Source organism: Diceros bicornis, chromosome 2 (assembly GCF_020826845.1).
Source record: "Diceros bicornis minor isolate mBicDic1 chromosome 2, mDicBic1.mat.cur, whole genome shotgun sequence".
Lineage (NCBI taxonomy): Eukaryota > Metazoa > Chordata > Mammalia > Perissodactyla > Rhinocerotidae > Diceros > Diceros bicornis.
The window spans coordinates 47,376,198-47,438,770 of NC_080741.1; the positions used below are offsets into that span (position 1 = coordinate 47,376,198).

At 47.5% G+C, this 62,573-nt stretch overlaps 1 protein-coding gene across 3 annotated transcripts; it reads right to left on the reverse strand.

The window, feature by feature from the left end:
- Positions 1-3,656: 3,656 nt before the first annotated feature.
- On the reverse strand, positions 3,657-40,758 carry SLC6A20 (solute carrier family 6 member 20). Of its 3 annotated transcripts, XM_058549527.1 has the most exons (11): positions 40,623-40,758; positions 25,526-25,666; positions 23,637-23,728; positions 20,770-20,997; positions 17,533-17,643; positions 16,277-16,518; positions 15,225-15,387; positions 10,696-10,900; positions 8,701-8,860; positions 5,689-5,854; positions 3,657-3,806 (listed from the first exon to the last, which is right to left on the reverse strand). In XM_058549527.1, exons 1-11 carry the CDS (start codon positions 40,741-40,743, stop codon positions 3,657-3,659), a joined length of 1,779 nt encoding a protein of 592 aa, XP_058405510.1. In that variant the 5' UTR covers positions 40,744-40,758. The 3 variants fall into 3 exon arrangements, with proteins under 3 accessions (XP_058405510.1, XP_058405530.1, XP_058405520.1); XM_058549547.1 differs by lacking the exon at positions 25,526-25,666 and having other exon boundaries at positions 40,623-40,743; XM_058549537.1 differs by lacking the exon at positions 17,533-17,643 and having other exon boundaries at positions 40,623-40,743.
- Between the last annotated feature and the right edge of the window lie 21,815 nt (positions 40,759-62,573).

Sequence of the window (62,573 nt, forward strand, 5' to 3'; positions counted from 1 at the left end):
ATCGTTGTCTCTCTTCCCTTCCAGAATGTAAGTGCCATGAAGGCTAGGGACCACGTGTGTTCTGTTCATCACTGTCCCCATTGCCTACCTAGGGACTGATATGTAAAATACCAGTTGGAGATCTCAATAAAGGCTGGGCTGGGCCAGCCCCATGGCTTAGCGGTTAAGTGCGCACGCTCTGCTACTGGCGGCCCGGGTTCGGATCCCGGGCGCGCACCAACGCACTGCTTCTCTGGCCATGCTGAGGCCGCGTCCCACATACAGCAACTAGAAGGATGTGCAACTGTGACATACAACTATCTACTGGGGCTTTGGGGAAAAAAAAAAGGAGGAGGATTGGCAATAGATGTTAGCTCAGAGCCGGTCTTCCTCAGCAAAAAGAGGAGGATTGGCATGGATGTTAGCTCAGGGCTGATCTTCCTCACACACAAAAATAAATAAATAAGTAAATAAAAGAAATGCCCCACCAAAAAAAAAAAAAAAAACACTGGGCTTATGCAGGTGGGCAATACCAGAGAGAGAAGTGATTCACATGTAAGAGACCAGTCAAGAAATTCTGGTTAAGAATTTCCCATTTGTAGGGGTCAGCCCGGTGGCACAGCAGTTAAGGTCACACGTTCCGGGGTTCGCCGGTTTGGATCCTGGGCACGGACCTACTCATGGCTCATCAAGCCACGCTGGGGCGGCGTCCCACATAGAAGAACTAGAGGGACCTACAACTAAGATATACAACTATGTACTGGGGGATTTGGGGAGAAAAAAAAGAAAAAAAAGTCAAAATATATAAAGAATTTTCTATTTGTAGATGTACTTTGTGCCTTGCACAGGGATGTTTAAATCTGCTTCTTTTCTTCCTGTGACTGATGTCAAGTAGAAAATGATGGGTGAGTTAGTTAATACAAAACGCTCATACAAAAGTCTAATACAATTGTTTACACACTCTTACCCCCTCAGGACAATTCTAAGGTCACACTGAAACCTGCTGTGGTTTCTCATGGCCTCAGCCAGAAAGAGGTCCTGAGATAGACAGAGCACCAGAACACCTCTCAAAAGGTTGGAAAGATTCTGCAGCCATCAAAAGAGCTCATATTCTGTTTTAAATCCAGAAAGTTAGAAAGTTTTTTCTAATTTTTCTTGTGGAATGTAACCCATCCTCTCATGTGATGGTCTTCATACACTGTACTGGTGTGGTTTCACGGTTACATGAGGAGGTGAACATGGAAAAGCTGACAGAATAAAAAAGACTGAATGGATTCTCCCCTGTTCTTTATTTTTCATTTTTTCAAAATTAGCTTGTGTGTTTACATAAGGAGGGGAAATCTTGTGTTAAGAGAGAGATCTTAAAACTGCAGCCAGTAAAAGACAAAAAAACCTATACATATACTGTTCAGGGCTTTTTTTCTGACGACAATTGCTAAAAAACCAAATATTTCTCTGCCTGGTGTCTTAGAGCTAGGTCAAAGGTTGTTATGTTTCCAGTATAAATAGAAAGCTTTCTGGAGTGGGTGATCTGGCCGTAATGTCATGGTTACTGTTAAGAGTGCAGGGACGGAACATCCGTTTTTCTCTCCAGCTTATTGGAGGAGGGGTGGACAAATGTCAAGATGACCACTTTTGTGCAGGACCTAGAAAATAGTCAACACTTACTACTTATTAGCACTTATTACTGATTCAAGAGGATTATTGAGATATGTTCTGCTCTTCATGAAGTTCACATAAACCAGAATAAAACTGAACCAAAACTTGAGACATTTTCATCTGGAACACATTTTTCTATAATAGTGGGACTTCATCTATCTGACTTTATTCTGTAGAAGTGACTTTTCCATATAACTGAAAATGCTCAAAAATGCTTTTGAAGGTCATTTTTGATGCAAATATTCCTACATGTATGACACATTTTCCTTCTTTCTGAAGTGGGGCACTGCTTCTCAGAGTTGGCTGGTTCCAGGGTGTGGCCTGGGCACCAGGAGTTTTAAATGCTCCCAGGTGGTTCGAGTGGTGGCGAGGTGGAGGACCACTGACACACAGTGACTGTGAATAGAGTCACGATCTAGAACAGGATTTGTCTATGCTCCTGAGGATACGTGGCGTTCGAGGCCAAAACAGCCTGATGATGACCGACCCCAGGAGGGGTGGCCCGTATTGTAAGACAGTGACCGTGACCATGACCCCGCTGGGGTGGGGACTGGTCTGTGAGGATTCAGGACCAGGCTCTGTGCTGTGTATTTGCCATTGAGTGTGCCTGCTCTTCAAGCCTTGCTATCTGAGGTTTTTCAACATTAAAGGACCCTCTGATGAGAAATCAGAGGACTGTTTGTGGTAAATAAATGCTGGTTCATGTATTTTAAAGGCAAGTCATCTTTTTATAACTGGCCATCGGGTGAAGCTGGAAGTATTGATAAGATGGCAGCTCAAGACAGTAGAAGACCATTCTGATGCCTATTTTTGTTATAGGGAAGTTTATAGCATGAGAAAGAAGTAAAAAAATAAATCGACATCTCCAGCTGATGTCCCAAGTGAGTATTAGTGTCTTCAAAGATGTTTGTGCAAATCTACCCAAAGAAACTCTCCTGAGTTCCATGACCTCAGTGAAGCACAGACTGTTAGAGCAGGAAGGACCTTCTCACTTTCAGGATACCTTTTACGTACTTATTGCAGTAAAAAAAGACACAAGACATTCACATGGTGGACTAATGCTGTATCATAAAAATGGTGTGTCTTCAGTTACAAGATGCTCTAAGTTATATATACATTTTAGAAAACTTATGTACAGGTAAATAATTTAAAAGTGATTGTAAGTAATGTTCGTGGTCTTTCCTATAAAGAGTTGGCCATTGTGTCCAAATATAACACAAATCTACGGGAAAGTTAGATGCATTTCATCATCATAGTGGCTCTGGCACATTTTCCAGGGCGCTAAGACACTGGGGGTGGGGGCTGGGTGCATCCACTCCTCACGTAACCACATGACCACACCGAAGGTGGTTTGGGGTTGCAAACTATAGTTGTGGCAATTTTTGTAGAGAGGACTGGTCCTGGACCCACTGTGAGAGACCTCAGATTAGAGAACAGTGACCTCCTTTGTAGGCCCCAGACAAAGGCCCTCTTTCTTTATGGCCAGTCAGTCCTCTTAATGAAGGAGAACACAGCAATTGCGTATTCACTATGACTCAAAAAAGAGAACTAATTTTGCACATTCAGATATGTCAGGCACTTAAAAAACTCCTTTTCAAACTGATCTAAATGATTGCCCTCTAATATTTTGGGATCTCTTCAGGAAAAAAAAAGCTTAAATTTTATTCCATAAAAATTATAGTCAAATTTCAGTGCACAGAGTGCCCTAATTCTGAGACTTGCCTAGAATCAAGAAAGCAAACGTCTTCAAGACTGGCCTTGAAAAGCCTGCCTGTTTGGTGACAAGCAGGCCGCATGATACGACCTCCGAAGGAGGCAGAGGGGAGAAGGGGCCGCTTCAGGGGTGGGGTGTGGGATCTCCGGAGGGTGTCTTCTTCCTCCACACCTTCCTGATTCTTCTTTATAGACTCAGGAGGAGGATGGGCCGAGTACTTCTGGATGAAATATTTTAAAAAGCAGCCGAGGAGGCTCTAGCTGTAAATCCGAGCTGTAGAACAGTGAGCTGCTGACAGCTGTTCTCAGGCCACGGGGGCTGTCTCTCCCCTCCTGAGGCAGCGCATGATGAAAGTCCCCAGGGCCATCAAGGGGATCCACATGATGGAGGAGGCCACGAGTAGCCCAATGACGGCCCGTGCATGCGTGGGGTAATTCTTGGACACAAGCTGGCCCTGAAAGGAGAAGCTGAGTGTCAGCAGAGAACCTCCCCAAGCAGAACCTTCTGAGAGCACAGCGCCCTCCAGGCCCCAGGCCCCTGGCTTGGCAGAGACGCTGTGTGCGGTGGGAAGACAGCATATGGGGCTGGGCATCCTTACACCGGGGGCCGCCTGGCTCTGCAGTTCACTGGTCTATGCTGGGTAGACTAATGCCCCCTTGTCTTCTTTCTCGTCCATAAACGTCAACCAGTGTGCGTAGAGCTACTATTCGGAGGTCCCCATAAAGAGTAACGACAAGAATAATCCAGAGCCTTATGTGTGAGGCACCATTCAGGGCACCTAAATGCAGGGGCTAACCTTAGCCCACACTATCCAACAGAACTCTTGGAGGATAGAAATGTGCCATGTTGGTGCTGTCCAATATGGCAGCCACCAGACACAGGTGGCTATTGAGCACTAGAAATGTGGCCATTGAGACTGAAGAACTGAATTTTAAATTTTATGTAACTTGAATGAATTTAAATTTAAATAGCCATCTGTGGCTGTTGGCTACCATATGGAACAGCACAGCTCTAGTCTCAGGAGAAGTCTTGATGGACCTCTGGACTTAGTTGGGAAAACGGATGTTTCCCTAAATGAAAATACATCAAAACTTATGAGAAATGAGGCCAAAACGCCAATAAATGCCACCTTTCCATAAGGGAACCAGGGGACAGCTATGTCCAGGGGAGTAGATGTTTGCTGTCAACCAAATGTGGTTTATAAATCAAAACGCCACTGAAAGTGTGGTGCGGGAACCAGCCCACAAACTTTTTTTTACATGTCTGTTACTCTTTTTGTTCTGTACTGACAAGTACAGAAACTGGGAGGAAGCATTTAAAAAACCGTTTTAGCAATTTGACAGCGTACTCTTGTGTCTGTTGAATGTAATAAATAATTGGTGCTTGTATTTTGTATATCTTTTTGCATTCAATTTTTCAAGTAACTCGTTGTTGCATTTTACTAAAGCATCAGTCTCTATGGATTAGAGAAAACACCCAGGTCCTCCACAGTTTGAGATGCCCCACTCGACACCACTGCTGGAACTGGATGGGGGGCGCCTCTTCTGCCTCCACAGGTCACGTGCTTGCGTGGAGTGGTGTGAGCTGGTGCTCTGGGTCCTTCACACCCCTCTCTCTCTACACACACACACACACCACACACTATATGCTAAAGGACAGTGTTTTCTACCCACAGGAAAAGAAGTCCAAATTGGCCAGTAATATTACTGTCCTCAAAAAGTAGATTTTCTCTACAACAGTGTGTCTGTGTCTGGACAGCCAGAGTTGACCCTCAGGCTGAATGCACCGATGCGGCTGTCCTGGTTGTTAACACACTGACACACTGCCCTTCTGGTTGGTGAACAGCCGCAGCCCAGCGCCGTGAGTGAGCCCCTTCCGTCTCAGCCTCACCCAGAGCCAGACCCTCCCAAGATCCAGCAACTCAAGTGTTAACCCAAGTCCCCTGCTCCACTCAGGCTCCTGGAGGGTCCCAGCCAGGGGTCAGGGGTCTGGGCTGGGGCCAGGGCCATGCCCTCCAGGCTTGCTTGTCCTTTCCTAAAGAGGCCTAAGTGGAAGGAGGTCAGGGGCCTGCTGGCTGAGGAGAAGTGCACTGCCTGTGAGGTGGGAACCAGTGCCTTAGCGCTGTAGGAAACCTGACTCTCTTTCCTGCAGCACATGTGGAAAGACTCCAAGCCCAGCCCTGCTGTCTTGGGTTGAGTGTTTTCAAAAACCTGGGTGATGTTTCCATCTTGTGACACACAACCTGCCCACTCCATGGAGACAGTTTGTTCCTTGGTTTCAGAAAACTAAAGGCTTGTGCTCTCGAGTGAGCTAGGGGGCCCCGAGACAGCAGGTACCTGGGAGGCGTCCCAGGCTTGGTACTGCAGGGTCCCCGTGAGGATGTAGTCACTCAGGTAGAAGACAAAGAGGCTGATGATGAGCAAGGGGCTCACACCGGCCCACATGGCCTTCCAGTACCAGTTCAGAGTGCGGCCAGTCATAGACGCAAGGTCACTTTCAAATCTATTTGGAAAGCAGGGAGAGAAAGTCTGGATTATCCATGTTGTCAGGGTGAGGGGGTCTAGCTTGCACATCCTTCTTTGCTTAGAAAGGTTCTGTTCTGGGCACCACTGATGTTTGAACATGACCACTGGGCCCTCCCTGATTCCTTCTGGGGAGAGAGGTGTTGGGCATGGGGAGGGGAGAAGGGCTGGGGCTGCCACAGAGCGGGGACAAAGCAACCACCCCACAGATAAGTGGACCCCAGAAGACGTCTTCCTCGTGCTGGCCTTCAGATGAAGGCTGCTAGTGTAGACCAGAGGGCAGCTCCCATGGGCGGCGGCAACAGAAAGCGTGGCGGGACATCTGTCAGCCAGTCAACACCGGGGGACGCCAAGGGCAACTCTGCCCCACCCCTCCCACCCTGCTGTCTATCAGTGACTCTACTGCCCATTAGAAACGCCCCCAGGGGGGAATCTCTTTTGTCCCCTGAAACCAGAGCAGGTTTTCTGGGGCAGAGGGAGAGCCAGACCTGGGACTGGAGGTGCCTTGGCCATGGCCCGTGGGAGCTGGCATGGAGAGAAGCCAGAGCAGAGCTTCCCAAATGGAGCTGCTGCCCGCAGACCACCATTGTGATCTCCATCAAGTCTGCAAACTGTCTCTTTTTTCTTTTCTTTAAATTGACTCTTTTACCTAAATCTAGCCATAGCACAACAGCATCCATTTTACCATGGATTTGATAAGCCAACCACATATTTTTCTAACACACACACAAATAAGTCTGGAAAGTATCTTCAGCACTTGGGGAAATGCTGACCCAGCTACCTCCCCATTTTACAGGGGAAGGGACCGAGGCCTGGGCCTGTGATGTGACTTGCCTGAGGGTACCCAGCTAGTGGCAGACCCAGGCCCAGAACCCGGATTGGTGTCCTACCTCCAGTCCACAGACTTCAAAACTGCTCCCCACGGCAGGAGAGGCAGCCATGGAGGAGGGGCAGAGATGGGGCAGGGTGGGACCCTCACCAGCTGCAACCACAGCCACCTGCCTCACTTGGACCTGTGGTATGTCCTGAGTTCCCACGTAAGACTGTAGAGACCACTACCTGCCCCCATGCTGCCACTGACCTAGCCAGTCCCTAGGCTCTAGGCCACGAAGACTCATGTGCATAACATGAACACCTGGGATTTTCAGGACTACACATGGCAGAAAGTGCTGGGGTTCTCCTGTCTCTTCACATCCCCTGCATATCCCTTTCCTGGATACAGGAGGGTGGGAAGAGCTGGCTGCAGGAAAAAAAGGCAGCATGGCATTGTCACTAGGTGGTCACTAGATGGCGCTGTCCCCTGAGCAAGCAGAGGGACTCCCTTCCGGTCATTCTCGGCTCAGTCTGCTCACAAAATCCCCAGAGCACCTTCTGTGTATCCCTCCCTCGCCACCACTTACCACCACCTCGTTTGGGTGGACTTGTGCCCCTTCTCCAGCGCCTCCAGGGGGCCTGAGGTTCTGTTCCTGTCTCCCCAACCTTCTCTCTTTACCCTGAAACACCCACCCTCTCAGGTGACCAATCTCTTTCTCCCTCTAGAGAGGCATTTCCGAGCTGACCCATCTGTCCCAGGTTACCCGAGACTCTCCCGGGTTTAACACTGCAAGTCCCACATCCAAGGAAACCCTTCGGTCCCAGGAAAACAGGGAAAGTCAGTCACTCTAAGACCAATGTCCTCACAATGCTAGTGGCTGTTTTGGGGGAGGGCCGAGGAGGATCAAAGCCATGACCACAAAAATTTTGGAAATACTGCAAATTATAACCCGTCTTTGAGATTCACAGTTGTCTTCAAGGCACTGAGAAGTCCTCCTGGGGAGAAACTCCGGCTTTGTTCAGCTTGCTATGTCCTGAAATTATTTGCCTGTGGAAGGCCCTCAGCACGGCACGGGACCCTAGTGCTTCCAGGGACACAGGGGGAATACCGCTCAAGGAGCCTGGCTCCTAGAGTTTTCCCCCTTCCCCCCAAGTTTGGAGGATCAGAAAGACTGGGGAGGAGAGGGGGGACAACGAATTGGCACAGCCTTCTAATCGGGCTCACATTTGAGCAGTGGTTCCCGTAGTGTAATGTGCCTCAGCCCCCGAACACGTTAAAGTGCAGGATCTGATTCAGCGGGGCTGGGGGCCTAGGACCCTGCATTTCTAACAAGCTCCCCCATGAAGCTGGTGCTGCTACTCTGGGGCCACCCTCAGAGCAGCAGAGCTCTCTAGACCAGTGGCCCCCAGAGGACTCCCCTGGGAACCTGTTAGCAATGTGAATTCTTGCCCCCCATCCCACCCCAGACCTCCTTGGTGGTGCGGCCCGGTGGTCAGTGTGTGAAGCAGCCCCCAAGTGGTTCTGCTGCACAAAAGCTGCTCTAGACCAGCGGTTCTCAGCCCAGCCACACATTTGTCACCCGGGGAGGTTTAAAACGTTCCAGGGCTGCACTGTGCACCAGGATGAGAACCTGACATCCTGAATTTGCCAGATTTTCTAAGGCATGTGAGTTATCAACTGGACTGTGGTCAGCGTGCTTAAAAAACACTGATGTTGGCCCATGATCAGAGTGTCTAGTGCTCGGAGGCACGATTCCCTGCCCCAGTCAGCCGCTGGGGTCCAGCAGGGTCAAGAGGCAAATATCCTACAATAACAAGTAAAAATATAGGAAACGAAGAGAGAAGATACTGGTTGAAGGGAAACTGAGGGTGGAAATGAGGCAGAGAGTTAGCTGGGATCTGGGGGCAAGAAACAATGCCAAGTTAAAGAAAAAGTGAAGTGCACACTGAGAAACCGTGGTTTTTCTTGTGGGCTGTGGCCTTCGTGGTGCAGCTGTCGGGGCGGGGCCTCACCTCCTCAGCCCATACAGGTAACACACGGCGACCGTCTCCACCAGGACGATGAGCAGCAGGGACAGCGTGGCAGCATAGTCGTTGAAGATGTCGAACCAGTAGTTGCCGGCCTCCGTGGTGAACACCATGCCAATGGCGCAGCTGCTGAGGCACACCAGACCTGGGCCACAAGACCGCCTGCTCACCCGCCTGAGCCCCCCCGCCTGTTCACCCAGTCTTCCACGGGGCAGCAGAGCCACGGGCCCCAAGGGGACTCTGGCCAACTGTTTCATCCACGTGGGTAGAAGAGCTGGCACGGATGGCCTCTCTGCATGTGTGTGCCACATGTGTCTGTGTTGGGGGGAAGGTGTCCCAAGAAGTGTCAGCAGGAGTGACTAATGCTAATTCACAGAGCTGTCCTGCAGGGGGCACCAAGCTCAATGGAAAACAGAAAGTGTGGGCATTGCTGTCCCAGGGGGATCTCACCAGGCTGTGGGGCTGGTGATGCTGTTTATCCAACAACTCAGCCCCTGAGCTCATGGGAGCTGAATGGGGGGAGGAGGCTTGAGCTGCGGGCACCCCTCTCAGGACTTGCTAGAGAGGACTCTTGTCTGAGCAGAAGAGGGAGCAGGCAGGGGAGGGGAAAAAACGATGTTTCTCCAGCTCCTGCTGTGCCCCAGGCACTTGCCATGCATTGGATCCTTAAGCCTCTGAGGCAAGTATCAGAAGGCGTCTTTTACAGATGGGGAAGCCAAGGCTCAGAGATGTTGAGTAACTTTCCCAACGTCCCACAGCACGTAAGTGGAAGAGTTGGGATTCAGACACAGGCCCCTCTGCCTCCAGAACCTGGGTTTTTGCCCCAGTCTCCTTTGGCTGCCCCTCTTGGGCACCCCAGAAAGTATTTGACTCTAAGCTCCCACCTGCCCTTTCCACTGCCACACCCTATACCACCTGCCACTGAGCCCCACCGCCATCCCGAGGGGGACACACGAGGAGAATTAGTTACGTGCTGGCTGGGAGCTAAAGGCCCACATAATGCTGGCTATCAAGAGCAGGTGCAAGGTGGGATGCTAAGAGCTAGGGGGCTCTAACAGAGGGTGGGCAGCTCCAACCGGGAGGTCAGGGCTTCAAGGAGCTGGCATAAGAGCTGGGTTTGATTCAGGCTGGGAGGAGGGACGTCCTGGATGTGGTGGAATGGCGTCATCAAAGGGGGGTGGGTGGCCATATGGTCCTCCGGACACCGCCACGTTGGAGTGGCACACATGGGTGGCGGAGTGAAACAGAAGAGGTATGATCGGAAAAACAGGTTCCTTCCCTAACAACCCGAATGTCCACTGCCAGCAGAACGGGTAGATGAGCTGCAGCGTGTGGTCCTACGATGGATTCTCACACAGGTGAGGAAGCACAGACAGTTGCTACTTGCAACAATGTGGGTGGATCTCACAGACAGAGTTTGAGTGAAGACAACAGACACAAAGACTACAGACTGTGTGCTTTCATTTATGTGAAGTTCAAGAACAGGAAAAACAAACCTACAGTGGTGGCAGTCAGAATGTGGTGACTTCTGGGGGTGGGGTGCGCTGACTGGGAGGGGTGAGAAGGGCTCTCTGTGGAAACGCTCTGTGTCTTGACCAGGCGGTGGTTACTTGGTGGATACGTATGTAAAATTCATTGAGTTTGTGCTTAAGAAATGTGCATGTTATAATTGTTATACTTCAATGAAAACAAAGACAAAAGGTTTCTCTCCTAGCCTGGCGAGCTGTGAGTGCCAGGCTGGGGAGTCTGGCCTCTACCCAAGGGGTGGGTGGCCACTTCACTTCCCCATGATGTGGAAAACCAGATGCATGGGGTGCACCACACGTACCAGGTCCCAGATGGCCTGGGACAAGGAGAAAGCCACGGCAGGACCGCCATGAGGGGCCACAGCCCCAGGGGGCCACCTCGACAAGCACACGGCCTCTGAGGCAGCTCATCCGCCTGCTTCCCCCACATCCCAGTGCGGGCTGGCCCACTCACCTGAGATGGCCTCCTTGGGCAGGTGCCTGGAAATGAGCTTGCTGTCGGTGAGAGGGGTGAGGATGGCGGCCGTGTTGCCCAGCATGCTCCCCATGCCCAGCATCAGCAGCATGAAGAAGTAGAGCACTGACCACAGCTGGGACACCTCCATGTTTTTAATGGCCTCACTGTAGACGATGAAAGCCAGGCCAGTGCCCTGGACTGCCTGTCCATGTGAGAGACACCAGTTACACACCCGGGGGACTTGTGACTCCTTAACACACCCAGTGCTAAGCAACTTGGGGGACCTTGGAATTGGCCATGAGAAGCCACCTTCTGAGGTTGGATCTTCCATCCGCAGACCAGCCCTGCAGGCTTAGCTGGGCTGGACAGAAATGTGAGTCGTCAGGAGTTCCTATCTGCAAAGTGTGAAGAGACATTTCTGTCAACTTGGAACACCGAGTTCCCCTCTCCTGCCCCAACTCACACAAATTCTGGATAAAATATAATAAAACAATGCTTGGATAATTTCTGCTTCTAATATTATGACTGCCTAGGTGTTCTGAGGTCTCAGTGGCTGGGAGCTGAGGTGGGATGGTGGAGCCAGAGCCACAGAAGCCAGATGGTAGGGGGCTGGCCTGGCCAGTAGCCACCAGGAGGGTCAGGGTTGCTCAGATCCCTGCGGTGATAACACTGCTTTAGGGATACTGAGCTGTGGAAACAGAGCCTGGAACTCCTGCTTAAAGACAAATCCCCTGAAGGGGTTGAGAGGGGTCATGGTCGGGGGGCCTTCTGGTTACCAGCAGCAAAAGACCAGAAGCCCTCCATTTAGACCCACAGAACCACCAGAATGATCAAGCAGTGAGCTTGCAAACAGAGATTTATAAACCCACAAGAAGACAAGCCAGCACAAGTGAAAAGTCAGCAAGAATAAGAAATAAGATTTAGAACACCCTTCCCCAGGAGTGGCAGATGTTGGACTGTCGGATTCCGAATATAGGTCAGCTCAATGGTACACCAACAGGGACAGTGGGGTGCGTCAGCCCTGGGTACAGACCATAAGAGGGTGATCACTTGTAGAGAATTTAAAACAAGGACAAAATCTACTAAAGTTGGTCTGCCTTTTCTCATTATCACGAGCCAACAATTCTGAACAGTGTCAGCGATAAAACACTCCTCCCCTTGAGGGCACACTGCTCTCACCCTCCTGTCAACGGCCACCATTGGAATAGCCACCCAGGACGTGTTTAAAGAAACAAGAGATAAAATTACAGAGATAAACAGATAACAAGAAACTATTGGAATGAACAGTAAATTTGGGAAAAACATAGTATCTAAAAAATTGTTGAATTAAAAGGCTCAATTGACAGTTAAATACCACTTGCAGCTTAAGAGAGAATTAGTGAACTGGGAGATATATCCCAGGAATGAATCCATTAAAGCGGGGGAAAAAAAAAAAAAAAGATGGGGAAAAAGAAAATACAAATCAAGAGACATGTACGGTAGGATGAGAAGGTCTAAATGAAATTCTAAAAGGAGAAAACAGAGAGAAGGAGAAATAATGAATAAGAGATAGTAGGCACGAATTTTCTAAAACTGATGAGAAACATGGACCCATAGATCCTGGAAGCCCAACCTCATCCAAGCCTAGACGGGATGAATAAAGATATACCCATGCAGAGGCCCAAGACAAAGGGAAGATGAAGAGAGAAGTCAGAGAGAGAGAGAGCTGGGGCACTGGGGGCTTACAAAGAGTGAAGCGATATTTCAACAGCAACAAGGGAAGCCAGGATCACAAGGCAAATATCTTTAAAATGTTGAGAGAAAATAACTGTAAATCTGGAATTTTCTACTCAGGGGAAAACTGTCTTTAAAAAGTGAGGGCTAAACATAGCCATCTACATACAAACAAAACCTGAGAAAAATTATTATCAAGAAACCTGCTGTAAATGATGCATTTTAAGGGAGGGGAAAAAAACCCAGAAGACAGCTGGGATGCAAGAAAGAATGATGAACACAACAAATGACACACGTGCAGGTGAATACAGACACTGTCATATGAAATAACAGCATCCAATCTCCGGGTTTAAAAGACAGAACTGAGCAAAAATGGAATTTACAGCAGGAAGAATGAGACGAGTGTGTTCTAAAGTCCTTGTACTGTTTGGAAGGGAAGTCAAGATATTGTTTAACTTTAGACTTTGTTAAACATGCATAGGAAAATTTCAAGAAGAGAAATAGACTATGCAAATTCCAATCAGTAGAGAGTAAAGTGGAGGGAAAAAATAAAGAACAAACACAATAGGAAAAAAAGTCAAAATAAATCAAGGACCACACAATTCTTTGACATTGAGCCAAGCTCAAAAGTAAGCAAGGAGGGCCAGCCCCTGGTGGCCTAGTGGTTAAGTTCAGGATGCTCCTCTTTGGCGGCCTGGGTTCGGTTCCCGGGTGCGGACCTACACCACTTGTCTGTCAGTGGCCATGTTGTGGTGGCAGCTCACATACAAAAAGAGGAAGATTGGCAGTGGATGTTAGCTCATAGCCAATCTTCCTCAGCGGAAAAAAAAAAAGTAAGCAAGAAAAATTCCCAGGTGCCAAAGACAGAAAGGAAATTTGAAATGAGAGCACTGAACAGGAGCCAAAGCCAAAGGCCTCATGGGTCATCTGAATGGGATCTAGGCCTTGAAGGCTGGGGGCTGGGGATAGGGATCTGAGGCCTGTCAGGGAGGGAGGGTCATGCCACAGGCCAGGTGAGTAGGGGGCCAGGGAAACAGTGTTGCCTCATCCATGAGATGACCTAGAATGGCTCTGCCCATGAAACAAGGTGCCAAAAACCCTCCAAGGAAGCTTGCTGGCAACCAGAGCTACAGTCCTCGCTACTCTCTCTTCTTGAAAAGTGATCTCTAGAGTTACTCTCTAGAAGTATTTACATTAAACATAAGAATTAGACCAATATGCCTACTCTCATTTCCATTTCCATTGTGCTGGAAGTCCTAGAAAATATTGTAAGAAAAAGGAATGAGACACAAGGATTGAAAAGAAAAATGCAAAATTATATCTGCAGGTGATATGAGTTTACATAGAAAACTGAAGCAAATATATAGACAAATATGAGAATTAATGAGAATTTATCAAAGTTGCTAGATCTACGATCAACACACAAAAATCTTTAGTTTTCTTTTGCAACAAAAATAAACACTGATAGGGGCCGGCCCAGTGGCACAAGCGGTTAGGTGCAGACGCTCTGCTGCGGCGGCCTGGGGTTCGCCAGTTTGGATCCCGGGCACACACCAACGCACCGCTTGTTAAGCCATGCTGTTGCAGCGTCCCATATAAAGTAGAAGATGGGCACGGATGTTAGCCCAGGGCATGTCTTCCTCAGCAAAAAAAGAGGAGGATTGGCATCGGATGTTAGCTCAGGGCTGGTCTTCTTCACACACACACAAAAAAAGCTAATAGAAATAGGAACAACAAGACACCACTCACAATGCAACAAAACAGTAAGGTAACTAGATATAAAGCTGATGAAAGATGGGCCAAGATATTCACGGAGAAAGTTAGTTGAAGAATTATATAAATGAAGATCTGAGTGAATGATGAAATAAAGCATGTTCCTGAATCAAAAGTCACAATTCAAAAGATATTAATTGTCCCCAAATTATGAAATTATAAAATCAATGCAATTCTAATAAAATTGACAAATTACACAAATTATAAAATCAACGCAATTCTAATAAAAATTCCTAAAGGGATTTTTTCCCCCATGGAACTTATTAAACTGATCCTAAAATTAATGTGAAAAAATAAGAGGCCCAGTATAGCAAAGATAATTCTGTAAAATGTAAATAAGGGTGATTTTAGTAGCAAAAAAATTTTAAAAACCCGAATGTCTATTAGTAAGAGAATGGATAAACAAATTGTGGTATATTTGTGTGATGGAATAAAATGCAGGACTTAGAATGAATAAATGAGATTCCACACTTATTGTTATGGACAGATCTCAAAAATAAAATGTTGAATGAGAAAGATGTCTCCCAGGACCACACATTTCCATGTAAAAACTGCCAATGAAACAATAAATTATTTAAGAATATATATGGGTAATAAACATGTCAAAACGAAGGTTCTTGCCTCTGGTGAGCAGGGAGAGCTTGGGGCCGGTAACAGAGGGGACTTTAACTTGGTCCCTGAAATGTTTTATATAAAAAAATCTGAGCCCCAAATGGCAAAATGTTTACAATTGTTCATTCACTTGGTAGATAGATGGGTGCTTGGTATACTATTCTTTATATTTTCCTGTATTTTTAAAACTTAAAAAGAGAGAAGGAAAAGGAAGAGAGGACACGGAGAGCCCAAAGGCGCTCTGTAATAACTAGGATTCTCGCAGCACCTGGGGAGAGCAGTGGTCAAGGCTTCCTTCCCTAAGAAGTCAGTCTTCTTGATTTTCATGGGACTTGCACATCCCCCAGAGTGCACTTTCTTAAGGCCACTCCCAAAAGCCCCTGGGAAGCGTGTGGAGAGAAGCAAGCCCGACCTTGCCAGCGCCTTACTGTGTTCAGCTCCGATTCCAAGCTGCAGTTTTCAATTTGTGGGAACACCTTGCTGTATTTGCTTGGGTAGGTGGACTCTAGGTAGTCCTTCACCTGCTCCAGGTTGCTGACTGTCAAAAAGCCATCTTCAAGGTCGAAGGAATTGGTCAGCAGCAGAATCACCCTGCAGAGCAGAGCATCAGATTGACCTTTACTGATGAGAAGGGACGCCATCGCCACACCCTCTTGGAAGCTTGGGCTCCCCTCTGCCTCTTCTTTACTGGTCAGGTGAGGTCGCTCAAAGAGAATCTGTCGATTGGTGACCGTTTAGAGGTCAGGGTGATTTTGAATGGCTTTGAAGAAGCCTCAGACAGAAACAGAGATGACAAAGGAATCAAACTCACACAGCAAGGTTAAAAAAACCTCTGGACCAGCATTGTGCGATAGAACGTTTGTGATGATGGAAATGTTCCACATCTGTGCTGTCCAATATGGTATCCACTAGCCACATGTGGCAACTGAGCACTCAAACGTGGCTAGTGCAACTGAGGAACTGATTTAAATAAATTTATATTAAAATGAAAATCAACTTAAATAAAAATTTAAATTAATTTTAATAAAATTTTAATTAATTTACATTTAAATGTGTAAATAGCCCCTTGTGACTAGCGACTACTCTGTTGGACAGTGTGCATTCGGATGATGTTTCTCGTATTTTGGGAAAGTAGATTCTGTAACCTCCATGCTCAGCTGGAGAGCTCTTGGTTACTGCTGAGGTGGGGAGATGGGACAGGAGAAACAAAGGTTTGTTTGCTGAGTGCCCTATTGTGCTAAGTGCTTTGAATACATCACTTCAGGCAGACGCTGACTTGCCACAGGCCCGTCAGCTACTGGTGGTGTTGGAGGTAGCCCGAATTTGAACCCTGGATTGAGGGCTGCAAAGCTGGTGCCCTTTGCCCCAGAGTCCTTGACTTCTGGGCGTCCATCTCTTCTCAGTGCCCCCTTTAGCTTGGAGCTTCGGAGACTCACCTCCCCCCTGAGGCCTGGGGCTCACTGGGGCGACCCAGTCTTACTTGTTCAAGCAGTCTTCATAGTTCAAAGTGGCCTTGAAGCCGTAGATGGAGAAGGTCACGATGCTGGCAAATATGGAGGTGAAGCTGTTGAGGAGGGACACGATGATGGCATGCTTCTGGCAGTTGTTGGAGGGCTCATTATAGCTGGCGAAGGCGATTAGGGTGCCAAACCCCAGGCCCAGCGAGAAGAAGATCTGGGTGGCTGCGTTGATCCAGGCCCTGGGGTTGGCCAGCTGCTCCATCTGGATAGCAGGGATAGGGCTGATGAACCCCAGGCGTGAATCCCACACTCTCAGGCCAGCAGGAGGCGGAGGCCCAGAGAGGGGAAGGCCTTGCCCATGGTACACAGCCAGCCAGATGCAGGCCTGGGGCTGGAGCGCAGCTCTCCTGGCCCCTGGCTGGTGCCCGTCCATCCCCCAGCAGATGAAACACACGCATTCCTCATGTCACATCCTCCGCAGCTCCTTACCCATAGGAGGTGTGCAATTGAAAATTGTAGGGTAAAAGAATTTTAAAAGGTACTGGGCCCCGATCCATGACCCAGGCACTGCACCAGTCTGGGCCTCCAGAGATGGAGGTGGTGTGGCCTGGTGGTGGAGGTCTCAGTCTGGGCTGAACCCCAGCGCTGACATTAGGAGGCATTTAGAATGTCATTGGGGGGGGGCGGTATTTGGGGGAGGCTGCCACAGTCATTTTGTTTCTAGGGGCCAGATTTGCTAAATGGAGAACTTGTCCTGTCCCGAAGGCAATAGTGCCCCCCACACCCCCCAGTGATGAGTATTGGCTGCGGGGAGCCTGAGGAGTGGGTGGGTTGGGGAGGGATCATGGAAAATCCTGTGGAGTGTAGATCTGCCCCTGTAGGGAGAGGGGTGCAGGAGGCTGAGATGCCTGGAGTGATGCTCACGGCGAATAACTTAGTCCACAGGCTGGAAGGAGGGGTGGGGCGAGACGGGGGACAGGAGGCTAGAGGTGGGGCTGGGGCAGCGTTCGGCTGGGGGCAGTGAGGACGAGGAGGAGAGGTGGACAAAAGACTTACTGCCCCAGAATTAACAGGGCTTGGGGACAGCCGGTCTGAGGAGGCGACCCAGTATCCACAGGTAATCCACAACCCTCCCACAGCCTGCTGGGGTCACACCAAACTCCGTGGGTACAACACAGCTTTCACCCACCCTCCATCTTCCCCTCTTTCCACGCATCCTGGAAGGTGGCCGGATGGATGGGGGTGCCCTCAGGGCCCCCTTCCTTCCAGCCTGTACCTTGGGAGTGAACATGTATGCCAGGCCATTGGTGGCTCCATGGAGTGTGAGGCCCCGGACCAGGTAGATGAGGAGCACGCAGTAGGGCAGGGACGCAGTGAAATACACCACCTGCGGGCACCAGAGGGCAGAGTCAGCCTCCTGGAGATATGGGGACCATAGGGCCCTTTTGCCCAGGACAGACCAGCTGTCCCTATGAAACACCACACTGTCTTGGGTGTTCAAGCTACTGAAAGCTGAAAAAGTTACTGGAATTCTTGGTCAGATGCAGGTTCTGAGTGTGAGCTGAGGGGTGGGGGTGGGGTGAGGGGATGCAGCTGCCAGGTCTGTAACCACCAGGAAATCTCTGAGTCAGTAGAGAAGAGGGAAACAGGTGTGAGGCCTCTGCCCTCCATCTTCCCTTCACCCAACCCTATTCCAGAAAGGATCGGAGGCAGCCCACAAAAATATATCTATCACATTAACATTTTTTAATTGCTAGAGAAGAAATCAGTGCAAAAAGAAAATGTGGGCAATACAGTAAGATGAGCCCGAAGGAAAAGGCAGCCCACAGAATATGTGTATGAGGTTCTATCCAGTTTCTGAGCCAGATTCCTCTCTGAGCTTCCTAGTGGCCCAAGCAAAGCAGGAAGCACAATCACTTACAAGATTTATATTATCTTTAAAAGGAAAAAAATTCGGGGCCTGGGAGGAAGGACAGATCTCCCAGGACTGGGGTCTGAGAGAAGCTTGGCCATGAGTGCTCGTAAAGGAAAAGAAGTGACATTTGATGTCGGGGACAATGTCCCTATAATACATACAATAGAAATTCAATGATGTGACTTTTATGAAAGGCCTCACTTCCATGGGCTTTAAAACCACACATAAATGGAATTTTTTGTCAACTGAATCTTATTTTCCTGCTGATGCATCTCAAGTTCAATGATGTCTTATCTTTGGTTTTCAGGGTGGTTCAGCAGTAGTCTCTTATACTCTGAGTAATTCTAATTTTCACAAAGCCTTAGAATAGAGACTTAAAGTGCACGTATGGCCATGCAGGACTGGAATGTTTTCTGTATATCAACTCATATGTTCACCAGAGCATCTTATGTAAAGCAAAGAAATACTTTGCAAGATTTACTGTTGCGAGATTAGTTCCTTTAAAGTTTGGGTCCTCCTGTGAGAAATACAGCTGGTGACTCATGTCCAGATGGACCTGAATTGCACACGGCCCTCCATATTCGCTGAGGCGTGGCACCATCTTCCCATGAATTTCCAAGGCCACCAGAGTGGCATGGTGCTCTGTGCCCTCTCACCCTGGGAAGAACAGGCAGAGGTGGGGTGTGTCTTTTATCATTGATTCTTAATTGAGGTCATGGTAACTTGATAAGAGTTATAAATCCACCCAAGATTACAAAACAATAAATCAGGTTCAAGATGGAGATGGACAAGTGGAAAGAGAGGGCATCAGGACAGTGAGTTGAAGGAAATCAAAGGACAACAGGGGAGGGTGACCAATGTCCATAACCAGAGGACACTTAGGGAAAGCCCTTGGAATCTCCCTCCTTCCTTGTGGGTGACCATGTTTCCCAGAGGCTCTCTCGAGTCTCAACCAGGGTCCCTCCTTCCCCATCAGGGAAGCTGGAACGATGGCTGGACACACGATGCAGCCTAAACCCTTGGGAGAAACCATTTCTCATCAATCTACAAAAACTCTTGGAGGACAAAAAGGAGATTCCAACAGAGGAGGCCAGGAAACGGCACACAGTCTGTAACAAAATTAATCCCCATAAATAATGCTGTTGGGGCACTTCTATCATGGAGATGGGTGTGGCTTCGGCAGAGGAAATAAAGAACAGATAAGTTTTCCTGGCGTGACTTCATCTAACACACATATAAATGATCTGGAAAAGAGACGGCCTTGTTAAATCTCCAAGTTTGCAGATGTTGCCCTCAGATCTTTGGGATCATGGTCATAATAATCTGGCAAAGACAAATTGCAAAAACCTTCTATATGAGCACAAAATATCAGCCAAGCTTCAAGATGGGACAGAGTGAGTTGCTGCAGGCTCTAAGCTCCCCTGGGAAAGATTCACTGGCTCTCAGCTTGGCTGTGGGATGGGGTGCTTTCGGGGCTAAGATGCTGGCCATCACGGTGTCTTGGAAACCAAAAGAAAACATCCTACCAGGCATGGTACTGGAGTCGTCACAGGGTACCTAAAATACCGTGGGTAGTTCTGGTCTTGATGCCTCAAGAAAAACATGGTGGGGCTGGAGGACACAACTCAGGTGGTCAGGAGGGTGAGGACAGGTGGACTGTTAGGACCTCAGAAGGGAAAAGTTGGGATTGATTAAATCATGGAAAGTGTGGCGAGAGCCAACAGAAGGTGGCTCACCAAACCAAGACAACAGGGAGTCTCTGGGGCGAAGCTGGGTCTGCCCAGCTTTGCTCTCACAGTTTGTGCCCTCGGGCAGGTCACTTTACCTCTCAAAGCCTCAGGTGAGTGGGACAATGAAATCCATCATGAAGGGCTGTCGCAGGATTGAGACAATGTGCGTGCCCAACCCATGGTGGATCTGCCATGAGGAGTGACTGAGTATGAGGTGGGGCCTGCCAGCGGTCTGGGGCATCTGCTGAAGCTTGAGGAAGATGGCAGGTGATGGAAACACTCCAAGAAAACCGTCTACATGGAGCAGATTAGAGTGAAAGGAACATCTCAGCTCTAGCAGGAGTATAAACCTGGGGAATCGGGCCCAAAAGCTCTGCATTGAAAGCAGCTTAGAGCAGAGGTTCTCAAACGTGGCTGCACATTAGAATCACCTGGGGAGCTTTTACAATCCCATTGCTCAGGGTGCACCCCACACTGATTACTCTAGAACCTTTGAGGTAGGACTGAGACATCAGAGTTTTAAAAGCTCTCCAGGTGATATCAATGTGCAGCTAAGTTTGAAGGCCAGTGGCTAGGGTGTCTCAGGGACATCTGCAATCATGTAAAGTTTAAAGAAGGCAAAACTCATTCTCTAGTTGCTTGGTGCCACTTGGACAGTATGGATTTGGGGCTGGCTGGTACAGAAATGCGCATCCTTTTAGGTAGTGGGAAAGTACTAGTTTCGAGATTTAGGGTTGCAACTTCAAGCCCCGCCATCTTTAGAGTTGACTGCAGAAGGCAACCTCTTGCCATTGTCCAGAGCAGGGCAGAGGCGGCTGCCCACCCTCCCCCCCACCCAGAGCACCAGCCCCATGCTTGGCCGTCCCACCTTGCCGGTTGACTCAGTGCCCCGCAGGATGCACAGGTACACCATGAGCCAGGCCAGGATGAGGCACAGTGCAGGCTCCCACTGCACACTCCCATTCTCCTGGATGGATGGTGAGATGTTGAGGGTTTTCCTGTACCAGAAGTACTGCGTCGAGGAAGCCTTCTCACACTCCTCATCGTAGCCCGTGCGGTTGCCATTCAGTGGGCAGACAGACCATGGCAGGGGATCCTTTGGGATCAAAACAAGCATTATACAGAGAGGTGAGGGCTGAGACCTAAGGTTGGGGTGGGGAGGATGGGAGGTGGCTCTGATATGGGGCTCATGGAAGAGAAGGGCACTGGTCCCCAAAGGGTAGGTGGCCAGAGCACCTGAAGGTAGACAGGGAATTCCAGGGTTTGTCAAGGGCACAGATGGGGTTTGGGAACAGGAGGGAGGCAGGGAGGGGAGAGGAGCATGAGGACGGGATTCCACACTTCTTGCCATCTTACAGGAATTTTTTGAAGACTACTGAACTCTGTTGTGGGTCTGAGAGACTGAATCAAACAGACAATGGCCAGAGCATCTATGCAATGGAACTCTGACCCACAACCTCTGCAGCAACCAGCCCAGGGACTCAAACCACAGTGTCTGCAGTAATCGGCCCAGAACGGTCAGGACTTGATCACTGACTGCCAGCTTCCCCAACTTGTGTTCCCTCCAACTGGGGACCAACCATAGAAAGCCAAACATGCTCCCCTAATCACCTAATCAGTCACATATATAGCCCACCTGTAGCTTCCCCATGCCCACAGCCTCCAACCAGGGCACGCCTGAAGCCTTCCCTTCTTCCACTAACATGCTTTCCCACTGCTCTACCTGCCTGACTCCCTCGCTATAGCAGCTCTGAATAAACGCCTCTCCTTGTTCTCACCGGGTGGTCTGTTTATTTCCACAAGTCCCTAGCAAGTCTTGGCGTGGGTAAGACTTGGGTCCAGCCCTCACTATAGCTGGTGGTGGAATCAGTGGTCAGGCTGGGGTCCCCACATCTGCATCTGTAATGGCTCCAGTGCTCCTGCTGGGAAAGGCTGGACATGAGGCTGGAAAGCCTGAAGGCCTGAGTCACAGCTGCTTGGCTGCCCTCTGCCTCAGGTCCTCAGTGCTCTCAGCCTCACAGGGTCGTGGTGACGATTACGTGAGTGAATACTTCTAAAGTGCTCGCGACTCTGCCTGGCCCAGAGCAAGTGTAAGTGACTGTCTGCTGCTGCTGTTACTATGTGACCATGGAGGAGGCTCCAAAGCAAGGGACTAAGGGAGAAGTTTGTGGACTGTGAAGGATAGAATGAATGAATGGCCAAGTGATTTTCAGGAATTGCTGGCCCTCATACTCCTGAGGGTTAAAAAAAGGTGCACCCTTTCTTGAGACACTTTATTTTGACCTTTGAAAGATGGTCAAATTATTCTGATTTTGTTAGAATAGGACATGTTGCTTCCACCTTTGGAAAACTGTCTTAATAAGAATACAGATCTATAATGCCTGCAACGTGTATGGTAACCCCTTAGTTGGAGTGTCGTTGTGCAGTGCACAACCTGCCCAACTATACATGACAGCCCTGAACAGAGGATGGGAAATGATCACCAGGCTGGAGAGTAAGAGGAGCTGCCCTGTTTCTACTCAGAAGGCGGAGGAGAGGCAGGATTTTGGCCAGTCTTCATGGAACTCTAGGCTGAGCCAGGGAGAGGATGAGGGGAGGCAGCTAAGCTCAGGGCAGAGAGTCTTTCCTGCCAGGGATGTACACAGGGCAGTTTCCAATGGGGCGACCTGGGCAGAGCTGACTGGGGAGCCAGAGTAGGGTGTAGCACCTTCCCAGTGTAGATGCCAAGTCCTGGTTATTGAAGTCATTCCCCCAGCCATTCTGGGGGCCCCAAAGACTCAAGGCTGTGCCCCAGTGCTCCAGAGACTGACCCCACAAGTTGGGGTTAGTTCACAGTGCGTGGCCAGCCCTGCCCGGCTTTCGTCCTGTGAAGGGTGCAAAGGGTGAGACATCTGCCCAGTTCGCTACCGTCTCCCCCTCCTCTTTTCCCATCTGGGAAGAGGCTGAGATGGAGGAGGTTGCTGGAAGGCAAGTGGGGGCAGTGGGGTGGGGTCCCTGAGGGTGAACGGCAGGGGCCGAGGGCAAGAAATGAACGTGGGCAGTGGAGGGGAATTTCCTCTTGGCCTGGATGCAAAGACCACCTCCCGGTGAGGAATTAGGGCTCGCTCTTCTCCACAATTCTCAGCCCTTCCACATTTTCTACAACGAGCGTCAGCTAAGGTTATAATCAGAAACACATGTTTAAAATGTTTCTCTTTGGGAATAGCCCCTACTGAGTTACAGGGGTGACAGCGGGCCTTCTGGGAGGACTCTTGGTCTGCAGGGAAGAGGAGAGGCTCGGCCTGGAGTTAGAAACTTGGGAGGACAGGTGACCGGAGGCAGGAGGGGGAGGAGGGAGGCCGGCGCTGTATTGTGGGTTGGTGGAATCCCTCCTCATGGGGTCTCTCCACAGATTTCCCCCTGGGCCCACTCTGCAGTGGTTCTTAATATTTTGGAGGTCACATCCTCCAGAGAGAACCCGATGAAAGCCGTGCACTGCTCCCTAGAAACATGCACATGCACGTGCACAATCTGGCTTACGACTGCAGGGGTCCACAGAGCCCAGGTTCAGAAGCCCTCCATTGGTTTGGGTGCTCAGCGCCTCCCCCAGCCCTCACACCACTTCCTGGCTCCCCAGGGGCTGCTGCCCTCAACCTCCACACGTTCCCGGAGGGCGGCCCCTCCCGGCTGTCCCCCGTGGGAAGCCCTGCTCCCCTCTCCCTTTCCCGCTCGGGCTCTGGCGCAGGCTCCGCTCACCTGGAAGGAGTGGAAGAGGTACCAGAAACCCCAGGCGTTGATGACGTTGTAGTACATGGACAGGAAGAAGGAGACCACCACGCTGGAGATGCCTGCGAGGAGGCAGAGGGCAGGCTGAGGACGGCCCTTCCCCGCCCGCCTGGACAAGGCCGCGGTGGCCCTGTCAGTGCGCACCCCCAGGTCACGCCTGCGGTGACTGCCCTGGGATGGCAAAACCTCCGTCAGCAGGTTTGTGAGATGGTGAACCGTGACCAGGCACCTGCGAGCACCCTCTAAGGGTTAGTCTCTTCCCCCCTGCCCCCTCCCATCTTCTGGGACAGGAGGCTGATGACATGTGTTTGAGATCTGAGTGCCAGCTGCTGTACTAAGTACTTGATGTGCCTCAGGTCCTCAGAAAAATGTTGCGAAGTGGGCGTTATTATCCCCATTTCACAGAGGAGAAAACCGAGGCACCGAGCTTGCCCAGACCACCCAGCTGTTAAGTGGCAGAACTAGGATTCAGACCTAGTGTGAGAAGAACTTTGTCCCTGCCAAGCGCCACCCTGATGCCAGACATTACCATTGCCCCCTCCTTGGCTCACTACCTGAAGTTGGGTTACTTGGACCAAACCTGCCCCATGGTGGCAGGGAGCAGGGGTGTAGGAGTGGAGGGGACAGGGACTGCCCCACCTGGTCAGGCCTGTGGGGAACTGGGGTAGGGGCCCACAGAGCAGAGGGAGGGGTGGCAACCAGGGGTGTTCTAGAGCCGGCCCGCTCTGGTCCCCCAGAGCCATTGTGCGCCTCTCTGTCCAACCCCACAGTCTGGGACATCCATTCGTAGTTTGAAATTGGCCATGGTGGGAATATTTACACTGCCAGGATCAGTAAATGCTACAGCCAGGCCAACCACCTTGAGAGCCAGTGGTTAAACATTCACAGCACCCCTGATTGGCACAAACATCTGGTATCTTTCCTATTACGCAGCAAATGCTGCCTCAGAGAAGCCCTCTGTGATTGCTTACTTGGGCAGATTGTAAAACCACACTCTGAGTTAAAAAGTAACAGCCATTCAAGATGAGGAGGCAAAATCATCTCAGGTTTGGAGATGATTTCTGAGGCCACTGGGCGCATGTCTTCTGCATCTGAGACTGTCATGTCCAAGTCGACGCCCTCCTTGCTCCTGAAATGTCACTCTGCTTTCCTGCCTGCCTTCTTTTCTCGGGGCGGGAGGGATGAGCATTGCTGGTCAAGGTTCCTCCTGCCGGGGAGACAGCCCTGGAACAGGAGGGCTGTGCAGGGCAGGTTAACCATCTCCCGGGCACTGGCGTGAAGGGACTCGGGGGAGGCCGGATGTCAGGCAGCGCCCTCTGACAGCCACGAGTGCCTCTGCTTCCCGACCCTGGAGATGTTAATGCTCCCCCACCCCCAGCCTCCCAGTGGTGTGAAGATGAAATGAGCTCATGCACATCCATTGTACAGGCTAGCACCTGGCACATAGTGGGTGCTCACTGCAGAGAGAGATGTTCTTCTTAATAGTTAACAGGGAGCAGTTACACGATTCCCAGAGGGTTGCTAGCTGCGACACTGAGTTATTGCTGGTCAGCATTTCCCTTTCACAGATGAGCAAACTGAGGCCCAGAGAAGAGAAGCAATGTGCTATCAGTTCCCCAGGGGGTGTGCATCCTCCCTTTCTCACTGCCCTGTAGGTAAGAAGCCCAGCCCCTCTCGGCCCACATTCCATGGCACCCCTCCTGGGCCGTCAGTCCACCCCAGTTAAGGGCTCTCTCTTGGGCTTCATGCTTGCCCCTCGCTCCAGCAGCTTTGCCAATGGAGTCTCACCCCACCCCGTGCTGCCCAGGATACAGTATGGGGGTCTCCAGGAGGGAGAGGGTGGGGGAGGGCCCACATACCGACACCACTGAGGTAGGGGCTGATGGTCCTCCAGGCGCCAATGCTGCCCTGCCGCATGCGCTGCCCCACCGCCAGTTCCAGGTACAGGAGAGGCATTCCCTCCACGATGAGCATGATGATGTAGGGCACCAGGAAACTACCTGTGGGCGTCCAGAGCCAAGACCAGGCCATCACCGACGGGCTTTACTCCGTAATCCACCCAACCTCTGTGCAAACATCCTTCCATCTGCCCTCATTTCCTTCCTTCTGTCTTCCATTGTCCATTCATTCTTCTACCTTTCCACTTATCCATCCTTCTGCCTTCTCACTCTCCACCTCTCCACATATCTTTCTGTCATTTCTCTCATCCATCTGTCATTCCTGCATCCGTTTTCTTCCACCCATCCACCCACTAATCCATCCTCCATCCTTCCTTCTATTCTTTTCCCTTTCCCTCATACATCCCTTCTCCATCCTTCCACTCATCCACTCTCCTTCCTTCCTTCCTTCCTTCCTTCCTTCCTTCCTTCCTTCCTTCCCTCCCTCCCTCCCTCCCTCCCTCCCTCCCTCCTTCCTTCCTTCCTTCCTTCCTTCCTTCCTTCTATCTTTCTACTCATCCATCTATCTATCTGTTCATCCAATCATCTATGGATGGATGACATGTAGCCATGTCAGCTAAAATCTATAAATACTTCCATCCTGGGTGATAAATTGCCACTGTCTGAAGTCCCTTGAGTGCCTTCCTCAATGCCTCAGCTGCCCCAGCGCCTCTGTCAGAAACCCTATTCCACCTTCTATCGTAGCAACTAATGGTTGATCAGAGCCAGGACCACTGAGTTGTTAAATCTTTTGAACATCACCCCTGAATCCATCCATCCAGCTCCATACACTTGCTTTGGGCATTTTGCACAGCCCTGATGGTGCCCCACAGGAGGCAGTATGCTAACCAAACCTTCTGCTCAGCACTTCCTCTGAGCCTGCCGGGAACTGGGTGTGGGATGGATGGGAGAACAGCAGCCCTGCTCCCTGCCCCGAGGGGTCACCTGGTCAGAGGAAGCTTAGCTGCCTCCTAATTCTCCAGGGCCACAGAATACTCCTCCAGGTCGCATATCTTCTTCTGAGATGAGGCAGGGGCTGGGTGTGTATGTGTGGGGAGACAAGGGGGTCCCTAACAGACAGAGCCCAGGCCACCACCTCCTTTTACGGAGCACCTCTGTGCATATCTGTTTTATACAGTGGCCTTCAGCCTAAAATTTCATTTTAATAAACCGTACTACGACAAATAAAATTTTAAACCCATGCATTCCCAAGGAGCCACCTGCAGACAAGTGCCCTTTGTGGTAGTGGGAGCCAGGGAGTGTGAACGGAACTACAGAGCCCTCCTCTGCCACTGCCAGACACACGGACAGAGGCAGACAGCCTGCTGTGGGGCCACCCGCCACATCTGCCCCTGCAGATGGCTGCCCCTCTGCCTCTCCTGTGGGTCCAGCCCTCCTTCTCCACCCCACCTCAGCCATCCCCTGCCTAGCTCCTGGCTCTTTGGCAGTGGACCTGAAAAAAGGTCCAGTAGGAGAAGAGGGCAGGACTTCTGATTAAAATAAAACCCTGACACTCCAGGTGCAGGGATTAAGGGCTGGTCACAGAAAGAACTGGCTGTGAAAGTGTTAAGGTAAACAATGAAATATACATGCTTACGTAAACATCTAATATTTACAAAAACGCCTTCGTTGTAGCTACGTGCTGTCCTATGACCCACTCTCCTCCCCAGCGGGCTCTCACAGGCAGTCTCCCGACCACACCAGCACCTTCGCGTCACCCCTTACGTAGCTGCACAACATCCCTCTGGGACAATGAGCCCGGAGTTCATTTCATCAGTCCCTGGACACTTAGGCTGTTGACAATTTTCTGCCATCCTAAATAAAGCTGTGTGGCAAAGCCTGTCCACGTGCTCGGTTATCTCCTCAGGATGGAAAGCCCAGACGTAGAATGGCTGGCCCCGAGACCAAGCACAGCCCCCATGGGCTCTCTCACCACGGAGAGAAAGGCACGAGCTGTGCACCCGGGAGAGCGGACCCACACCACCCGGCCTCTGCATTCCCAGCGTTGTCCCCCCTGCTCGTGTCAGGCCTACAAATCCTGCTCTCATTTCTGGACTCTGCTTTGAAGGCTCTGCCAGGCCCTGCTCCCTCCCTGCCCTGCAGAAACGTGTTCCAGCATCTTACCAGGTTCCGCTCAATAGCAAGGAGTCCAAGAGGCAGGCAGGGGCTCTCACCCACCGTACACCTAACAACAAAGGTCATGTTGGCACGACCTCCTTGGAGTAACATGCAAACCCTCAGTGGTTATAAGAAAAGCTCATTTTCTCCCAAGGTGTTAAACAGTAACCCCACGAGGCCTGGCAAGGTCCATGGAAGGCTTTTCTCTTTGATGGGGCCTGCCTGATGGCCCACTGCCCATGGGAAGGCTGGGAGCCCAGGCCTGGTGCCCAGCTGGGTACCCCTCGGTGATTTCTATTACCCCTCCTGCCCCCCAGCCATCAAAACACACACACACAATCCTAGTGAATTTTCTCTGCAATCATTTTCTCAACTAGAGAAATGAACCTCAACCCATATCTCATGTTTTATGCCAAAAAAAATCTCAAAATGGACTATAGACCTAGATGTACCACTCAAAACTATAAAACCTCTAGGAGAAAACACAGGAGAAAATCTTTCTGACTTTAGGTTAGGCACAGATTTCCTAGATACATTAAAACACTATCTGTGAAAGAAAATATTGATAAATTGGACTTCATTTTAAAATTGTGCTCTGTGAAAGACACCATTAGCAGAAAAAAACAGTGAGCTACAGACTGGGAGAAAATATTTGCAAAACATGTATCTGACAAAGACTTTGTATCTAGAACATATAAAGGATTCTCAAAACTCAATAATGAGAAAACAAAGACTCCATTCAAAAAGTCTACAAAAAATTTGGACATTTCACTAAAGAAAATACATGAATGGAAAATTAGCACATGAAAAGATGCTCAACATCAATGTTCATTAGGAAAATGCAAATTTAAACCACGACGAGACACCACTACACACCTATTAGAATGGCTAAAATAAGAAACGCTGACGATACCAAGTGCTGATGAGGATTTGGAGGGAGTCTCATACATTGCTAGTGGAAATGTAAAATAGTGCAGCCACTCTGCAAAACAGTTTGGCAGTTTCTTATAAAGCTAAGTATATACTTACTGTATGACCCAGCAATTGTACTCCTGGGTATTTACACTAGAGAAATGAAAAGTTATGTTCACACAAAAACCTACACACAAATGTTTATAGTGGCTCTATTCACAGTTGTCAAAAACTAGACAATTAGCCTAGTTATCCTAACTGTCCTTCAATGTGTGAATGGACAAATAAATTCTGGTACATCCATACAATGGAATATTACTTGGCCAATAAAAGGGAACAAGCTGCTGGTTCATGCGACATGGGAGAATCTCAAAAGCAATATGATTAATGAAAGATGCCAGATTCAAAAGGCTACATACTGTATGATTCCACTTATATGACATTCTGGAAAAGGCAAACAGAAAACAGATCTGTGGTTGCCAGGGGCTGGGAGTGAGGAGAGGCTGACTACAGGGGCATGATTGTGGTGGTGGTAACACAACTGCATGCATGTGTCAAAATTCAGAGAACTATATGCCAAAAAAAGTGAATTTTTCTGCATGTAAATATACCTCAATAAAAAAAATTTGCTTTGTGATCAGTTTGAAAACAAGTCCACTAACCAACCTCTTCCAAATGGACTCTTCCCTATGCTCCTTTTATGTAAAAATTCTGACACTGGCTCTGCATGGGGAGAACCTGACATCAGGGAGAGGCAGACAGAGGCCTGAAAAAGGGTGCCTTTGCTCCCATGTATCTTGATGGGCTGGTGGTCTAGTGATTAAGATTCAGCGCTCTCACCACCATGGCTCATGTTCGTTTCCCAGTCAGGGAACCACACCACCTGTCTGTTGATTGTCACACTGTGGCGGCTGCATGTTGCTGTGATGCTGGAAGCTATGTCAATGGTATTTCAAATACCAGCAGGGTCACCCATGGTGGACAGGTTTCAGTGGAGCTTCCAGACTAAGATAGACTAGGAAGAAGGATCTGGCCACCCACTTGGGAAAAAAATGGCCATGAAACCCCTATGAATAGCAGTGGAGCGTTGTCTGACACGGCACCGGAAGGTGAGAGGATGGTGCAAAAAGACGGGGCAGGGTCCCGCTCTGCTGTACATAGGGTCGCTGGGAGTCGGAATTGATTTGATAGCACTAACAACAAATCTTGATGGGCACACGGTGGGAAATTAAATACTGTCACACGGTCTTTGCTGCTGCTCCTGTGAAGGGTGGAGTCTATTTCCCCACCCATAAATCTGGGCTGGCCCTGGGACTTGCTGTGTCCAATAGCATGTGGGAAGAGAACCACCAGGGTGGTTCCAGAGCCCTGGCCTCAGGACGCCTTGCAGCTTTGCCCTCATCCTCTTGGAGTGCGGCCCTGAGACCACCTTGTATGGAAGCCAGTCCAGGCCACCTGAGGGTGAAAGGCCACGTGGAGGAGAACCGAGGCCCAGCCAACTCATCACCAGCTCCCAACGTGTGAGTCCTCCAGCGCAGCCCACCCATGCGTGAATGCAACCAGGCCTGATGAGAACCGTAGAGAAACGTCCAGCCACCCACAAAACTGTGAGAAATAATTGTTTTAGCCACTGCTTTTTCTTTTTCTTTTTGTCTCTCAATACTTCACTGTGTATTTCCTAAAAAGAAAGACATTCACTTATATAATCCTAGTGCAATGAGCAAAATCAGGAAATTCACACTGATACAGTACTATTATCTTATCTACAGATCTTCACGGAATTTTACCAATTATTCCACTAACGTCCTTTGTCTGGTCTCAGATCCAGCTCGTAATCACGCATGGCATCTAACTGTCATGTCTCCTTAGTCTCCTTTGATCTGGGACAGCTCCACAGTCTTTCTCTGTCTTTTGTGACCTTGACACGTTGGTGAGCACTAGCCAGTTATTTTGTGGGATGTCCTCGTTTGAAGTTTGGCAGGGACACTAGAGTGACCCGGGTCTTTGTCCAGAGGCTCGTGGTGTCGATTTGCCCCGTTCATGGCAATGGTAACTTTGTTCACTTGATTAAGGTGGGGTCCACCAGGTTTCTCTGCTGCAAGTTACTATTTCTCCTCTGAAATTATGAAGTATCTTGCAGGGAGATAATTTGAGACGAGGTAGCTATCTATTTCTCATCAGACCTGTGCCCACTAGTTTTAGCATCCATTGGCGATTCCTGCCTGAAACCATTATTACCGTGTTGGTTGCCAAGTGGAGATTTTCTAACTCCATCGTTCCTTCTGAGTCCTTAGGTGGTAGAGCCGTCTGTCACGCAGATGTAGATAACAGAGGCACCCACCCTCCCTGTGTGTAAGTCTGCATTATCCTGGGTGAGTGGGACGTTTACACTCACAATTATTCGGAGGATACAAAGCCAGCTCTTAGCCTGGTTAATTCTCTCTCATCACCACCTCCCCGGCACCCGCTGTCACACCCCGGCCGCCCTCTCCTCCGTGCTGGGCCTCTTGCGTCCACCCTACAGCTGCCCCCTACAGTTTCTTCCCAGATTGTGTCAGTCTCTGCCTCCCCACCCTTCACCCTCCCACCTGGTCACAACCCGCTTTGGCTTCTCCTCACACCTAGAATACCATCCGCAGGCCCTCCCCTCCGTGGCCTCTGAGGCTCTGTGAACAGACTCCTGTCTTCCTTTGCGAGCTGTCGGCCTCCCTCACTGCACCGCAGTCACCCGGCTCTTCCTGCTGGTCTAGCCTCCATGCGCTTGGCCTCGCTGTTCCCTCTGCCTGAATGCTTTCTCCCTTCTTTCAGCTCTTTGCCACTCCTGCCCTCCTCAGAGCGGCCTTCCCGGTCGGCCACAGCAAAAACAGCCCCACACCAGAGTGCCCCTCTAGCCTCCCACCCTGCTGGACCTCCCTTCAGAGCAGTCACCCATGTGAAACTACGCTGTAATTTTAGTTGTCTAGTTGGGGTCTGTTTCCACCAGTGTGGACGCTCCTGCTCCCTGCTCTGCTTAGAAGAGAGCTGGGCAGAGAGCAGAGCATGGTGAGGATTTGCTGAACACAGGAAGGAATCCTTCAGGTCTCACCAGGCCTTCCATACACATCATTTCCTTCAGGAACCTCTCTAGATCACCCAAAACTAAGTTGGGGTCCCCCTCTCTGGTCTCACAGTCTCACAGCCTCTGCTGAGCGTCTACTGCTCTGTCCACCCTCTAAACTTCCCTAACAGCTCCCAAGGGCAAGGATGGGGCAGACTGGCTCACAGTTGAATCTCCAGCTCCTAACACAAGGCCTGGCACAGACTAGGTGCTCAATAAATGTTTGTTGAATGACTGCCTGATGGTAAATGGTTCTATGGTGGTGGTTCTACTTGGGTGGGTGGGCTATGAAGGTATTACAGAGAAGACAGAGAGAGAGATGACAGAGAGGTCTGGTAAAGTTCATCATGTTGCTAAAAACAGTGTTTTTAAAAATTTGATATGAAATTATTACTTTAAGATTACTTTCACTTTATTTTGTGTGTGTATTAGGTAAGACGTACACTGGGCAAGTCTATATTGGCCTGCACCTCCCTCAGAAAGGATGAGCAATCTAAAGAAGTCTTTGGATCTATGATAAGACACTGTACATCAAAATAAAAGGACCACTCTAAGGTTTCAGAGCAAATGTCTTCCTCTGAAATAGATTTACTGAGAGAAACAGAAGGAATTTGTAGCAAATTTCTAGTACATGGTCTCTAAGAGACAAGAGGACACTGTGTTGATGGAACAGTATCAGGCCATGAGGAAGAAAGGACAGTTTAAGATGAAAAAAGATTTTATGAAGATGAAAAAAATACGATGGTTCAATTTAAAGCCAATGGAGGCAATAAGTGAGGTAAAAAACACCACCTTGAGAAATTACCCCGCGGCCCAGGGGAAAAGGGTAAAGAAGAGGAGATTACAAGAGAAGAGAGGAGGCCTGGACAGCAAGCCCAAACATGTACTCGATCCCTAAGGACCTAAGAACTAAGGAGGAGAGAACAGGGCAGACACAGCAGCTGGAACATGGGCAATAACAAATTCTACGAGACACTGGCCTGGGTGTGTGCACTGAAAGGGCTCACTAGTCCTAGGTAAAATTTTTTCTTGAGTTACCACATCCCATGTGCCAGGGACACGCAGTGGGTGTGCTCTCCCGAGGCCGGAACTGCAGGTCTGAGTGTTCTGGCCTCCAAGGTTCTCCCCACAGAAAACTATGGCCATGCAGCCCCCTCTGCAGCTGGCCGAGTTAGACCCGACTGAGCACCGAACTGTGAGAAAGTTTAATCATGTCTCCTAGAAGCTAAGGGAAAACCAGGGAGGGGGAGAAGAGAGGCACCCCGAGAGGAAGAGGAGAGCCCAGGGCAGAGCGGCCTCTTCTCCTGGGGTGGATTCCTGTCCTTCTTGCCAGTAAAGCCCGCCCCTGAGGCTTTCACCTTGTCGTGCACCCTACTGGCAGCCCCAGCAACCCATCCACAAGAGGACGTTGGCTAATATCTACGAAAAGTACCTATTTCCCAGAATGACCTCTGGAACACCCTCCAGCAGGTCAACAGCTGGCTCAAGACATTTGTAATCAGCATAGGATACAGGGAAGAGTCTCCATCTGGCCCTCTCCCTTCATGCCAGGAGCCATACTAGTCCTAGGTAAAACTGATGAAAACGTATGCAATACCTAGACATATAGCTTGCAAATTTTTTGAGGTAAAAATTTCATATAATATCATATAAATTTATATCATATCTTAGTTATATAGGATACCTAAGAACGAATAAAAAATAAATCTGGCTTCAGAGTTCTTTGCAGAATGAAAATTTGAAAAATCTTCACAGACCAGAAAAGCATCTATAGAGTTTTGAGTGAAAATGATTGTGACTCATTCATATGGGATACAAAACAAAGATCATCTTAGACATGCTTAGAAAATAAACCATTTCTTTACTATTCCTGAACAAATTACTTGAGATGAACTGCAGCCAGTCAGCACTGGATCAAAATAAAGAACTCAAATATGAAGTTGTGATATAAAAGAACCAACTACACAAACAAACTAACCAGGATTAATTCTGAAATAATATCATTAATTTCATTGTAAAATAACACAAATGACAAACATAATTCTTGAATGAGAAGATATGTAACACTAGTAGTAAAATAGTCATCAGCATATGTCTGGAAATATTGGAAAGTGAGATGGAGAGGAGGAACGGAGCAAGAAGCAAAAGTGCGCCAAATTTCTCAAGTTTTATGGGGTGATGTTAATAGATAACATTTCATTCTTGATACTGACAATTAGAGAAAATAAGTACAATTTTTGTTCAAAAATTTAAATTAAATTCTAGTAAAACAAAAATAAGATTTATACCTTCAAAATCACTTGAGGAAAAAAAAAAAAGGGAAATATACTTCAAATTGCATATACCCACAACAACAAAGAGAAAACAAGGCAGTACAAAGATGATGAAAAATAACGGCAAACATAACAAGACAATAAATATAAACGGATCAAATTCTTCCACTAAAGCTAATAACCACTTGGGTTATAATACTGTAAAAATGTAAATAATTTAAAGTTCCATATTGGAGAATGGGTAAATAAGTTATGTTACATCTGTAAGTGAAATATTACAGAGCTGTTTAAATTCACATTTTCAAAGAATATTAAATAATCTTGGAAATGATTATAAAAAATTAAGAAAAAAAAAAGCAAGACCCTAAAGTACACATAAAATATGGTTCTAATTTTTTAAAGTAAAAAAATGTGTTAACAGTCATGACCTCTGGGTGCTGAATTTGGGGTGATTTTGTATTTTATTTCTTTATACATTTATCCATTTTCCAAATTTTCTACCATGAACATATATTGCATTTATAACCCCAAAACACACATGAATATGTTATTCTAGAGTATGTTGCTACTTATTTTTCCAATTGTTGTAGCCAGTACCCTTTCTGTTTGCTAAACCCAAGAATCTCACTACAAGAGAAACTCCTTTCTGTATGAAAGTGATCTCTGCAAGCCCTTACATCTTGCTCCGTCTCCTCTGAGACCCACGAAAGACAAATTAATCAGATTCAGGCACTGGCAGAGGAAAGTGTCCTCAGGCTTCCAAACTCCTGCTCTCCCTCCACTTACATACCTTTGTCCTCTACAAAAACCACACAGGGACATTTTAACTTGATTTTTTCTTTTTGGTGCATGTGTGTGTGTGTCTGTGTTTAATTTACAGAGCATGGAGCACAGTTCCCAGGTGATGCTGAAGCTGCTGGTCCGGGGAACACACTTTGGCAAGCACTGTTCCACTCTCTGCGATGCTCCACTCCATTGCCTTCCTTCTCCTCGCTCACATCTTTCCATCTTGTCTTCCCCCCCGAAAATTTCCCATTTGGAGTCAAACCCAGTCAACATTTTGGAAACAAAGATCAAAGACACAGGTGAGAAAAATGAAAGTCATCCCTCCTGTTCCTGACCCCTTGGTCTAAAACTTCTAGATTCCCATCCTCTCTGTCCCCTCCTCTCCTTGCCCATCCCCTCAGCCAGCATCCTCACTTCACCAGCTAGCCAGCGCATCCCTGGCCTCCATCTTGGCAATCTCTGCAAACCATGGCTCTGACCACACCACTTCCCTACTTAAAATCCTGGCTTTGCTGTCAGAGTTAAGTTCCATCTTGTTAGCCTGTTATTCAAGGCCCTTCAGTTTGGATTCATGCTGGACACTTCCTCACCTCTGGCTTCCTCTCCCGCCATTGCCCTGGCCCCGTATGCTGTACATCACAGCTCATAGAGTTTCTGGCCATTCTCCTCAAATGCACACCCTTCTGTGCCTTTTGCACACACGGTTTCTTTTGCCTGGAAGGTTTTTACCCCTAAATCTGCCTGATGAGCTCTGACTCATCTGTTAAGGCCTAGATTAAATGTTGTCACTGCTGGAAGCCTTTCTAGCTTCCAGCTAGAATGAATATTTACTGAATGACTGACATTAAGTGCCTAGCAGGTTTATGTTATTTACTGCTTAATTTTATATGGTCCTTCCTGTGGACCATAAGATGGTGGTTCTCAACCCTGGGGCACGGTAGGATCCCCTGGGGAGCTTGAACACGCCTACTGTTCAGGCCACACCTGAGACCAAGGCAATCAGGGTTTCTGGGGGTGAGACACAGGCATCAATGTTTTCCAAAGTTCCCGGGGGCTTCTAACGTGCAGACGGGGTGAGGCTTCTCCACCGGCCGGTGGACAGTGCGTCCCTGATGGGTGCTTTTCCTCGCGACTGCGGGGGCGGGGGTGAGACGCGTCAGACCCACGGTCCAGCGCCGGGGGAGGGACGGCTTTAGCCTGAGGTTAGCATGGAAGAGGTCGCCTCTAATTTAGGGAGGAGGAGGTTTCCTGAGAGGGTGAGCATGGGGTGCGCCTGGCGGAGGGAGGACCCCAGACATTCTGGGGAGGGGACGGGGTGGAGAGGAGGCTGGCCCAGAGCGAGACGACTTCCCACATTGCTGACCCAGCGCACTCGGCCACAGTCCTCCAGTGTGGAGGTGAAGCCGGGTGAGGGTCACCGCGTGAGGAAACGCCCTGACCATGGCAATTCCGACGGGGTCCCGGGAGAGGCCTGCGCCTCGGCGGCAGCCACTCCTGTCCTGCCTTTATCAGATTAAAAACAGCCGCTGGAGGGTCCGAGGAGAGACCCTAGCTTGGACACGCAAGTGGTTGAGCCCCAGCTGCTTCTCCAGAAGCGCCTTTTCCTCTCTGAACCTGTTCCCCGTCTCTAAGCGGGGGTGCCCGGACGGGCTGCAAGAGCGCGTAAGGAGCAAACCCAATCCCCGCAGCAAGGGCCCCGCCCTGTGTCCCGCACGGGCGAGGAGCCCTGCGGCGTGGTTGTTACCAGGGTTGTCTGGAAACCCCAGACACTTCCTCTGAAGTGTGGTCCATGGACCAGCAGCATCGATTGGCATCACTTAGGAATTGTTAGAAATGCAGAATCCTACCCTCCTGTGGGTCTCTGAATCAGAACCTCCGGGGTGAGGTCCAGTGGTCTGTGGTTTATCAAGATCCTCAGGTAGGCTAAAGTTTGAGACACAATGCTCTAAGCACCAGGGAGGAGCAGAAGGGGCCTTGAGGGGGGAAGTAGGACATCCAGTCTGAGTGTCATTGTCCCACTGCATAGTCAGGTGTCCTCTGATTTCCCCTCTTTATGGTTCAAATATCATATAGAGAAAATTTAGGAGAAAAAGATCCATATTCCCACTAGCCATATAACTGTTCTCATTTCTCCACATTTCTTCCATAATTTGATCATGTTTATGTCAAAATCAATCATGGGGCTGGCCCAGTGGCTCAGTGGTTAAGTGCGCGCGCTCAGCTTCGCCGGCCCAGAGTTCGCAGGTTCGGATCCCGGCGCGCACCGATGCACCACTTGTCAAGCCATGCTGTGGTGGCGTCCCATATAAAGTAGAGGAAGATGGGCACAGCTGTTAGCCCAGGGCCAATCTCCCTCACAACAACAACAACAACAAAAAACCCCAGCAAAATCAATTGCTGGGACATTTATTTTCCACGAATTAGTGTACAGCACGTTTGCATCCCAATTTCTTCCTGAACAACCACTGCCTTAGACTTTGACATGGTCCCCGAGACCTGCTGACTTTTTTAAGAGCTTGTGTGCAGTTCCTTCAGCTGCTTTTTGTTTTTTCCCGGCGCTGGCATGCGGTACAGAGGGGGTTGGTATCTGGCATGTAATCTTCAGAATTAACATTCCCCTGAGAGCAGCAAGGAAACAAGCCTCCTGTCACCGGCAGGCCCCATGGAAAGGAGCATGGGCCCTAATCCGTCTTATTCTGGGAAGTATTTTGACACAGTTTGGCTCTGTGGTGTATAAACAAGCTCTTTGTTGGCTGGGCGTGGGGGTCACAGCTCTGTTTAGAAGGAAGCCTTTCATGATGTGGCTGGTTTACCCTTTAGCTTTAGGTAAAGAATGGGTCCATAGACTGCCTGGGTTTCAGGTAACATGAATCATTTGTTAATAGATGACACCACTGGGCAGCGAAAGGCTCCAGGAAACCACCAGCATCCCCACCTCACGTAGCCTGCGACTTTTCATAACAGACCTTGCTCATTCATCCAACAAATATTTATTGGGCGCCTCCTCTGAACCTGCCACTTTACAGAGATGGAGCCAGTGGGAGACAGAGAAACTCTAGAACAGTGTGCAGTCTTCCGACCAGGTGCTCACTTGGCCTGACAGCCAGTGGGGACAGTCAGGGAGAGGAACAAAGAGAAGGTAACATTTGGCCTGGTCTTGAGGGAGGAGTGGAGTGCTCCAGGCTAACGACAGCATCCCAGAGGGAGGAAGTATCTTGTGCAAAGTGTGGAGGCAGAAAGTAGGCATTTACCAACGGAGAGTTGTTCAGAATAGTTGGCAGTGGGCTGGAAGATGAGTGGCAGGAAATGAGGTGGGAATAGGGACAGGTGTTAGGTGTCAAGTCCTCACTGTGCCAGGATAAGCTGTTTGTCTCTTTATTCTGTAGACACTTAGTCTTGAGGGGGCACCATCCACCTAACCTATATCCATCCACTCCCATCTCATCCATCTATCCACCCACTCACCCACCAATCCATCCTCTCCTCAGTGTCCATCCACCCATCATCCATCATCCATCCATCCATCCACCCACCACTCCAACCTCTCCTCAGTGTTCATCCACCTGTCAACCATCATCTATCCACCCACCCACCCATCTACCAATCCATCCTCTCCTCAGTGTCCATCCACCCACCATCCATCCATCTATCCTCTCCTCAGTGTCCATCCACCTGTCAACCATCATCTATCCACCCACCCACCCATCTACCAATCCATCCTCTCCTCAGTGTCCATCCACCCACCATCCATCCATCCATCCTCTCCTCAGTGTCCATCCACCTGTCAACCATCATCTATCCACCCACCCACCCACCCATCCACCAATCCATCCTCTCCTCAGTGTCCATCCACCCACTATCCACCCACCCACCAATCCATCCTCTCCTCAGTATCCATCCACCCATCATCCATCATCCTTCCATCCATCCACCCACCTATCCATCCTCTCGTCAGTGTCTGTCCATCAACCATCATCCACCCATCCACCCACCCATCCAGCCTAAGTACACTCTGGACCAAGCACAAGATGTTTTCTTCTTTTTCTTGGGTCCTGAAGGTCTTGTGGTTCCCCTAGCAACTCCTTATATATAGTCACTTCAGAACTACTCCACCCTACCTGTATCCACCTACAGACTATTCAGGTGATAGTGTTGTTAGAAACAAGGAATTAAATAGTCATGTGAGAGCAAGGCTCACCTGGCCTGACGGTTGGGAAATGTGTAGCCAGGATAAAGGTGTCAGGGGTAGCTATGCTGAACACAGCATGACAAGTAAATCTCATCCTGACAAAGAATTCTCTCAAAAGTCAGTTATGAGTCTGTTGGAGCATATGGCAACACATGCCCCTCATATAATTCTGATGTATTCATGCCCTTCAAATGAAAAAGATGGAGCCAGAGAACTAAAAATACACTATTGAAAAAGAAAAAACCTCTGTAGATTCACCTTTTTGTCGAGTTTTTTTTGAGCTGGTGCAGGTGAGGGTAGGGGGAGCAGTTTTAGGTCGTGGTCTTCATCAATGGGTTAAATTTTGTACATACTTTGGTCTAATATCTTTCATTGTTCTTTACAGTGAAAAAACCATTCCTGCTAATTATGGAAGACATAACACATGCACACGCACAGAAAAACACACACAGAGTACAAGGTAAACAAAAATCACCCAGAGATAACTATTGTTAACACTTCGGTGTATTTTTTTCCATTCTCTTTTCTCTGCATATTTTTAAACATAATTGAGATCATCCATTTTATACAGCTTTGGATGTGACTTCCCCTCCCTCCACTTAAAATATATGGGAAAATACTCATATAAAATTGCTTGAAATCTCCATCTTAACGGCTGCAAAGAGCCCCATTGCATGGATGTTCCATAATTCATTGAACCAATCCCCTTTAGTTGAGGGCTTTAATAAGAGCAATGTTTTGCTCTTATTAAAAGATAGAGATCATCTTTCTATTTTCTACCTTCTGTCAGAACTCTGGTGATTTCCTTTAGGTAGAATTCTAGAAATGGAACAACTAAGAAAAATTTTTTTTTAATGCTGAGACTTCACTTCCTATTGCCACATTGCCTTCCAAAAAGACACTTGGTCTTCACAGAAGTTCTCTGGCATGTAACAGAAGAGGTCCTCAGCTCTGTAACCTTAAGGGAGTGAGGTGTGAGTGTGTTGCTGTCTGTCTATCCAGTGAGTGTGATGTGATGCTTCAGAGGAAAATTTGTAAAAAAAAAAAAAACCACACAAAAAGAAAAAACAGAATGATTTGCCTTTCTTGCCTTCTGTGGTTCCAAACCCAAACCAACATTTCTATAAAAATTTTAGAGAAATGGCTCAAGATCCCTTTAACCTGAGTTTCAAATCGGGCAGCCGGGAATCTAAGTTTCTGATCTGAAACCCGTATATGCAACAGTTTCTGGTGGACAAGACAATCTCCTGCTCACTTTTTACACTTAAACATGAGGTTTACTCACTAGAAGTCAGACCATTGCCACCTCTCCTCCTGCTGAAGGAGGAAAACAGTGCCCCCAGGCCTCCAGCCCAGAACGGTGTAGTGGGGGGGCTCGGCTGCTCCCGGGATGGGGTTGGGGGTTACAGAAGACTCCGGAGGGCCGCTTGGATAAGAGCCCCCGCTGCAGACTGAGGTGTCCTGGGGCCGATTCCCGGCTCTGTAACTTTGGGCAAATCCTTACGCCCTCTAGCCTCAGTTTACTGGTCTGGAGCATGGGACCACTCCAGCGCGCATCCCTGGGCGCGTCGGGACTGAATGCCCCTCGGCAGGGAAAGCGACCCGGGGCCGGAGCCGGAGCCGGGGCCTGGGGCCTGCACTCACCTCCGCCGTACAACTGGCACAGGTAGGGGAAGCGCCACACGTTGCCCAGGCCCACGGAGTACGAGATGCAGGCGAACACGAACTGCAGCGAGTTGGACCACAGCGGCCGCGCTTTCTCCATGGCCCCTGAGCTCGGCGCGCTCGGCTCCCACTCGGGCGCCGCGCTCGGCTGCTTTCGGTGCGCGGCTGCCAGGCGCCCCGTCCCGCCCCGGCTCGGCCTGGGGGTGGCCCTGCGCCGCTGCCGCTGGCCCGCTTTTTAATTGCTAATCTCATTAACGGCGCGCCCGTCGGAGGGGCGAGGCTGGTAAATGGATGACGAGGAACCCCACCCCGCCTGGCCGCCGCCGCCGGGAAGGCGCCCGAGATTGCGAGGTACGGGCGGCGGTTCAGTCCCTCCGGCTCGACGTCGGGCCTGTGTGTCGGCTGCGGAGCTCCTTGGGGTAGTCTGGTTTCCTCAAGCCCCTGCCCATCATTTACTGAGTGCCTACTGTGTACCAGGCTTTGTCTGGGGACAGGGATGCGAACAACACACATCACCAACCCTCCCGGAGCTGCATTCTGGTAGAGGAAAATGCTTACTACATTGGAGCGGGTAAAATGTTCCATGTTCAACTGTTTTTGACCTACAGAAAGGATATTTTCACATGGTTTATCCTAGTCCATATATATGACCAAGATATGCAGGGAGGGCAACTAAGGCAAAGCAGAGGGTTAGCAGTCCAGGGCGGTAGGCTGGGGTGGTCAGGGAGGGCTTCTCAGAGGAGGGGACATGACATTTGTCCAGAGGGACACTCCCCACCCTCCTACCCCCCAACCCCCACCCCCATTACTCCCCCTACTACGCGGAGGAAGAGCAATCCAGGCAGCCGGGTTTCCCGCTGTCTCCAGACAGGCTCTATTTGCCTAACTGTGTGCAGGGCAGGGAGTCTGGCTCTGTAGTGCCAGCTGGCCAAGAATGGGTTTTGAACAACACTGTGGGAGACTCTACTGCTCAGGTCAGTCTAGGGGCCAGAGACTCTGATTCGTTAGGGTTGGGGCATAAGAAACTTCATATTTCTATTAGTCTGGAAACGTGATTTGGTTCAAGGTGCTCACTAGACAGGACTAAGCCAGGCACTTTGGAGTAATTCAGGGTCTGGCTTTGAATCGCTGTTCTGCCACTGACTTAGCTCTGTGACCTTGGACAAGTCACTTAACCTCTCTGAGCCTCTGTAATGGGAATGAATATATTCCCCCTCCCAAGGGCTCACGTGAGAATTAATTAACTTAGCTTACCACCTGGCACACAGTAAGTGCTCAATAAAGAGGCCACTCTCATAAGGCCCCGATGGCCTGAACGAACGAATGGGTAACACACTAAATCAGCGAATATTAATGGCACACTTTGAACAGTGCCTGGTACAAAGAAGAGCTAAGAAAATGCTTGATAAATAAATACATAAAATTAAAAAGAAACGAAAAGCTGAGTTGCTAGTGGAAATCTTACTTGAAGCCAAAATGAAATCCCTCCTGTGGGGCAGACCCTAGTTGGACTTTCCCTGGAGTTCCCACCTGGCTGTTGGTAGGGGCGAAAGGGGATGTGGTGAGGAAGGTAGAGACTCCTTAGACATACTACCTGCCCTCGAACTTTCTACCTCCAAAAAGCAAAGCAGAAAAAGTCTGCAGTACAGCCGGAGAGACTGTTGTGATTGTTCAACTTTGGATTCTAGAGTGTATTTCCTGCTCCTTGCCTCCTCCCCAGAGGAACCCACTATGCTGGTTCTCTCGCCACAGGCTAGTGTCAGCTGCATTGACCTTGAGAAGAAGGGACTCCCTGCGGTCTGCACTCTTTGGTCCTGGCTGTGTTTGTGGGGCTGACTCCCACCCTGGTGTGCAGGTGTGGGGGTTCTTTCCCACTGCTGCATAGTGTCCATGGCGTGAACACGCTCTCATCCACGAGTGATGGACGTCTGTATCGTCTCCAGTCTGGGCTGTCTGAATAAAGCGGTAATGAATATTCTAGAACGCGCCCTTGGGTGATGAGTACACCTGCTGCTGGGAAATTCTGGGCCCTCCGTGGGTGTAAGTTCAGCTTGAGGAGATGCTGCCACACTGTCTTCTGGGAGGTAGCACCCATCTACACGCCCATGAGAGTTTCGCCTGCTCTGCACCCTCACCAAGTTTGTCATTCTGTTTTTGAAGTTCTGCCCAGTCTTGTGGGTGTGTAGTGATAGTTCACTGTGGCTTTCAATTTTAATTTCTCTAATACTGATAAGGCTGCATACCCTTCCACAGGCTAATTGGGTCATTTGGGTATCTTCTGTCATGAGTGGCTGGTCAAGTCTTTTGCCAGTTTTTAATTGGCGTGTCTGTCTGTTCCTGCTGATTTATAGTTCTTCATATATCCTAGAGATGAGCTCTTTGTCAGTTTTGTGTACTACAAATTTCTTCTCTCAGTCTGTGGTCACCTTTTTATTCTATTAGTGGTGTCTTCTGATGAACAGGCTTTCTTAATTTTAACAGTTTGATTTGCCAATCTATTCCTTTAGCGTTCTCCTTTAGTTGTTTTTTTTCTTTTTTGAATGTCCTTTTAAGAAATCTCTCCCTTATCAACTCCAAGGTCATGAAGATATTCCTGAGAATTTAAATTGGTGGCAAATTAAGTCTCAGGGATCTGTAGATAGGATTGGCCAGACAGCCTTTTTCATGTTGTTGAATAGCTTAGACAGAAGGCATGTTGCTGCCTCCAGCCAGCTGCTTCGCCTGTTCTTGTTCTCATCAATGAGTCTTCCCTGGAGGGCACCTGGCTATGTGGTGGCGGTCAGGAACTGGGCACTCAGAGAGAGGCCAGTGCAGCAGCCCGTCACCTAACGTGAGGCTGCTTGGCATTTGTTGGTCTGACGTAGGCCAGGCCCCTCTTCAATTCCCTACCCCCTGGGTCGGGGCAGCACCTCCCTCCAGTCACACCGCAGGACTCCCTGGGAGCCTGTCCAGGGTGTGAGGCCTGGGTGGGGGCTGTGGGCAGCACAAGGACTAAGTAAATCCTCAGGGGCAGATGCTCAGGCCTCCTGGTAAGGTCCCCACACCTCCCTGAAATTCCTCTGGTAGCTCTGATCTGACAGGCCAGTTGTGCTGCTGTGGCTGCTAGAAGTGGAGAGAACAGGCCAGGGAGGTTTGCTTCCACAGGGAGCCAGCAAAGCAGGGGTGGAGATTAGTGCTGGTGGTGGTAAATATTTAACAACTGGCTCTCTGCAGAAAAAGCTCTGATTTGTAGTGTTGACCAGTTTCTATGGTGTAAATACTCCCACTATGGCCAATTCCAAGCTACCAATATGACGTCACTGAACATGGAGCTGGGGAGAGACGTGCAGTAGCATACTGATATATTAAATTTCCACCATACGTATGCAATAGACATAGACAACCTCAAGAGCGCAGACAGTAGTGGAGTAAATAATTAGGAAGTGGTGGGTTTTGAGTATTTATTACCTCTGCTTTAAATCACTTATTTAATTGTTAGTTTATATATCAATTTTTAATAATGGCCGTGTTTAACAACTGGTTCATGAAATTCCTGAAAATGTACCAAGTGGCACTCACGAGCCTGTAGGAGCTGGCTCCAGGGCTCCACAGGGGCTGGGGCTGGGGAAGCAGCTTTTGAGTGGCAGGGCAAGGGGAGCTGGTTCAGCTCTCAGTGGCCTAGTGCCAAGGGCTGAGGGTTTTCAGCTGAGCCGAGCGCCACCCTGAGTGCTCCCAGGGAGCCTCCTCTGCCAGTGTGGAAGAGATCTTCCTGTGGACCAGCCTGTCGGATCTCACAGCACCACATGTCAATCAAGACACAACTCCCAAGGATAGCAGGCCAGCCTATCGGAGTTATCTGATTTCTGGAAGAGGGTGGAGAAGGAGGGGACGGCCCTGGGTGTGGTCCTGCCGGTGCCAGGATTCCAGACTCTTCCCCCACCAGTTACAGCCATGCATCCTTCAACAGTGTGCTCACCCCAGTGAGCCGCTGTTACTTAACCCCTATCAGTGGCTCCTGCTTCCCCACAAGATAAAGTCCAAACTCCTTAGCCTGGTCTGTAAGGCCCTCAGGAATTTTTTTTTTTTTTATTAGGCCCTGAGGAATTTGACCCTTGCTCACCTAGGTTCCAGGAGAAGCTAGACTTTTCACCTTCTGGAAAACGCTGTGCATTTTTATACTTCTGGGCAGTTCCCTAAGCCAGGAACACCTTCTCCCTTCTCGACCCAGGAAAAGCCTATCCGTTCTTCTTGACCCAGATGCAATATTACCCTTTTCAAGAAGCCCCAGTGCCCCATCCCTAGCCGGAATACATTGTCCCTTGTCCCAGCCCCCAAGTCCAGGGTGCATATCTGGTTTCCGACGCTTTCAGTGCTGCCTTGTCACCAAGAGTGCAAGATCTGTGTCCCCTCTGGGCTGTGGCTGGTTTCGCGCCTTATTCTTCCTTTTCTCCCTAGGGCCATGTGCGTGGTTGAGTCTCAGCTGATAAATGAAAAACCTGCTGTGGAACCTGAGCACTTCAGTATAAACTCATCCGTGTTGTTCACAGCATCCACAGCCCTGAGATGCCTGCATTGCAGAACGTTTCTTCAGACGTTCAAATTTTTACTGCCCGCCTACTATGTGCCAAGAACCTGCCAGGCTCGGGGACTCCAGGCAAAACCTCTGGACAGACTGTCCTCCCCTCCTGCTGACTCTCCCTCTGGGAGCACAGAGACACACATGGTGCAAATAGGAGAAGCCACCCGGAGGAGACTCTGTAGAGGGAACGCTGGGGCTGCTGCGGGGACTGGCCCAGCTCAGGTGGTGAAGACGAGGGTCCTCCCAAGAGCCTGAGGAGCCCCTGCCTCAGGGCTGAGAGTGTGCAAATGTGTGCAGGAGAATGGTGTGTATGTGTGTGCACGTGTGCATGTGTATATGTATGTGCATATATGTGTGTGCAAGGACTATTATTATTTTCCTTTAAATTAATTCACTTTTTCACTCAAATACATTTAAAATTGAAACTTTCTATCAGTACCATACATGTAAAGTTAGTATTTTTCCAATGAATTTTAAGGTAAATTGATAAATGTTAAAGTTTTAAAATGTCTATCTATGATGCTGCCTCGAACCACCTCCTGGACCCCCACTGGTACGTATACTGTATTGGGCATCACAGACCTTGCCCACAAAAAATTCTAGAGCCCTAGAATTCTAAGGATGTGCCCAGGGCTTGGGAAGGGGTGGTGGGAGCCCAAGCAGAGTAGCCTCACCATGATGTCTTTCTATATCGTGTTTCTGTGTGGAATTTTATTTGACGGAAGAGTTAAGATCCCAAAAAAGTACCAGAACCCCACTGCCGAGCCTGTATCTTTGTTTTAGAGGAGAGGACCTGGAGTGCTGTCTACTATGGTAGCTGCTGGCCACATGCAGTTACTGAATTTTAAATTAATTAAAATTAAATTAAAACTTCAGTTGCTCAGTCATACAAGCCACCTTTCAAGAGCACAGTAGCCCCATGTGGCTAGTGGCTGCTGTGCTGGACAGCACAGATACAGAACATTTCCATCATTGCAGGACGCTCCACTGGATGGTGCTGACTTAGGGGGCTGGGGGGAGGAGTTCAGTGGTAATTCCTGCCACGGGGCGTTACCTCTTCTGGGCCTAGACTGTGAGCAGCTGCTTGGGACAAAGCCCCATCCCAAGTGCTATCCCTTTGTCCTCAGAAGAGGAAAGATGGGACCTTCTCTCTCCTCCACCTCTCCCACAAGGAGGCCAGATGTGCCATAGGTGGCTCCATCCCTGGAAGCCACTCCAGCTGCAAGAGGGAAACCCCAATTCTCCCTTCTGGACCTGGGCCCCAAACCCCTCCCTGCTCTCTGCCCCCTGGGGCCCCATCTCTGGTCCTCCGTTTCCTCAGTGCCTCCCTCTCTGGCCTGCACCTCACCATCAGCCAGTTTCACATACTTCCCTCCTACCCACCCTTACCCTGTACCACCCAAACTCGAGGATCTCTGGGCTCCCCAGACTGCTGTTAGGGACTTCTGGAGAAATCCCACAGAGCTGTGATTGGGTCTGCTGCAAACACGGGTTGTGAGACTTCAACAGGGCCTTGCCGCTGTTTGCTTCTTTGAGATCCATCCTCTCTTTACATCCCTCTCATGCCACTGATGACTTAACAAAGGTCCTGAGAACCCCGGAGACAGCTGAAGGGTGCTCCCTCCAGGCTGGGCGTCTCCTGTAGTTCTCTCTCCCCACCAGCCTCCCTGGGTGTGGGCTCCGCTCCCTCCTGGGGCTCTGGAGTCTCTCCCACCAGCCGTCCTTGCTCTCCTTGGCATTGCTGATGGCTTTTCCTTTTTCGGCTTAAAAACATTCTCAGGGGGCCGGCCCCGTGGCGTAGCGGTTAAGTGCGCGTGCTCTGCTGCTGGCGGCCCGGGGTTCGGATCCCTGGCGCGCACAGATGCACCTCTTGTCAGGCCATGCTGAGGCGGCGTCCCACATAAAGTGGAGGAAGATGGGCAGGACGTTAGCTTAGGGCTGGTCTTCCTCAGCAAAAAGAGGAGGATTGGCATGGATCTTAGCTCAGGGCTGATCTTCCTTACAAAACAACAACAACAACAAAAAAACATTCTCAGGTTCCACCAAGACCATCTCTTAAAACCTTCTAGCTCTGCTTAGCACCAATCTTATATATATATTTAAGCTTTTGGTATGCTTTTTTTTTTGAGGAAGATTGGCCCTGAGCTAACATCTGTTGCCAATCTTCCTCCTTTTTTCATTTTTTCTTCCCAAAGCTCCAGTAGATAGTTGCATGTCATAGTTGTACATCCTTCTAGTTACTCTATGTGGGATACTGACTCAGCATGGCTTAATGAGCAGTGTGTCGGTCCGTGCCCAGGATCCGAACTGGCGAACCACGGGCCACCGAAGTGGAGCATGTGAACTTAACCACTACAACGCCGGGCCGGCCCCCCACCAATCTTTATCCAAATGTGTGGCCCGCATTCTTTGCTTCTGTTCCTCATCATACCATTCACTCTCTTACCTCTTATAAGGGAGTAATGTGGCATGCAGAGCTAAATTATAATGAATCTGCCCTGTTAAACGTACCCAGAAACATGAGCCAGCCTTCCTTTTTTCTTCTGTTACAATAGAAGGGGCAGGGGAGGGCCCCTCTTCCTGGCTAAGCCCCTCTCCAATGCCAGGACTATGTGTGCCTCCAACTTCCTCTGTGTCCTCATACTCAGGCTAATACTAGGTATACAACAATTTTTAAGTAAAGACTAGATGACTTAACCTAAGGATACCAATAATATTAGTGAAGGAGAAATTTGGAAAATGATGTTAATGAGTGTAAAAAAAACATAGATATTTAACTATATTCCTTTTTTTCATAGTGAGATATAATACACATACAGAAAACTGCACACAAAAAAATCTACAGCTCAAAAATTATCATCTCACCCAGGTTAAGAAAGGGATGCTAGCTCCCCCGAGGTCCCCTCAACTCCTCCTGCCTTTTAGAGCCCAAACTTCTCCCTGCAGAAGGAACCACTTTGCTAGCAGTCCCTTGCTTTCTTTTCTTAGGCAGTATGGTTTTATTGCCCAAGCATGAATCCCTAAACACTTTCCTTTAGTTTTGTCTGTGTTTGAACTTTATATTATGGAAAAATATAGTGGCTGTTCTTTGGAGCCTGACGTTTCTTCTCCTCACATAATTTATTTTTTTTTAAGTTTCGTCCAAGTTAGTATATGTAGCTGTAGTTGATTTTTTTTTTTGGCCGCTCTATTGTATACCCTATATAATTATAACTACAAATTGTTCATCCATTTTACTATTGATGGACATTTGGATTATTTACAGTTTTTGGCTATTATGAAGAATGCTGCTGGGACATTCTGGTACGTGTGTCCTGGTACACATATGCAAGCATTTCTAAGGGTGCAATTGCTGAAACATAGTGTGTATGTATTTCAAACTTTGGTAGACGGCTCCTGAAGTGGTTGTATCAATTCATATATATGTATCATAATCCCACAGCAGCCTGAGAGTTCTAGTTGCTTTATATAGTTTGATGAAAGCAAAAAAGGGGGAAAAAAGAGTTATCAAAAATTCAGGGCAAATAGAAAGCACAAAGTAAGACAGGGGAAATAACTCCAAATATATCAGTAATTACAATAAATATGAATGGATTAAATGGAACAGGTGAAAGAGACTATAAAACTGGAGTAAAAAATTCACACATACAGTTACATGCCATTTACAAGAGACATACAAAACACAAGATCACAGGAAAATTTACAGTAAAATGATGAAAAGGATATAGCAGGAAAATTTTATCCAAAAGAAAGCTAAGGAGAGCTGTATTACACCAGACAACATAGACTTTAAACCAAAAAGTGTTATTAGTAATAGAAAGGACATCTGTCACTAGAAAGCTATAATATTTTCAAAGTTGAATTTAGTCAATAAAATAGCCTCAAAAAACAGGAAGCAAAAACTGACAGGACTACAAAGAGAAATTGACACATCTGCCATCATGATGGAGACTTCTGCACTCTTCTCTCCATTATTGATAGATAAAGTAGAAAATAAAAAGTGAAGAATAAGGAATGAAAAATGTAAATTATTAGAATAAGAATCAAATGGAACTTCTAGAAATGAAAAATGCAATAACTGAAATTAGAAACTCAATGGACGGGTTTAAAAGTGGATTAGGTCCAGCTGAGGATAGATTCAATGAACTCATATGTCAGAAGAAATTTCCTGGAACATTGCACAGAGAGATAAAGAGGTAAAAAATATTTAAAAAGTTAAGATCTACAGGGCAATAAAGTAAAATATACTTACCTAGAATTCTAGAAGGAGAAGAGGGAGAAACTGAGAGAGCAATATTTAAAGTACTAAGAGCTGGGCCGGCCCCGTGGCTTAGCGGTTAAGTGCGTGCGCTCTGCTGCTGGCAGCCCGGGGTTCGGATCCCGGGTGCGCACCCACGCACCATTGTTCGGCCATGCTGATGCCGCGTCCTACATGTAGCAACTAGAAGGATGTGCAGCTATGACGTACAACTATCTACTGGGGGTTTGGGGGAAAAAAAATTAAAATTATATATAAAAAAAAAAAGTACTAAGAGCTCAGCATTTTCCACTATGGATTCATGCAGCACAATGAGTCCTATGTAGGATTTAAAAAAAGAAACATATATCAAGATACATCACGATGAAGCTCCAGAACATCATGGTGAGCCCGCAATCCATGACAAAGTTCTCACTGCAGAGGAGTGTTTAATTTGTGGGATTTTGAAAAACTAAAAAGGTAGAACTGAAATCTTGGACAGGTAGAATAGCATGTAACTTAGAAGAGTGATAAGAGTTAAAATCTTCAAGGAGATACATAACTTTAGACTTTGTGAAAGTATGCCAAGTAAAAATTTCAGGAGGTTGTCCCCAAATGCTTTTTATAGCTCTCAGGATCTAATTGGGGTTCACACATTACGTTTAGTTGTTATGAATAGAGTTGCTTTTAGGACAGTTTTTCAACTTTTTTATTTTCATGACATTAATTTCTGAAGAGACCAGGCTAATTGTTTCAATTGCAGAATGTCCTACATTCAGGATTTGTCTAATTGTTTCATTGGAGGTCATTTAACACTGGCTTTTTTCTCCTCTAACTTGCAGAGAATGTGTTCAATTTCATCTTTATAAGGGATGTGTGTGTGTGTGTGTGTGTGTGTGTATATATTACATCTATTATAGCATTGTATATGCACTTAGGCAATTAACAGTGTTTGTTATTGATGGACTTTGGGAAACAATGAGTGTATAACCTTTCTGAGTTTACACTTTACATTTGCAAAATGGGAGACAGTACCGACCTTTTTCACTGAACACTTCCAAGCAATTTAAACTATCTGGCAACTCGAATAAGAGGCAGAGAGCCCCAGGACAGCAAGGAATTGCTGGCCAGACCTGAAGGCAGGGTGGCCACACAGAACTGGGACTGGGGCGGCAGCTGCAGGCTACAGCTCTGTTTCCAGCCCTGCTTCTGCTGTGAGATATGAAAAAAACTAATGGGACACAGATGACTTTAACGGCAGCCTTAAAAATGAGAGAAAAGAAAATGAAAAGAAGTCTAAGGCTTGAAAGTAAAGAAGGCTTAACCTAAAATAATGCAAGGAAATGCTAAAACAAACGTTTGAATTTGTATAGTTTACCAGTACATACTGGTAAAAACTCAGGGCTTCCTGAGAGTAGGAGTGAGGTTAAAGAAAATAATAAATGTAATATACTGTGTCCTTTTGTCCATATGCCACTTCCAAAGGACAACAGTTTCAAGAGAGTAACCTGAAAGGATTTCCTGTCAATTGAAGCTTATGTTGTCTGAGTAAATAATTTGGGTAAACATCACCAAGTGGACATTGTTTAGAAAGGCCCCAATGGAACAAACAGGCATTTTTCAGGTCAGAGAGAACAGATGATGAAAAGAGCCTATCTGGAGAACACCGTGGCTTCTCATCATGACCACTCAGCTGACCGCCTGCGTTAGTAAGATCCAGGCATGTGCCCTGAACACACCAGGCCCAGGGAGCCGTGATGAATCCTTCCCTACTTTTTGTTGGTGTTGGCTAAATTTATTTCTTCACTTCAAACATTTTTGCTGGGAACAAGGAATCAAGACCAACTAGAAGGCATAATCTGGTGGAGAAAAACAGCCAGAGCACTGTGAAAATATTTTCAAGGGTCAGGGCACACCTTGGCCATGCTGTCTCAATTAGTGACCCCCTAAGGAAGTTCACTATGCCCTGCTGGGCTGTTTTGTGCCTGTTGTTTCATTTCATAACAGGAGAAACACTGTGAATCTCCCTCTGCCAGAAAACACACATGCTTCACTTCACAAGCTCAATAGTTCAGATTATATTGGATTTCTTTCTCCTATCGATGCGCAAAATGTGGTCTATGGCCGAGCATGGGCACCACTGGGGAGCTTGTGAGAAATGCAGGCTCTCAGGTCCCTTTCACGGCCTCCTGAGTGAGAACCTAGTTTTAGCAGGACCCCCAGGGGATTTGTAGGCACGTTGAAGTCTCAGGAGCACACTGGGTTCTTAAAACTGGCTGCACATCAGGATCATCCATGGAGCTTTAAAACACAGATGCATGGGTCCCAGCGAAACAGTGTACTCCCCCCCCCCCGCCTACATCTTATTAACATCTACAGATCTCCTCCCCCGCAGAACCCCCTTCATTTTCCATTTCCCATCGTCCCCAATGCCCCTTATTTATGGTCCACTTCTGCCTGCTTTTCTCCACCTTTTAAATTTCTTTTCTAAAATACAATCAGAGTCAACAGAAAAAAGATGTTAAAGATAATTTTGTTGTATATGCAACAAAAATTTCTTCTCATGAACTTGAGGATCCTGAACTTTTCCCTGCTTGCCAGGGTGCCACACTGACTGGAAATAGCTTGAGAACTCTTTGGGAGTAGTTTTCCTAAATCGATTCCCTGCTGCATTACAAGGAGTTGCATGCTTCCAAAACTGCCCTTTTGACTTCTTGGTTTCCATTTCCCAGCGTACAACCTACCCCAAATTTGTTCTATTTTCATTCATTCAGTACTTTAAAAATTACGACATATAATACACCTATAGAAAAATACATACACGTGTGTAGTGTAACAAATAATTATAACATACCCACCCAAGTGAAGAAAACATATTTCCAGTGCTGGAGAGTGCACCCACCCCCTACCCTTTCCAGTTCTTCAACAGCCCCCGCCCCCCAGAGATGACCACTATCCTAACTTTTATGGTAACTATTTCTTAGCTTTTCTCTATGATTTTACTATCTATCCATGCACCCTAAAAAATGTAGCATGGTTTTGAACTTTATATAAATGGAATCATAATATCTGTCGTTTTGCATTTTACTTCTTTTAACATCCTATTTGTGGGACACATCCGTGTTGTGTGTAGCTGTCGTTGTGCATTTTCATTGCTGTAGACAGTCAATTTTATGATTATAGCATACAGGAATTTTCAGGAGAACATACTTTGCGTGATTCAGTCTATTGAACTTTGTTGCGACTTGCTTTACGTGTGGTGTACGGCCAATTTTCACCAATATTGTGTGTTTAAAAAGACAGTGGGTGGTGTGGTTTGAGAGCAGAGCTCTGTGTGTCTACTAGGCAGATTTGCTGTTGCATGTTCCTATCTTCCAGATCCTCGCTGATCTTTTTGTCAGTCCTGTCAATCACTGACAGAAGTGTGTTAATATCTTCCACTACGATTGTGGATTGGTCTATTTCTCCTTTTATTTGTGTCAGTTTTTACCTTATGGAATTTGAAGCTATTAGGGGCAATCAAACTTGAAATTGTTATATCTTCCTGGAGGATTAAAACTTTTATCTTATGGAATGACTCTGTTGATCTTTAGCAGTATTAAGTTCTTTTTCCATGTGAATAATTTACCTGCAGATTGTTGTGTACTTTCTATGTACACAATCATGTCATTTATAGATAAGGACAGGGTTTTTTTTTCTGTCCTCATGCTTTCGTTTGAACCTCCAGCACAATGTTGAATAGAAGTGGGGATGGCAGGGGACCTTGCTGTGAGCCTAAGATCAAAGGGTAAGCGTTCCACATTTTGCCACTAAGCATGGAGGTTGAATTTATCAACTATAAATCAAATCAGTTCACTCCTCTGCTCAAACCCTCACGTGGCTTCCCCGTCTCACTCAGTCCAAAAGACAAAGTCCTTGCAGTAATCTACAAGGCTCTGTGTGACCTGAGCCCCATTTTTTCTATGACTTCCTCTCCTATGGCTCTCCCTTGTTCAAACTACTCCCGGCACAGCACCCTCTCTGCTGTTTCTTCAATACTTGAACTTGGTCCTGCCTCAGGGCCTTTGCACTGGCTATTTCCTTTGCCTGGAATGCTCTTCTCTCAGATATCCCACGGCCAGCTTCCTCACTTACTTCAGATCTTTGCTCAAAAGTCTCCTTCTTGTGAGGCCTTAGTGATAACCTTATCTAAAATGTCAACTACCAATCCAATATTTTATATCTTCTTTCCTGCTTTGTTTTATCTCCTTAGCACTTATCACTATTTACTTTTGCTGTAAGCATCTTTGCCAGAGACATCTTTGCCATAAGCATTTTTGCCACAAACATTTTCTCTGCATAACTAATCGGCTGTAAGGCAATTTTGCCATAAACGATAAAATAACTGGTTGACAGGGGCCAGCCCTGTGGCATAGTGGTTAAGTTTGTGCGCTCCGCTTTGGCAGCCTGGGTTCACAGGTTCGGATGCCGGGCACAGACCTACACCACTCGTCAGCCATGCTGTGGTGGCGACCCACATACAAAATAGAGGAAGATTGGCAGAGATGTTAGCTCAGGGCTAATCTTCCTCAGCAGAAAAAACCCCAAAATACCCCCAAAACTGGTTGACAGCTTGGTTTCAACTAGAAGATACAGGGATAAAACTTCCTGGAAGTGTGAAATAAGAGAGCAGAAAACCAGACTGCACACCATACTAGAAAATGATAACGTATCTTTGCAAATCCTTCTGTGAGCACAGTCATCTCTCCCACCATCAAAACCAGAAGTTTACCAAGCTCCGGCAAATATACAAGAGGCGGCTAGTCATTCACAACAGTGATGGAGAGCACTAATTATCGATTCCTTAGCTAATGTAGATACAACAGCTTGTTTTCTAATGCTGTCTTTACCAAACTTATCGTGCGATATTAGAAGTTGGAGGCAAAAGAAGACTCAAGCTCCTTCTCCTATCTCCCCCTCTCCCCAAAAAGAAATGGTTACATGATTCCTGATGAGTACAAGTTTCGTGAAAATTTCTTGCTGTTTAATAGTGGAGAACGTGATGTGGACAGAATTTTGGTATTTGGCACAGAATCTGCCTTAGACGATTCGGTGAAATATAAGGAATGGACATGTGATGGAACATTTAAATATAGTCCAGATATGTACTACACATTTCATTATGTCCTTTTTAATGTCCCTCTTTTATTTTATTTTCTGTTATTTTATCTTTTATGGCAAAATCGCCTTACTGGCCAATTAGTTATGTGGTGAAAATGTTTGCAGCAAAAATGCTTATGGCAAAGATGCTCACAGAGAAAGTATCTAGAACTCTATTTAGCATATAATGTGAGTCTGATTCACTCATTTGTTTAAGAGAGTTATTGAAGGTGCCTATATGCCGGGCCTGTTCTGGGTACTGGGGTGCAGTAGTAAACAAGACAACCCCAGATCCCAGCCCTCTGGCTTCTGCCCTTTTTTTTTTTTTTCTCTCTCTGTTTAACAGCAAAACTCATCAAGAGATGTCTATACTTACTCTGTCTCCCAGTTTCTCTCTTCCCATTACTTCTTACAGTCACCTCCACCACGCCTACCACTACCAGTCTAATAAGACCGTCTTGTCAAGGTCACCAACGACCCCCAAGTGGGTAAATCCAATGTTCAGTTCTCAGGCCTCCCTCCCTTGGCCTGTCAGCGGTGTCTGGCACAAGTCACCCTTCCTCCCTCCCAGTGCGCCTTCCTCAGCTGGCTTCCAGGACAGCACTCTCCCTTGGTTTTCCTTCTGTCTCACCAGCTGCTACTCCTCAGTTTCCTCTGCTGCTTCTTCCTCTTCTGCATGATCTCGTGCTATGCGAGCGCCCCAGGGCTTCTCACCCACACTCACCTCTTCGCTGTATCTTCCTCTTTCGTGGTTTAAAAGCCATCTACGCATTTATAACCCCTGACGTATATCTCCAGCCCAGACTACACCTCAGATGTCTAGACTTGTCTGTCTACCACCTCCCCAGTGTCCCCATGTGGATGTCTGGGAGGCATCTCAAACTTGTCTAAGACAGAATTCCTGATCTTTTAGTGCCAAGACCTGCCCCTCGTCTCTGCTGCCACGGCCAACTGATCAGCTGCTCAGGCCAAAAGCTCTGCAGTCATTCTTGACTCCTCTCTCTCATACCCCACTTCAGTCTGCACTGATATCCTATTCGTTTTACCTTCAAAATATATCCAGAATCAAACTCTCCTACACTGCTAGGAGGGATGTAAATCGGAAAACTTTGGGGCAGTATCCACTACTGGTGAACACTCGATCTGGCAATGGCACTCCTACATGTACACATCTCCACCAGAAGATCTACACACATCTGGAAGATGTGCAGAAGGTGACATGAAGACAGAGGCAGAGAGTGAAGTGATGAGTCTACAAGCCAACGAATACTGGTAGCCACCAGAAGCTACGAGAGAGGCGTGGAATGGATTCTCCCTCAGAGCCTCCAGAAGGAACCAATTCTACTACTAGTCCACCTTGATTTTGGACTTCTGGCCTCTAGAACTATGCAAAAATAAATTTTTGTTGTTGTAAGCCACCAAGTTTACGGTAATTTGTTACAGCAGCCCTAGGAAACTAATATACATACTATATAATTTATTTATTTTCTGTATTCTTTCACTGTTAGCTCCATGAGGGCACAAATTATTTTGTTCACAGTGTATTTCAAATACCAGTGACTGGCACATACTCAGGCCTGAAAAAGAATTGATTTTACTTATGAAGAGTAGTAATAGTAGTTAAAGTATTCTAAGATTTAGTTGAATAGATAAATAAAATGTGATATATCCATACACTGGAGTACCACTCAACAACAAAAGGAAAGAACCACTGATATACACACCAATATGGATGAATCTTAAATACATTTTGCTGAGTGAAAGAAGCCAAACATAAAGGACAACATACTGTATGGTATCATCATATGCAATTCCAGAAAAGGCAAATCTAAGCTAGTGAGAGACAAAGGGGATGAGTGGTGGCCCAGGGCCCAGGGTAGAGGAGACTGATGGCAGAGGGGTATGAAGGACCCTTCCGGGAGTGATGAAAATGTCCTAGATCTTGATTGTGGTGGTTACATGGGTATCTACATTTGCCAGAACTCATCAAACTCTACCCTTAACATGGGTGCTTGTTATTGTGTGTAAATTATATCTCAAAAATGTGATAAAATAAGGCGGTTTATTTGTTTAGGATAATGTAATAATTGTCTCAAGCAAATACCCACTGTGGACCCTGGAGCACGTCTAAAGATGTTATTTTAGAGTCTAAAAATATGTGGCAAGAATGTACAAAGGAAGCAGAATTATATCTAAAACCAAAGCGACAGAGAACAGATAGTTCTGTTGAGAGCTTGACCAAGGACACGCACACAGCGGCACTGTTAACTCAGTCTGCACTGTAGACCACGCAGCAACAGCCTCTCACCTGCTGCAGCAAGTCCCCGGAACACACAACGGCGGCCTCAGTCATGCAAGAAAACCTTTCCAGGGCTAACAGGGCAGCGGTCCTGGGGGATGCTGGTAGCTGTTCATTATCCCCATCCACCTCACTCATGCTTCTCTGTCTACCTGCCTTGCCTTTAAGAGGGGTTTACTTCTGATAATAGACAACTGATTTTATTTAAGAAGTGGAGTAAACACTGGTTAAAGTATTCAAAGGTTTAGCTGAATGTTAATCAGTTGTAGATCCAGAAACACTGTTGGTGGCTTTCAAATAACAGCTGTTTTACAAGGAAGGAAAATTCCAGACCAATCTCTAACATCAATATGGATACAAAAACCCTAAATAACATAACAGCTAATAGGAATCATCAAGATATAAAAGGACAGTGCATCATGACTGTCGCAGGTCAGGCCCCTCGGGAAGCAGACCCTGAGACAGAGATTGGTGTGCAGGACACCCGTTAGGGAGTGCCCTTGGGAGGGGAAGGAAGCAGGACTGGGCAGGCCCAATGGAACGGCTCTCGACCCTGTGGGGAGTTCTGAAGAGGAGACACACTTTGGCAGAATCCCACGCTGGGGCGAGGGGGCCGGGCCTTCGTAGTTCTCCACTGACTGGTGGATGCAGTCACTGTGAAGGAGAGCGTAAACTTGGGCGAGGCGTTTCCCTTTAGCCGGGCACACAGCTGAGGGCTGACTGCCAGTGACACTTCCACCCCGGGGCCATAGTCCCTTATCCTGAAGGGGATTACCAAGCACACGCAGCAGCCAAGGCTGCTGAGTCAGATGGTGAAGACACAATGAGCCACTTGGAGATCCAGGCATTTTATTACTTACGTCAACAACGAAAGGAAGACCGTAAGGCAAAGGTGCCAGATCCCCGGGGCCTTCTCCCACACACCAAAGAGGACAACACTGAAACCAAAGGGTCAGGTGACTGCAACCCGAGTTGTGGGATACTGCATTGCTGAGGAGCCAAGTCTAGATGCCAGCTAAGCAGTTTTATATTCTGCAGATCTATCCTGAGCTCATAGAACTTCATCAGAACCCTGCCAGGGAAGGTAGGCAGGTGAGTGGGAGATGACCTCAGAGCAGCTCCTCACAAGCTTCCCACCCGCGAGTCTTCTGAGAGAATCACAGGGCGTTCTGCCAAGACCCAGATTAGCTGTGGTTCAGCCCTTGACCGCATAGCCCGTGTACCGGGCTGCCTACAGCACTCATCACAATGACCAAGTGCAGTGTATTTCAAGACTCTAAGGATAGTTTAACACTAGAAAATTAAGTGTTGTAATTCACAACATTAACATAAAAAAAGAGAAAAATTATATCATCATCTCAATAGATGAAGAAAAGACATTTGGCAAAATTCAACATCCATTTATAATTTTTATAAATGCTCTTAGCAAACTATAGAATAGAAAAGAACTTCCTTATTCTAGTACTGAATATTACAAACTTTATTCTTATTGGTAAAATACTTAAAAGTGGTCCCCCAGGGATTGGGAATGAGGCAAGGTTGCCCTCTATTACCACTTCTAGCCAGTAAAATAAGGCAAGAGAAATAAATAAAAGGCATAATATCTCACTTATCTACAATTATTTACCTGGAGACTGCAACTATCTGAAAGAAAGCTGATTATCTGGAAGGTTAACATTTTATGAAGCAATCTAAAAAGGCTTGGAGCTGCCAAGATGCCATCAAGTCTATGCACTTCACTCATAGAGAAGGAGTCCCTTGAGCCCTCACTCTGCAGATACATACAATTCTGATAAGCTTCTCTCTTTATTTTCCAAGCCCATATCACGTTAGAAATGGCAACAGAGACTGGCACACTGATTAAAACCAGAGTGTTAGTTGCCAGCCTGATAGGTAAGAACATGGGTGGATATGGGTAAACTGTAAAATACAGATGCAGTAGTTCAAAAAACTCAGTGCTTGCAGCCCTTGAGGCCACTGCAGTATAGGACAGTCGTTGATACTTGTAACAGTGACTTTGAGTCATAGGAAAGGATAAAACTATGCTTATGACTCACCACTTAAGAGGACAGGAAATTATGTTCTATATTAAAGATTTTTCTAATGGCTGATTTTAAAGAAGTTTTGGTCATTTACATGGAGAAATTTCAGTATTAGAAAATTAATTTATAGGTAATATCTAATTTTTGACAACCTACCCAAGGTTTTTCATGGCTCAAGCAGTGCTTGTGCAGAAAGCAGAGGTTCAGTTTCACAAACATTTGGATTGAGCACCTATGATGGACCTGCTACTTGAGTCACAAAGATGGCTCTCAAGGCAGCTGCGCCATGTTGCACTCCCACCAGCAGTGAATGAGAGCTCCTGCTGCTCCACATCCTTGCCAGCATTTGGTGGTGTCAGTGTTCTGCATTTTGGCCATTCTAATAGATGTGTAGTGGTATCTCACTGTTGTTTTAATTTGCATTTCCTTGATGACATATGATATAGAGCATCTTTTTTTTTTTTTTTTTGTGAGGAGGATTAGCCCTGGGCTAACATCGTTCCTAATCTTCCTCCTTTTGCTGAGGAAGACTGGCCCTGGGCTAACATCCGTGCCCATCTTCCTCTATTTTGTATGTGGGATGCCGCCACAGCAAGGCCTGACAAGCAGTGCGACAGTCTGCCCCTGGGATCCGAATCCGCAAATCCCAGGCCGCCAAAGCGGGAGCACCTGAACTTAACCGGTATGCCACCGGGCCGGCCCCTAGAATATCTTTTCATATGCTTATTTGCCAGCTGTGTATCATTTTTGGTGAGGTGTCTGTTAAGATCTTTGGCCCATTTTTAAATCAGGTTGTTTTCTTACTGGTGAGTTTTAAGAGTTCTTTGTATATTTTGGATAACAGTCCTTTACCAGACGTGTCTTCTGCAAATATTTTCTCCCAGTCTGTGGCTTATCTTGTCATTCTCTTGACATTGCTTTTTGCAGAGCAGAAGTTTTTAATTTTAATGAAGTTCAGCTTCTCATTATTTCTTTCATGGATTGTGCCTTTGGTGTTGTAACTGAAAGTCAGTGCCATACCCAAGTCCATCAAAGTTATTTGCCTATGTTAACTTTTAGGAATTTTATAGTTTTGCATTTTATATTTAGGTTTATGATCCCTTTTGAGTTAATTTTTGTGAAGGGCGTAAGGTCTGTGTCAAGATTCATTTTGTTGCATGTGGATGGCCAGTTGTTCTAGCACCATTTGTTGAAAAAACTATCTTTGCTTCATTGTATCACTTTTGCTCCTTTGTCAAAGATCAATTGACTATATTCACATGCGTCTATTTCTGGGCTCTCTCTTTGTTCCATTGATCTAGTTGTCTATTCTTTCACCAATACCACACCATCTTGATTACCATAGTTTTATAGTAAGTTTTCACATCAGGTAATGTAGGTCCTCCAACTTCGTTCTTCTTCAATATTGTGTTGGCTATTCTGAATCTTTTGCCTCTCCATATAAAGTTTAGAATCATTTTATCTACAAAATAACTTGCTGGGATTTTGATTGGGATTGCATTGAATCTACAGATCAAATGGGAAGAACTGGCATCTTGAGAATATTGAGTATTCCTATCCAGGAACATGGAATCTCTCCATTTATTTAGTTCTTTATTGATTTCTTTCATCAGTTTTGTAGTTTTCCTCATATAGATTTTGTACAGATTTTGCTAGATTTATACCTAAGTATTTCATTTTGGGGGTTGCTAATGTAAAAAATATTGTGTTTTTAATTTCAAATTCCACTTGTTCATTGCTGGTATATAGGAAAGAGACTGACTTCTGTATATTAACTTTGTTATCTTGCAACCTTGTTATAACTGTTTATTAGTTCCAGTTTTGTTGCTGATTCTTTCATACTTTCTACATAGATAGTCATGTCACCTGTGTACAAATATAATTTTATTTTTTCCTTCCCCATCTGTATACCTTTTATTTCCTTTTCTTGTCCTATTGCATTAGCTAGAACTTCCAGTACAATGCTGAAAAAGAGTGGTGAGAGGGGACATCCTTTCCTAACCTTATCTTGGTGGGACAGCTTCAAGTGTTTCACCATTAAGTATGAGGGATGGATCTTTTCATCTCTTCTCAGTGCCCACCAGAGAACATCCATTGCAGAAGGTGCTGAACAACTAGGTGAACAGATGACTTGTCCACAGATGTCAGCCAGCCCCTGTCCTCAGCTACCTCAGTGCCTGCACAATGAACCTAATGATGAAGTAGTCATGGTGGTAGGGATGGAAGCTGTGCATGGGCCCCACAGCCCGGGCCCCCCCTCAACAATACTCATTTGGCTACTGCTGCTGCTGAATATCCAAACTGTCAGCAGTAGAAATTTGTGCTGAGCCCTTCATATAGTGTTATCACTCTAGGAGAACAGTCAGTCCATTTGTTACAAGTTGATTACATTGGACCTCTTTCACTCTGGAAGGCGCATTCATCTTTATTGAAACTGATATGTATTACAAACATGGGTTTGCCTTACCTGTCCACCATGCCTCTGCCAGTACCACTATCCGAGGCCTCACGCGGGATCTTGGATAACATAGTCTCAGACCAAGGAGCCCACACAAAGCTCAAAGAAGTATGACAATGGGCACATGAACACAAGGACTATTGGTCCTATCATATACTGCAGCACTTGGAAGTTGCCAGATTATTAAATGTTGGAATTACTTTACATCAGATAATGCCCTATGGGGCTGAGGTGCTGTCCTTCATGATGTGATATATACATTGAACCAACAACCGGATCACGTAATTTGGGGAAGCAAGGGGTAAATAGGAGTGGCTCCTCTCACCATCATTTTGTTACTCACTTGGGGATTTTGTGCTTCCTGATTCTGTAGCTTGAGGCTCTGGGGATTAGTATTCCTGGTCCCCAGGGGTTCTACCAATAGACACAGTAAGGGTTTCACTTAACCCAAAGTTATGACTGCTGCCTGCTCATTTCAGGACTCTTCAAGTCAGTAGACCAGAAGGCAAAGAAAGGAGTTACCATACTGGTAAAGGGCAACTGACCCTAATTATCACGAGGAGCTTAGGTTGCTGCTACACAATGGGGCAGGAAGGAGTACTTCTGGACTTAGGATTCACATGGGTGCTTCTTGGTGATACTTGGGGATAACAATAACTGGGAAATTTCACAACTACAACATGACAAGAGCAAAATAACCAGGGGCTCAAATCTCTAAGAAAGGAAGGTCTGACTCACCTCACTAGGCAAGCTATGCTGACCAGCAGATGTGCTGGGTGAGAGTGAGGGGAAATCTAGACTAGGCAGTGGAAGAATTTGGAGATGTTTTCCATGCAGTGTCTCAGGGGGTCCCCAGCACGATTGAGCCCCACTTGCCCACAGTTGTGACTCTCAATTTGTCTCAATTCCTCATTCTCCCACAGGACTTCCTGGATTCACTTCCCAAATCCTTATCCTACAGGCTGCATTTGGGAGAGCCCAAGTAAGACTCTTTTCAACAAGGTTATCATGAGATCTTTGTCAAGCACCTTGCTGAAATCCTGATATACTATGTCTCTCTCTCTCTCCTAAACCACAAATGAGTTTAGTCTGCTATGATTGTTTGCTAGTGAGACCCAGGCTGGCTCCTGGTGATTATAAGTTTCTTTTCTAAGTGCTCATGAAAATCCACTTAATAAGCTATTAATTTGATAGTAG

Excerpts from the sequence above, each read along its gene's own strand:
- SLC6A20 (XM_058549527.1), bottom strand. The coding sequence starts at position 40,743 with ATGGAGAAAGCGCGGCCGCTGTGGTCCAACTCGCTGCAGTTCGTGTTC. Across the intron at positions 20,998-23,636 it reads ACCTCTTCCACTCCTTCCAG|GATCCCCTGCCATGGTCTGT; the intron begins GTGAGCGGAGCC and ends TTGATCCCAAAG. Across the intron at positions 16,519-17,532 it reads CATACATGTTCACTCCCAAG|ATGGAGCAGCTGGCCAACCC; the intron begins GTACAGGCTGGA and ends CCTGCTATCCAG.